The sequence below is a fragment of the Oncorhynchus kisutch genome, linkage group LG11, assembly GCF_002021735.2.
Source record: "Oncorhynchus kisutch isolate 150728-3 linkage group LG11, Okis_V2, whole genome shotgun sequence".
NCBI lineage: Eukaryota > Metazoa > Chordata > Actinopteri > Salmoniformes > Salmonidae > Oncorhynchus > Oncorhynchus kisutch.
This window is the reverse complement of record NC_034184.2, coordinates 73,956,731-74,028,819: the sequence shown is the minus strand read 5'-3', so window position 1 is coordinate 74,028,819 and position 72,089 is coordinate 73,956,731.

The window sequence follows — 72,089 nt, the reverse complement described above, 5'->3', positions numbered from 1 at the left end:
TTGTTGATCTGAGTCTCGTAATGCTCCCTCTCTCTGCCTCTTTCTCTCCCTCTCTTTCTCCCTGTCAGAGTCAGGCGATGCCACAGCCCTTTCCTGTTGATCTGAGTATCGTAATGCTCCCTCTCTCTGCCTCTTTCTCTCCCTCTCTTTCTCCTTGTCAGAGGTCAGGCGATGCCACAGCCCTTTCCTGTTGATCAGAGTATCGTAATGCTCCCTCTCTCTGCCTCTTTCTCTCCCTCTCTTTCTCCCTGTCAGAGTCAGGTGATGCCACAGCCCTTTCCTGTTGATCTGCGTATCGTAATGCTCCCTCTCTCTGCCTCTTTCTCTCCCTCTCTTTCTCCCTGTCAGAGTCAGATGATGCCACAGCCCTTTCCTGTTGATCTGAGTATCGTAATGCTCACTCTCTCTGCCTCTTTCTCTCCCTCTCTTTCTCCCTGTCAGAGTCAGGCGATGCCACAGCCCTTTCCTGTTGATCTGAGTATCGTAATGCTCCCTCTCTCTGCCTCTTTCTCTCCCTCTCTTTCTCCCTGTCAGAGTCAGGCGATGCCACAGCCCTTTCCTGTTGATCTGAGTATCGTAATGCTCCCTCTCTCTGCCTCTTTCTCTCTGCCTCTTTCTCCCTGTCAGAGTCAGGCGATGCCACAGCCCTTTCCTGTTGATCTGAGTCTCGTAATGCTCCCTCTCTCTGCCTCTTTCTCTCCCTCTCTTTCTCCCTGTCAGAGTCAGGCGATGCCACAGCCCTTTCCTGTTGATCTGAGTATCGTAATGCTCCCTCTCTCTGCCTCTTTCTCTCCCTCTCTTTCTCCCTGTCAGAGTCAGGCGATGCCACAGCCCTTTCCTGTTGATCTGAGTATCGTAATGCTCCCTCTCTCTGCCTCTTTCTCCCTGTCAGAGAAGGGAAGGCTGCGTTGATAAATAGGTCAGAGAGCTTTTCCAACCCCACACTCCCTCCAATAGGTTTCAGGCCCGGGTTGGCAAATTGAACATAATTAAGGCCCAAGGCAAAGGTTGCACTTTCCTTGAAATAGCAAACCAGAGTGGTGCATGTATACACTGCTCTCTGCTGCATGTATGTACAGGGTGGGTCCCCCGAAGGAGAGGGGTGAGGAGGAGGGGGGGGGGGGGGGGGGGTGAGGAAGAGGTTGGCGCTAACACACACAGTTTGAGTGATGAAGATTATAGTCTTTGAGAACTGTAATAGATCTGTAATATTTAGCTATCTGAGAGAGAAGTTTAAAATCTCTGCCCTTGTTATTCTCTACATATCTGTCTGTAAAGTCTGGGAGGACATTAGCTGAGCTTGGACAGGTGGGCAGGACAGGACAGCGGAGGCCGGGTTAAAGCCATGTTAAGGGACGAGTGTTAATGGACTTGTTATGGGAAGGGTTATTAAGGAAGGCGTTAAGACGAAGACAATGCAAGGCAAAGATAAAGCAGGAAGCACAAGAGGCTGGTGAGGGGCTGGAATAATAATGGCTGGATGGAGTGAATGGAATGAGATGAAACACATGGAAACCCTGTGTTTGAGGTGTTCGATACCATTCCAATAATTCCATTCCAGACAATACTATGAGCCATTCTACAGTAGGAAGATCCATGGCTCTAGTGCTCTTAGTTCTTTACAGATGGAATTAGATTAGAGTCTAGCAGGATAAGGATAACAGGATAGCAGGATAACAACAGCAACATCCCCGGAACTGCTATTCACAGCCCAGGGAGGACAAGGAGTCCGTCTGCATCTCTGCAGAAGAACCACATAGCCTAGCTTCCCTTAGCCTAGCTTTCCTTAGCCTAGCTTTCCTTAGCCTAGCTTCCCTTAGCCTCCCTTAGCCTAGCTTCCCTTAGCCTAGCTTTCCTTAGCCTAGCTTCCCTTAGCCTCCCTTAGCCTAGCATCCCAATGCATGTAGCATTATGCAACATTATTAATGGATGTTCACAGTTACACTGAAGAAGTTAACTTTACAGACTGACCCTTTGTTAGCATAATGATACAGACCAGAGACAGACATTATGCAATTAGTAATTATGTGGAGATACTAATGGTACAATATGGTATTGTGCACATAGGAACAGACAGTGGTGGAAAAAGCATCATACTTGATTGAAAGTAAAAAGTGTAAGTAAATACAATACATCAAATTCCTTATATTAAGCAAACCAGATCGCACAATTTTATTGGGTTTTTAACATTTACCAACAGCCGGGGGCACACTCCAACATTACTGGCATCCTGGCATTCACCAAACCCAGATTTGTCCGTTGGACTGCCAGGTGGTGAAGTGGGAGTCATCACTCTAGAGAACGAGTTTCCACTGCTCCAGAATCCAATGGCAGCGAGTTTCCACTGCTCCAGAATCCAATGGCAGCGAGTTTCCACTGCTCCAGAATCCAATGGCAGCGAGTTTCCACTGCTCCAGAATCCAATGGCAGCGAGTTTCCACTGCTCCAGAATCCAATGGCAGCGAGTTTCCACTGCTCCAGAATCCAATGGCAGCGAGTTTCCACTGCTCCAGAATCCAATGGCAGCGAGTTTCCACTGCTCCAGAATCCAATGGCAGCGAGTTTCCACTGCTCCAGAATCCAATGGCAGCGAGTTTCCACTGCTCCAGAATCCAATGACAGCGAGTTTCCACTGCTCCAGAATCCAATGGCAGCGAGTTTCCACTGCTCCAGAATCCAATGGCAGCGAGTTTCCACTGCTCCAGAATCCAATGGCAGCGAGTTTCCACTGCTCCAGAATCCAATGGCAGCGAGTTTCCACTGCTCCAGAATCCAATGGCAGCGAGTTTCCACTGCTCCAGAGTTTTCCACCTGTCCTACGCATTATGATCTTAGGCTTGTGTGCGGCTGCTCCGCCATGGAAACCCATTTCATGAAGCTCCCGACGAATGGTTCTTGTGCTGACGTTGCTTCCAGAGGAAGTTTGGAACTCGGTAGTGAGTGTTGCAACCGAGGACAGACGGTTGTAATGCGCTACGCGCTTCACCACTCGGCGGTCGCGTTCTGTGAGCTTCTGTGGCCAACCACTTCCTGTTGTTTTTCCTAGATGTTTCCACTTCACAATAACAGCATTTACAGTTGCCCAGGGCAGCACAAACAGGGCAGAAATCTGATGAACTGACTTGTTGGAAAGGTTGAAAGTCACTGAGCTCTTCAGTATGGGCCATTCTACTGCCAATGTTTGTCTATGGAGATGGATGTGGGCTCAATTTTATACACCTGCCGGCAACGGATGTGGCTGAAATAGCCGAATCCAGTCATTTGAAGGGGTGTCCACATACTTTTGGCCATATAGTGTATATACAGTATATTCTCTATAGATCTTAATTTGATCACTCTTTTGTTGCAATTTGTTGTTTATTCAAGGTTTTAAAAAGGCGTCTAAAATGGGTAATTTCCACTGAATGTCAGACTTGATTTGCCCTAACAAAAATTCTAAAAATTCTAATCCACATAATAATTCATTCCCATTCCTTTTTTCTGCACGATTACTTTCCTGCTGTAGCAAACTGGATCGACTAAGATCCTACATCTATACATACAACATGAGTTGTTTTTTACAGCAAGATGTTTAGTAGGCTACTGTGAATTATTCCAATACAATACAACTAAAGGAATGACACTGTGTCATAATATTGTGGGTAAGAGAGTGAAATGGAACAGTAGAACTCGCTCATTCTCGTAATGCACTATTCTAAATTCAATCTTGTCTAAATGTTTTACAATAACAATGACTCAATTCCTGCTACTGCTCTTCCGTTTAGATTTAATGGTGTAGAAAGGAATTTAATCATTTAAACCAATTCTCAATACAATAGGAATTGCGACACAAATGTGAAAAATACAACATCTAATTTTAAGAGGCATTTTTGTTCGCTTAAAGATAAATACGGACTAGTAAACATTTGAAGTACCTTACTAAGATGTATTTTATGTAATGTATTGTTTCCAAAATAATAATGGATATTGCTAAATTAAATGCTTTGAAAATGTTATCACATATTACTGAGAATTTGAAATGATTTAACATATTAAATAAATACAGAAAGGGATTTTGCAGGTAATCCCACTGCAATAAGAATCCACCTTCTATAGAAAATCCAATAACAGCAAATACCAGACCTAATTTCATAAACAGATGTCCAATAATGCATCACACAGGCGCTCTGCTCTGCCTGTCATTCTCCCTTTAAACCACAGAGTGTGACCGGCAACCATATGGCGTAAGATTTACCATGGCGACGATGACGCAGGGAAGAGCATTCTACCTCAGACCCTCAGACGAATGTCAAGGAATGTCAGATAGGAGAGAGCAAGGGGGGAAAGGGAACGATAGAAAGAGAGAGAGAGATGAGAGAGATGACGGAGAGAGAGAGAGAGAGAGAAAGAAAGAAAGAAAGAGAGAGAGATAGAGATAGAAAGAAAGAGAGAGAGAGAGTTGAGGGAGATACGGAGAGAGAGAGAGAGAGAGAGAGAGAGAGAGAGAGAGAGAGAGAGATAGAAAGAGAGAGAGAGAGATGAGAGAGATGACAGAGAGAGAGAGAGAGAGAGAGAGAGAGAGAGAGAGAGAGAGAGAGAGAGAGACAAAGTGGAGAAAGTAGGAAAATCCAAACTTGGGTGCATTGACCCAATAAGACCTTATTAATACGTAGCATTATAGGGTTTGTGTGAGAGTGAGATATAGCACTACCAGGCTTGTGCACACCGTACATCACATATAGAATAGAACACACAATACATCACATATGGAAAAGAAAATACCATATATATAGAAAACAATTTGGTAAATATTTTCTTAACTCTTTCTTGAACTGCATTGTTGGTTAAGGGCTTGTAAGTACGCATTTCACGGTAAAGTCTACACCTATCGTATTCGCCACATGTGACAAGTAAAGATTGAGTTGATTTCACACCATACATCACACATAGCATAGAACACACCATACATCACATAATGAATAGAACACACCATACATCACATATAGCATAGAACACACAATACATCACATATAGCATAGAACACACCATATATCACATACAGCATAGAACACACCATACATCACACATAGCATACAACACACCATACATCACATATAGAATAGAACACACCATACATCACACATAGCATAGAACACACCATACATCACATAATGAATAGAACACACCGTACATCACATAATGAATAGAACACACCGTACATCACATAATGAATAGAACACACCGTACATCACATAATGAATAAAACACACCGTACATCACATAATGAATAGAACACACCGTACATCACATAATGAATAGAACACACCGTACATCACATAATGAATAGAACACACCGTACATCACATAATGAATAGAACACACCGTACATCACATAATGAATAGAACACACTGTACATCACATAATGAATAGAACACACCGTACATCACATAATGAATAGAACACACCGTACATCACATAATGAATAGAACACACCGTACATCACATAATGAATAGAACACACCGTACATCACATATAGCATAGAAGACACCATACACCACATATAGCATAGAACACACCATACATCATATACAGAATAGGACACTGTCACGAACCCCGCATCCTGAGTCTGTGTTTGCCTGTGTTTCTGTCCTGGAGTGTGTTTCCGGTGTCCTGGAACGCACCCTGTCTGGTTGCCGGGCAGATTAGCTTGTTGGGAGATCGATGTTCACCCGCACCTGTATTCCATCAGTAATCTGCACACCTGTCCTGATCATCACCTCTCCCCTTCAAAAGCTCTGACCTGACATCCATTCCCTGCCGGATCGTTAGCCATGAACAGTATGTTGTGCCATAGTATCAGCCTCAAGTTGGATAGAATTTGTTTTGTTGTTTTGTACGTCTTGCTTGCCTTCAACTTACCTCCGTTTGTTCTGTCTTCAGTTACTCACCCGGATCATTTACCCCATTCCCGCCTGGTCATCGGAGGATTCCGCTTCCCCATTGGATCCACCTATTTACTCCCATCAACTCACCACCGCTGCCCGCTACGCCACCTGGATGTATCTACCCACTCACATTCACTTGTAAATAAATACTCACCTTCTTCCTACTCTCCTTGTCCTGGTCTGCTTCTGGGTTCGATTTTGAAGAAACGTGACAGAACGATCCGGCCAAGGATGAACCCAGCGGACCTGGATTCCGTTTGCCATGCCATTACCCAGCAGGGGAAGACACTGGGACAACACAAGACGGCGCTACAGGAGATAGCGGGTGCAATCCAGAATTTATCTGCTAGCTTGACACAAATCCAGGATCAGCTCAGTTTGCCGGCGATTCATTCACCACCTGTTTCAACCATCTCACCTGCCGTGTCTGATGCGGTTTCCTTCCGTGAACCCAAGGTACCGACGCCTGATAAATATGAAGGGGATTTGGGAAGATGCCGTTCGTTTCTTATGCAGTGTGGGTTAGTGTTTGATCTGCAGCCCCATTCTTACGCCACTGACAAGGCTAGGATAGCCTTTGTCATTGAATTGCTGCGTGGAAGAGCTCTGGAATGGGCTTCAGCCGTTTGGGAATGACAGGAGACCTGCATGGCTTCATACCAGGAATTCACGGGAGAGATGAGAAGGCTTTTTGACCATCCAGTCCGAGGTAAGGACGCAGCTAAACGTTTGTTCACTCTTCGCCAAGGAGCTTGCAGTGTGGCAGACTTTGTGATAGAATTCAGGACATTGGCTGTGGAGAGTGGTTGGAATGAGGAATCACTACAAGCGTTTTTTTACCAGGGGTTGTCGGAGCAACTCAAGGACGAGCTGATCTCCTATCCAGAGCCTAGTGACCTAGATAGTTTGGTTACCTTAGCTATTCGGGTAGATAATAGAGTCCGAGAGAGAAGGAGGGAGAAGCAGTGGGGTCCATCTAATCAATCTGAGACTAGGTTACCATTCGGGTCAGGAAGTGGTAGCTCGGGACATTACATCTCCGTTTGTCCTCAGCGCCCGTTAAACTGCTCGGCTCGTTAAGTTTGGGAGGTTTGTTAGCGAGCCAGTTTCAACCTCTCAAGAGCCCTGTCAGACCTCGTTTTCCTGCTACCCTCATAAATAAGAATCAGAGTTTAGCGATTAACGCTTTCATCGATTCAGGTGCCGATGACAGCTTCATTGATGCCGACTTAGTGGAACAGCTGGGGCTTTCCAAGGAGCAACTACCGGAAGCCATTGAAGCAACCACTCTGAACGGCAGTAGTCTGGCACGGATCACTATGAGGACCGAACCGGTTAAGATGTTGTTGTCGGGGAATCATTCAGAGGTTATTTCTTTTTTCATTTTGCCTTCCCCCCCCATGTTCCTCTGGTTCTTGGATACCCCTGGCTAAGAGAACACAATCCTTCGTTCGATTGGGTGACTGGTAAGGTGACTAGTTGGAGCATTGAGTGCCATGCTAACTGCCTCAGGACTGCCTGTTCTCATGCTGTCCCCAGTCGGGTCAGTGAGTCTGCTCCTCCTGATTTGTCCCTGGTTCCTGAAACATATCATGAGTTGGGTGAGGTGTTCAGTAAGCAGAAAGCTCAGTCACTTCCTCCCCACCGACCTTATGATTGTACAATTAAGCTGTTCCCTGGAGCTGCCTTTCCCAAGGGACGGTTATACAGTATTTCTCGACCTGAGCGGGAAGCCCTGGAGACCTACATAAAGGAGTCTCTTGCTGCAGGTCTCATTCGTCCCTCATCACCCCTGGGAGCCGGATTTTTTTTTGTGAGTAAGAAGGATGGCTCTCTTCGACCGTGTATTGATTATCGGGGGTTGAATGATATTACGGTCAAAAACAAGTACCCCTTGCCCTTGATGAGCTCCGCTTTCGATTCTTTACAGGGTGCTACTGTGTTTACGAAGCTTGATCTACGCAATGCGTATCATCTGGTTCGGATCAAAGAGGGGGACGAGTGGTTGACTGGATTCAATACACCTATGGGACATTTCGAGTACCAGGTGATGCCGTTTGGACTTTCCAACGCTCCAGCAGTGTTCCAAGGTTTGGTGAATGACGTACTGAGGGATATGATCGGTCTGTTTGTGTTCGTTTACCTGGATGACATCCTGATTTTCTCCAAGGAGCTTTCCAGCCACATCCAGCATGTTAAACAGGTTCTGCAGCGGTTATTGGAGAACCGTCTGTTTGTGAAGGCAGAGAAGTGTGATTTTCACGCCCACACTACATCCTTCCTCGGGTACATCATCTCCAGGGGTGAGATCAAGATGGACCAAGAGAAGGTTCGGGCGGTTCGGGATTGGGCCCGGCCCGGTACGAGATTGCAGCTCCGGAGATTCCTGGGATTTGCGAACTTCTATCGGAGGTTCATCCGTGATTACAGCCGGGTGGCCGCCCCTTTAACTGCTCTGACGTCTTGCACCAGAATATTCTGTTGGACTCCTGAGGCAGACCGAGCATTTCTGAACTTGAAGAGCCGATTCACCAACGCGCCGATTCTATCTCAACCTGACACTTCCCGTCAGTTTGTTGTTGAGGTGGACGCGTCTGATGTGGGGGTGGGCGCCATCCTGTCCCAGCGTAGCTCCACTGACGGTAAACTCCATCCCTGCGCCTTCTACTCTTGTCGTCTTTCACCAGCTGAGAGAAACTACGATGTGGGTAACCGGGAGCTTCTCGCTGTGAAGCTTGCCTTGGAGGAGTGGCGTCACTGGTTGGAGGGAGCGGAGCAACCGTTTGTGGTCTGGACTGACCACAAGAATCTGGCTTACGTGCAATCGGCTAAACGTCTCAACTCCCGTCAGGCCAGGTGGGCTTTGTTTTTTGGACGCTTCAATTTTTCCCTGACGTTCCGACCTGGGTCGAAGAACGGCAAAGCGGACGCCTTGTCCCGGATGTTCTCCAAGACGGATGAGAGTGGGGCCAAGACTGAGACGATTCTTCCCCAGAACCTTGTCGTGGGAACCGTTACATGGAAGATTGAGGAGGATGTGATGGCGGCCCTTCGGACGCAGCCCGGCCCCGGTAACGGTCCACCCGGTCGGTTGTTCGTGCCTGAGTCGGTCCGTTCTGCTGTTCTTCAGTGGTCCCACGCCAGCAAGATAGCTTGTCACCCTGGCGTTGCTCGGACTATGGCGCTACTGCGCAGACGATTTTGGTGGCCTGCCATGGGAGAAGATACCCGGAGGTTTGTTGCCGCATGTCCTGTTTGTGCTCAGAACAAGAGTACCAATCGGCCCAGCTCTGGGCTTCTTCACCCCCTACCTATTCCTCGGCGACCTTGGTCGCATCTGGCCCTGGATTTTGTCACGGGATTGCCCCCTTCTGTTGGGAACACGGTCATTCTGACCATTGTGGACAGATTCAGCAAGTTTGCTCTATTTGTCCCTCTCTCCAAGCTTCCATCTGCCACGGAGACGTCCGAGATCCTTGTTAGGGAGGTTTTCAGGGTCCACGGATTGCCCAGTGACATTGTTTCTGACCGTGGTCCTCAATTTACCTCTGCTGTCTGGAAATCCTTCTGTTTGGCCATTGGAGCTACAGTCAGTCTCACTTCTGGATTTCACCCACAATCTAATGGTCAGGCGGAGAGAGCCAACCAGAAGATGGAGTCCACGCTGCGTTGTCTTGTCTCCTCTGATCCCACCTCTTGGTCATCTCAATTACCCTGGGTCGAGTATGCCCATAATACCCTTCCTTCATCTGCCACTGGGATGTCCCCCTTCCAATGCCTGTACGGATACCAACCTCCCTTTTTTCCTTCTCAGGAGAGGGATCTTTCGGTTCCTTCTGTCCAGGTCCACATTCGTCGTTGCCACCGGACCTGGCATCGGTCCAGGAAGGTTCTCCTTAGAGTTTCTGACCGGTATCAGATCCAGGCGAATCGTCGCCGTATTCCTGCTCCCGCTTACACCATCGGAGATAAGGTTTGGTTGGCTACACGGGATCTTCCTCTACGGACTGAGTCGAGGAAACTGTCACCGAAGTTCATTGGTCCGTTTGTGGTGGAGAGAATCATTAACCCTGTTGTGGTCCGACTCAAATTGCCGGCAACGCTTCAAGTACACCCCACTTTTCATGTCTCCTGCCTCAAGCCGGTTCTCATCAGTCCTCTGTTGCCCCCTCCTCCTCGTCCTCCTCCTCCTCGGATGATCGGAGGTGGTCCTGCCTACACGGTGCGCCGCATAATGGATTCCAGACGGCGGGGTCGAGGTTTCCAATATCTCGTGGATTGGGAAGGATATGGTCCAGAGGAGAGGAGTTGGATTCCTCGGCGTCAGATCCTTGATGACGACCTGCTTCGTGACTTCTACCGCCTCCACCCTGGTGCTCTAGGTAGTCCGCCCGGTGGCGTTCGTCGGAGGGGGGGTACTGTCACGAACCCCGCTTCCTGAGTCTGTGTTTGCCTGTGTTTCTGTCCTGGAGTGTGTTTCCGGTGTCCTGGAACGCACCCTGTCTGGTTGCCGGGCAGATTAGCTTGTTGGGAGATCGATGTTCACCCGCACCTGTATTCCATCAGTAATCTGCACACCTGTCCTGATCATCACCTCTCCCCTTCAAAAGCTCTGACCTGACATCCATTCCCTGCCGGATCGTTAGCCATGAACAGTATGTTGTGCCATAGTATCAGCCTCAAGTTGGATAGAATTTGTTTTGTTGTTTTGTACGTCTTGCTTGCCTTCAACTTACCTCCGTTTGTTCTGTCTTCAGTTACTCACCCGGATCATTTACCCCATTCCCGCCTGGTCATCGGAGGATTCCGCTTCCCCATTGGATCCACCTATTTACTCCCATCAACTCACCACCGCTGCCCGCTACGCCACCTGGATGTATCTACCCACTCACATTCACTTGTAAATAAATACACACCTTCTTCCTACTCTCCTTGTCCTGGTCTGCTTCTGGGTTCGATTTTGAAGAAACGTGACAGACACACCATACATCACACATAGAATACAACAGACCATACATCACAGACAGTATAGAATAGAACACACCATACATCACACATAGAATAGAACACACCATACATCACATGTAGAATAGAACACACCATACATCACATGTAGAGTAGAACACACCATACATTACATATAGAATAGACACACCATACATTACATATAGAATAGAACACACCATACATCACATATTGACTAGAACACACCATACATCACATATAGAATAGAACACACCATACATCACATATAGAATAGAACACACCATACATCACATACAGTATAGAATAGAACACACCATACATCACACATAGAATACAACAGACCATACATCACAGACAGTATAGAATAGAACACACCATACATCACACATAGAATAGAACACACCATACATCACATGTAGAATAGAACACACCATACATCACATATAGAATAGAACACACCATACATCACATATAGAATAGAACACACCATACATCACATACAGTATAGAATAGAACACACCATACATCACATATAGAATAGAACACAGCATACATCACATATAGAATAGAACACACAATAAATAACATACAGAATAGAACACACTGTACATCACATATAGAATAGAACACACCATACATCACATATAGCATAGAACACACCATACATCAAAAATGGAAAAGAACAGACCATAATTCACGTATAGAATAGAACACACCTTACATCACATACTGTATTGAATAGACCATAGATGACATATAGCATAGAACACACCATACATCACATACTGTGTAGAATAGAACACAAAGTACATCACATATAGAATAGAACACACAATACATAACATATAGCATAGAACACACCATACATCACATATAGAATAGAACACACCATACATCACATATAGAAGAGAACACACCATACATCACATATAGAAGAGAACACACCATACATCACATATAGAATTGATCACACCATACATCACAAATGGAAAAGAACAGACCATAATTCACGTATAGAACAGAACACACCATACATCACATATAGCATAGAACACACCATACATCACATATAGAATAGAACACACCATACATCACATATAGAAGAGAACACACCATACATCACATATAGAAGAGAACACACCATACATCACATATAGAATTGATCACACCATACATCACAAATGGAAAAGAACAGACCATAATTCACGTATAGAACAGAACACACCATACATCACATATAGAATAGAACACACCATACATCACATATAGAATAGAACACACCATACATCACAAATGGAATAGAACACACCGGACATCACATACTGAATAGAACACACTGTACATCACATAATGAATAGAACACACCGTACATCACATAATGAATAGGACACACTGTACATCACATAATGAATAGAACACACCGTACATCACATATAGCATAGAACACACCATACATCATATACAGAATAGGACACACCATACATCACACATAGAATACAACAGACCATACATCACATACAGTATAGAATAGAACACACCATACATCACACATAGAATAGAACACACCATACATCACATTTAGAATAGAACACACCATACATCACATATAGAATAGAACACACCATACATCACATAATGAATAGAACACACCGTACATCACATAATGAATAGAACACACCGTACATCACATAATGAATAGAACACACCGTACATCACATAATGAATAGAACACACCGTACATCACATAATAAATAGAACACACCGTACATCACATAATGAATAGAACACACTGTACATCCCATAATGAATAGAACACACCGTACATCACATAATGAGTAGAACACACCGTACATCACATAATGAATAGAACACACCGTACATCACATATAGCATAGAACACACCGTACATCACATATAGCATAGAACACACCAAACATCACATATAGAATAGAGCACACCATACATCACATGTAGAATAGAACACACCATACATCACATGTAGAGTAGAACACACCATACATCACATATAGAATAGAACACACCATACATCACATATTGAATAGAACACACCGTACATCACATATAGCATAGAACACACCATACATCATATACAGAATAGGACACACCATACATCACACATAGAATACAACAGACCATACATCACATACAGTATAGAATAGAACACACCATACATCACACATAGAATAGAACACAACATACATCACATGTAGAATAGAACACACCATACATCACATGTAGAGTAGAACACACCATACATCACATATAGAATAGAACACACCATACATCACATATAGAATAGAACACACCATACATCACATATTGAATAGAACACACCATACATCACATATAGAATAGAACACACAATAAATAACATATAGAATATAACACACCGTACATCACATATAGAATAGAACACACCATACATCACATATAGCATAGAACACACCATACATCAAAAATGGAAAAGAACAGACCATAATTCACATATAGAATAGAACACACCTTACATCACATACTGTATTGAATAGACCATAGATGACATATAGCATAGAACACACCATACATCACATACTGTGTAGAATAGAACACAAAGTACATCACATATAGAATAGAACACACAATAGAAAACATATAGAATAGAACACACAATACATAACATATAGAATAGAACACACCGTACATCACATATAGCATAGAACACACCATACATCACATATAGAATAGAACACACCATACATCACATATAGAATAGAACACACCATACATCACATATAGAATAGAACACACAATACATCACATATAGAATAGAACACACCGTACATCACATATAGAACAGAACACACCATACATCACATATAGAATAGAACACACCATACATCACATATAGAACAGAACACACCATACATAACATATAGAATAGAACACACCATACATCACATATAGAATAGAACACACCATACATCACATATAGAATAGAACACACAATACATCACATATAGAATAGAACACACCGTACATCACATATAGCATAGAACACACAATACATAACATATAGAATAGAACACACCGTACATCACATATAGAACAGAACACACCATACATCACATATAGAATAGAACACACAATACATAACATATAGAATAGAACACACCGTACATCACAATGGGTCACAATGCTACCTTATATAATGTTACTTACCCTACATTATTCATCTCATATGCATACGTAGATACTGTACTCTATATCATCGACTGCATCCTTATGTAATACATGTATCACTAGCCACTTTAACTATGCCACCTTGTTTACATACTCATCTCATATGTATATACTGTACTCGATACCATCTACTGTATCTTGCCTATGCTGCTCTGTACCATCACTCATTCATATATCCTTATGTACATATTCTTTATGCCCTTACACTGTGTATAAGACAGTCGTTTTTTGGAATTGTTAGTTAGATTACTTGTTCGTTATTACTGCATTGTCGGAACTAGAAGCACAAGCATTTCGCTACACTCGCATTAACATCTGCTAACCATGTGTATGTGACAAATTAAATTTGATTTGATTTGATTTGATATAGCATAGAACACACCATACATCACATATAACATAGAACACACCATACATCACATATAGAATAGAACACACCATACATCACATATGGAAAGGAACAGACCATAATTCACGTATAGAACAGAACACACCATACATCACATATAGAATAGAACACACCATACATCACATATAGAATAGAACACACCATACATCACAAATGGAATAGAACACACCGTACATCACATACTGAATAGAACACACTGTACATCACATAATGAATAGAACACACCACACACCACATAATGAATAGAACACACTGTACATCACATATAGCATAGAACAAACCATACATCATATACAGAATAGGACACACCATACATCACATATGGAAAGGAACAGACCATAATTCACGTATAGAACAGAACACACCATACATCACATATAGAATAGAACACACCATACATCACATATAGAATAGAACACACCATACATCACAAATGGAATAGAACACACCGTACATCACATACTGAATAGAACACACTGTACATCACATAATGAATAGAACACACCACACACCACATAATGAATAGAACACACTGTACATCACATATAGCATAGAACAAACCATACATCATATACAGAATAGGAAACACCATACATCACACATAGAATACAACAGACCATACATCACATACAGTATAGAATAGAACACACCATACATCACATATAGCATAGAACACACCATATATCACATACAGAATAACACACCATACATCACATATAGAATAGAACACACTATATATCACATGTAAAATAGAACACACCATTAATCACACATAGAATAAAACACACCATACATCACATATAGAATAAAACAGACCATACATAACATATTGAATAGAAGACACCATACATCACATATAGTCAATACATCACATGTAGAAAAGTACACACCATACATCACATATTGAATAGATCCGACCATACATCGCATATAGCAGAGAACACACAATACATCACATAAGGAATAGAACACATATAGAATAGAACACACCATACATCACATATCGAATAGAACACACCATACATCACATATCGAATAGAACACACCATACATCACATATAGAATAGACCACACCATACATCACATATCGAATAGACCACACCATACATCACATATAGAATAGACCACACCATACATCACATATAGAATAGAACACACCATACATCACATATAGAATAGAACACACCATACATCACATTTAGAATAGAACACAACATACATCACATATAGAATAGAACACACCGTACATATAGATTAGAACACACCATACATCACATATAGAATAGAACACACTGTACATTACATGTAGAATATAACACATATAGAATAGAACACAACATTCATCACATATAGATTAGAACACACCATACATCACATACAGTATAGAATAGAACACACCATACATCACATGTAGAATAAAACACACCATACATTACAAATAGAATATAACACATGTAGAATAGAACACACCATACATTACAAATAGAATATAACACATATAGATTAGAACACACCATACATCACATATCGAATAGAACACACCATACATCACATATAGATTAGAACACACCATACATCACATACAGTATAGAATAGAACACACCATACATCACATGTAGAATAAAACACACCATACATTACAAATAGAATATAACACATGTAGAATAGAACACACCATACATTACAAATAGAATATAACACATGTAGAATAGAACACACCATACATTACAAATAGAATATAACACATATAGCATAGAACACACCATACATCACATATAGATTAGAACACACCATACATCACATACAGTATAGAATAGAACACACCATACATCACATGTAGAATAGAACACACCATACATTACAAATAGAATATAACACATATAGAATAGAACACACCATACATCACATACTTTATTGAAGAACACACCATACATCACATACTGCATAGAATAGAACACACCGTACATCACATATAGAATAGAACACACCATATATCACATATAGAATTGATCACACCATACATCACATATAGCATAGAATACACCATAGATCACAAATGGAAAAGAACAGACAGTAATTCACATATAGAATAGAACACACCATACATCACATATAGAATAGAACACACCATACATCACATATATAATAGAACACACCATACATCACATATAGCATAGAATACACCATAGATCACAAATGGAAAAGAACAGACAGTAATTCACATATAGAATAGAACACACCATACATCACATATAGAATAGAACATACCATACATCACATATATAATAGAACACACCATACATCATATATAGAATATAACAGACCATACATCACATATAGCATAGAACACACCATACATCACATATAGCATAGAACACACCATACATCACAAATGGAATAGAACACACCATATATCACATACAGAATAACACACCATACATCACATATAGAATAGAACACACTATATATCACATGTAAAATAGAACACACCATTAATCACACATAGAATAAAACACACCATACATCACATATAGAATAAAACAGACCATACATAACATATTGAATAGAAGACACCATACATCACATATAGTCAATACAACACACCATACATCACATGTAGAGAAGAACAAACCATACAGCACATATAGAAAAGTACACACCATACATCACATATTGAATAGAACCGACCATACATCTTATATAGCAGAGAACACACAATACATCACATAGGGAATAGAACACATATAGAATAGAACACACCATAAATCACATATCGAATAGAACACACCATACATCACATATCGAATAGAACACACCATACATCACATATCGAATAGAACACACCATACATCACATATCGAATAGAACACACCATACATCACATATAGAATAGACCACACCATACATCACATATCGAATAGAACACACCATACATCACATATAGAATAGAACACACCATGCATCACATATAGAATAGACCACACCATACATCACATATAGAATAGAACACACCATACATCACATATAGAATAGAACACACCATACATCACATTTAGAATAGAACACAACATACATCACATATAGAATAGAACACACCGTACATTTAGAATAGAACACACCATACATCACATATAGCATAGAACACACCATACATACATTACAAATAGAATATAACACATGTAGAATAGAACACACCCTACATTACAAATATAATATAACACATGTAGAATAGAACACACCCTACATCAAATATAGAATTGAACACACCATGCATTACAAATATAATATAACACATGTAGAATAGAACACACCATACATCAAATATAGAATAGAACACAAAATACATTACAAATATAATATAACACATGTAGAATAGAACACACCCTACATTACAAATAGAATATAACACATGTAGAATAGAACACACCATACATCAAATATAGAATAGAACACACCATACATTACAAATAGAATATAACACACCCTACATCAAATATAGAATAGAACACACCATACATTACAAATAGAATATAACACATGTAGAATAGAATACACCCTACATCAAATATAGAATAGAACACACCATACATTACAAATAGAATATAACACATGTAGAATAGAACACACCATACATTACAAATAGAATATAACACATGTAGAATAGAACACACCATACATTACAAATAGAATATAACACACTGTACATTACATATAGAATATAACACATATAGAATAGAACACACCATACATCACATATAGAATATAACACATGTAGAATAGAACACACCATACATTACAAATAGAATATAACACATGTAGAATAGAACACACCATACATTACAAATAGAATATAACACACTGTCCATTACATATAGAATATAACACATGTAGAATAGAACACACCGTACAATACAAATAGAATATAAACCATGTAGAATAGAATACACCCTACATCAAATATAGAATAGAACACACCATACATTACAAATAGAATATAACACATGTAGAATAGAACACACCATACATTACAAATAGAATATAACACATGTAGAATAGAACACACCATACATTACAAATAGAATATAACACATGTAGAATAGAACACACCATACATTACAAATAGAATATAACACATGTAGAATAGAACACACCATACATTACAAATAGAATATAACACATGTAGAATAGAACACACCGTACATTACAAATATAATATAACACATGTAGAATAGAACACACCGTACATTACAAATATAATATAACACATGTAGAATAGAACACACCATACATTACAAATAGAATATAACACATGTAGAATAGAACACACCATACATCACATATAGAATTGATCACACCATACATCACAATTTGAAAAGAACAGACCATAATTCCCATATAGAATAGAACATACCATACATAACATATATAATTGATCACACCATACATAACAATTGGAAAAGAACAGACCATAATTCCCATATAGAATAGACCACACCATACATCACATATAGCATAGAACACACCATACATCACATATAGAATAGAACACACCATACATCACAAATGGAATAGACCACACCATACATCACATACAGTATAGAATAGAACACACCATACATCACATATAGAATAGAAAATACCATACATTACAAATAGAATATAACACATGTAGAATAGAACACACCATACATCACATATAGAATAGAACACACCATACATCACATACAGTATAGAATAGAACACAACATACATCACAAATTGAATAAAACACACCATACATCACATATAGAATAGAACACACAATAAATAACATATAGAATAGAGCACACCGTACATCACATATAGAATAGAACACAGCATACATCACATATAGAATAGAACACACAATAAATAACATATAGAATAGAACACACTGTACATTACATATAGAATATAACACATATAGAATAGAACACACCATACATCACATATAGATTAGAACACACCATACATCACATACAGTATAGAATAAAACACACCATACATCACATTTAGAATAGAACACACCATACATTACAAATAGAATATAACACATGTAGAATAGAATACACCCTACATCAAATATAGAATAGAACACACCATACATTACAAATAGAATATAACACATGTAGAATAGAACAAACCATACATTACAAATAGAATATAACACATGTAGAATAGAACACACCATACATTACAAATAGAATATAACACATGTAGAATAGAACACACCATACATTACAAATAGAATATAACACATGTAGAATAGAACACACCATACATTACAAATAGAATATAACACATGTAGAATAGAACACACCGTACATTACAAATAGAATATAACACATGTAGAATAGAATACACCCTACATCAAATATAGAATAGAACACACCATACATTACAAATAGAATATAACACATGTAGAATAGAACACACCATACATTACAAATAGAATATAACACATGTAGAATAGAACACACCATACATTACAAATAGAATATAACACATGTAGAATAGAACACACCGTACATTACAAATATAATATAACACATGTAGAATAGAACACACCATACATTACAAATAGAATATAACACATGTAGAATAGAACACACCATACATCACATATAGAATTGATCACACTATACATCACAATTTGAAAAGAACAGACCATAATTCCCATATAGAATAGAACATACCATACATAACATATATAATTGATCACACCATACATCACAATTGGAAAAGAACAGACCATAATTCCCATATAGAATAGACCACACCATACATCACATATAGCATAGAACACACCATACATCACATATAGAATAGAACACACCATACATCACAAATGGAATAGACCACACCATACATCACATACAGTATAGAATAGAACACACCATACATCACATATAGAATAGAACATACCATACATTACAAATAGAATATAACACATGTAGAATAGAACACACCATACATCACATATAGAATAGAACACACCATACATCACATACAGTATAGAATAGAACACACCATACATCACATATAGAATAGAAGATACGATATATCACATATTGAATAGAACACACCATACATCACATATAGAATAGAACACACTGTACATTACATATAGAATATAACACATATAGAATAGAACACACCATACATCACATATAGATTAGAACACACCATACATCACATACAGTATAGAATAGAACACACCATACATCACATGTATAATAGAACACTCCATACATTACAAATTGAATATAACACATATAGAATAGAACACACCATACATCACATACTGTATTGAAGAACACACCGTACATCACATACAGAATAGAACACACCATATATCACATATAGAATTGATCACACCATACATCACATATAGCATAGAATACACCATACATCACAAATGGAAAAGAACAGACAGTAATTCACATATAGAATAGAACACACCATACATCACATATAGAATAGAACATACCATACATCACATATATAATAGAACACACCATACATCACATATAGCATAGAACACACCATACATCACATATAGAATAGAACACACCATACATCACATATAGCATAGAATAGAACACACCATACATCACATATAGAATAGAATAGAACACACCATACATCACATATAGAATAGAACACAGCATACATCACATATAGAATAGAACACACAATAAATAACATATAGCATAGAACACACCATACATCAAAAATGGAAAAGAACAGACCATAATTCACATATAGAATAGAACACACCTTACATCACATACTGTATTGAATAGACCAAAGATGACATATAGCATAGAACACACCATACATCACATACCGTGTAGAATAGAACACAAAGTACATCACATATAGAATAGAACACACAATACATAACATGTAGAATAGAACACACAATACATAACATATAGAATAGAACACACCGTACATCACATATAGCATAGAACACACCATACATCACATATAGCATAGAACACACCATACATCACATATAGAATAGAACACACCATACATCACATATAGAAGAGAACACACCATACATCACATATAGAATTGATCACACCATACATCACAAATGGAAAAGAACAGACCATAATTCACATATAGAATTGAACACACCATACATTACAAATAGAATATAACACATGTAGAATAGAACACACCATACATTACAAATAGAATACAACACATGTAGAATAGAACACACCATACATTACAAATAGAATATAACACATGTAGAATAGAACACACCGTACATTACAAATAGAATATAACACATGTAGAATAGAATACACCCTACATCAAATATAGAATAGAACACACCATACATTACAAATAGAATATAACACATGTAGAATAGAACAAACCATACATTACAAATAGAATATAACACATGTAGAATAGAACACACCATACATTACAAATAGAATATAACACATGTAGAATAGAACACACCATACATTACAAATAGAATATAACACATGTAGAATAGAACACACCATACATTACAAATAGAATATAACACATGTAGAATAGAACACACCGTACATTACAAATATAATATAACACATGTAGAATAGAACACACCATACATTACAAATAGAATATAACACATGTAGAATAGAACACACCATACATCACATATAGAATTGATCACACCATACATCACAATTTGAAAAGAACAGACCATAATTCCCATATAGAATAGAACATACCATACATAACATATATAATTGATCACAACATACATCACAATTGGAAAAGAACAGACCATAATTCCCATATAGAATAGACCACACCATACATCACATATAGCATAGAACACACCATACATCACATATAGAATAGAACACACCATACATCACAAATGGAATAGACCACACCATACATCACATACAGTATAGAATAGAACACACCATACATCACATATAGAATAGAAAATACCATACATTACAAATAGAATATAACACATGTAGAATAGAACACACCATACATCACATATAGAATTGATCACACCATACATCACAAATGGAAAAGAACAGACCATAATTCACATATAGAATAGAACACACCATACATTACAAATAGAATATAACACATGTAGAATAGAACACACCATACATTACAAATAGAATACAACACATGTAGAATAGAACACACCATACATTACAAATAGAATATAACACATGTAGAATAGAACACACCGTACATTACAAATAGAATATAACACATGTAGAATAGAATACACCCTAAATCAAATATAGAATAGAACACACCATACATTACAAATAGAATATAACACATGTAGAATAGAACAAACCATACATTACAAATAGAATATAACACATGTAGAATAGAACACACCATACATTACAAATAGAATATAACACATGTAGAATAGAACACACCATACATTACAAATAGAATATAACACATGTAGAATAGAACACACCATACATTACAAATAGAATATAACACATGTAGAATAGAACACACCGTACATTACAAATATAATATAACACATGTAGAATAGAACACACCATACATTACAAATAGAATATAACACATGTAGAATAGAACACACCATACATCACATATAGAATTGATCACACCATACATCACAATTTGAAAAGAACAGACCATAATTCCCATATAGAATAGAACATACCATACATAACATATATAATTGATCACACCATACATCACAATTGGAAAAGAACAGACCATAATTCCCATATAGAATAGACCACACCATACATCACATATAGCATAGAACACACCATACATCACATATAGAATAGAACACACCATACATCACAAATGGAATAGACCACACCATACATCACATACAGTATAGAATAGAACACACCATACATCACATATAGAATAGAAAATACCATACATTACAAATAGAATATAACACATGTAGAATAGAACACACCATACATCACATATAGAATAGAACACACCATACATCACATACAGTTTAGAATAGAACACACCATACATCACATGTAGAATAGAACACACCATACATTACAAATAGAATATAACACATGTAGAATAGTACACACCATACATTACAAATAGAATAGAACACATGTAGAATAGAACACACCATACATCACATATAGAATAGAAAACACCGTGCATATAGATTAGAACACACCATACATCACATGTAGAATAGAACACACTGTACATTACATATAGAATATAACACATATAGAATAGAACACACCATACATCACATATAGATTAGAACACACCATACATCACATACAGTATAGAATAGAACACACCATACATCACATGTAGAATAGAACACACCATACATTACAAATAGAATATAACACATGTAGAATAGAACACACCATACATTACAAATAGAATATAACACATATAGCATAGAACACACCATACATCACATATAAATTAGAACACACCATACATCACATAGAGTATAGAATAGAACACACCATACATCACATACTGCATTGAAGAACACACCATACATCACATACTGCATAGAATAGAACACACCGTACATCACATATAGAATAGAACACACCATATATCACAAATGGAAAAGAACAGACAGTAATTCACATATAGAATAGAACACACCATACATCACATATAGAATAGAACATACCATACATCACATATATAATAGAACACACCATACATCATATATAGAATATAACAGACCATACATCACATATAGCATAGAACACACCATACATCACATATAGAATAGAACACACCATACATCACAAATGGAATAGAACACACCATACATCACATACAGTATAGAATAGAACACACCATACATCACATATAGAGTAGAACACAGCATACATCACATATAGAATAGAACACACAATAAATAACATATAGAATAGAGCACACCGTACATCACATATAGAATAGAACACACAATACATCACATATAGAATAGAACACAGCATACATCACATATAGAATAGAACACACAATAAATAACATATAGAATAGAACACACTGTACATTACATATAGAATATAACACATATAGCATAGAACACACCATACATCACATATAAATTAGAACACACCATACATCACATAGAGTATAGAATAGAACACACCATACATCACATGTAGAATAGAACACACCATACATTACAAATAGAATATAACACATGTAGAATAGAACACACCGTACATTACAAATATAATATAACACATGTAGAATAGAACACACCATACATTACAAATAGAATATAACACATGTAGAATAGAACACACCATACATCACATATAGAATTGATCACACCATACATCACAATTGGAAAAGAACAGACCATAATTCCCATATAGAATAGACCACACCATACATCACATATAGCATAGAACACACCATACATCACACATAGAATAGAACACACCATACATCACAAATGGAATAGACCACACCATACATCACATACAGTATAGAATAGAACACACCATACATCACATATAGAATAGAAAATACCATACATTACAAATAGAATATAACACATGTAGAATAGAACACACCATACATCACATATAGAATAGAACACACCATACATCACATACAGTATAGAATAGAACACACCATACATCACATGTAGAATAGAACACACCATACATTACAAATAGAATATAACACATGTAGAATAGAACACACCATACATTACAAATAGAATAGAACACATGTAGAATAGAACACACCATACATCACATATAGAATAGAAAACACCGTGCATATAGATTAGAACACACCATACATCACATGTAGAATAGAACACACTGTACATTACATATAGAATATAACACATATAGAATAGAACACACCATACATCACATATAGATTAGAACACACCATACATCACATACAGTATAGAATAGAACACACCATACATCACATGTAGAATAGAACACACCATACATTACAAATAGAATATAACACATGTAGAATAGAACACACCATACATCACATATAGAATAGAAAATACCATACATTACAAATAGAATATAACACATGTAGAATAGAACACACCATACATCACATATAGAATAGAACACACAATACATCACATACAGTATAGAATAGAACACACCATACATCACATGTAGAATAGAACACACCATACATTACAAATAGAATATAACACATGTAGAATAGAACACACCATACATTACAAATAGAATAGAACACATGTAGAATAGAACACACCATACATCACATATAGAATAGAAAACACCGTGCATATAGATTAGAACACACCATACATCACATGTAGAATAGAACACACTGTACATTACATATAGAATATAACACATATAGAATAGAACACACCATACATCACATATAGATTAGAACACACCATACATCACATACAGTATAGAATAGAACACACCATACATCACATGTAGAATAGAACACACCATACATTACAAATAGAATATAACACATGTAGAATAGAACACACCATACATTACAAATAGAATATAACACATGTAGAATAGAACACACCATACATTACAAATAGAATATAACACATATAGCATAGAACACACCATACATCACATATAAATTAGAACACACCATACATCACATAGAGTATAGAATAGAACACACCATACATCACATACTGCATTGAAGAACACACCATACATCACATACTGCATAGAATAGAACACACCGTACATCACATATAGAATAGAACACACCATATATCACAAATGGAAAAGAACAGACAGTAATTCACATATAGAATAGAACACACCATACATCACATATAGAATAGAACATACCATACATCACATATATAATAGAACACACCATACATCATATATAGAATATAACAGACCATACATCACATATAGCATAGAACACACCATACATCACATATAGAATAGAACACACCATACATCACAAATGGAATAGAACACACCATACATCACATACAGTATAGAATAGAACACACCATACATCACATATAGAGTAGAACACAGCATACATCACATATAGAATAGAACACACAATAAATAACATATAGAATAGAGCACACCGTACATCACATATAGAATAGAACACACAATACATCACATATAGAATAGAACACAGCATACATCACATATAGAATAGAACACACAATAAATAACATGTAGAATAGAACACACTGTACATTACATATAGAATATAACACATATAGCATAGAACACACCATACATCACATATAAATTAGAACACACCATACATCACATAGAGTATAGAATAGAACACACCATACATCACATGTAGAATAGAACACACCATACATTACAAATAGAATAGAACACAAATAGAATAGAACACACCATACATCACATACTGCATTGAAGAACACACCATACATCACATACTGCATAGAATAGAACACACCGTACATCACATATAGAATAGAACACACCATATATCACAAATGGAAAAGAACAGACAGTAATTCACATATAGAATAGAACACACCATACATCACATATAGAATAGAACATACCATACATCACATATATAATAGAACACACCATACATCATATATAGAATATAACAGACCATACATCACATATAGCATAGAACACACCATACATCACATATAGAATAGAACACACCATACATCACAAATGGAATAGAACACACCATACATCACATACAGTATAGAATAGAACACACCATACATCACATATAGAATAGAACACAGCATACATCACATATAGAATAGAACACACAATAAATAACATATAGAATAGAGCACACCGTACATCACATATAGAATAGAACACAGCATACATCACATATAGAATAGAACACACAATAAATAACATATAGAATAGAACACACTGTACATTACATATAGAATATAACACATATAGAATAGAACACACCATACATCACATATAGATTAGAACACACCATACATCACATACAGTATAGAATAGAACACACCATACATCACATGTAGAATAGAACACACCATACATTACAAATAGAATATAACACATGTAGAATAGAACACACCATACATCACATATAGATTAGAACACACCATACATCACATACAGTATAGAATAGAACACACCATACATCACATGTAGAATAGAACACACCATACATTACAAATAGAATACATCACATATAGAATAGAACACAGCATACATCACATATAGAATAGAACACACAATAAATAACATATAGAATAGAACACACTGTACATTACATATAGAATATAACACATATAGCATAGAACACACCATACATCACATATAAATTAGAACACACCATACATCACATGTAGAATAGAACACACCATACATTACAAATAGAATATAACACAAATAGAATAGAACACACCATACATCACATACTGCATTGAAGAACACACCATACATCACATACTGCATAGAATAGAACACACCGTACATCACATATAGAATAGAACACACCATATATCACAAATGGAAAAGAAAAGACAGTAATTCACATATAGAATAGAACACACCATACATCACATATAGAATAGAACATACCATACATCACATATATAATAGAACACACCATACATCATATATAGAATATAACAGACCATACATCACATATAGCATAGAACACACCATACATCACATATAGAATAGAACACACCATACATCACAAATGGAATAGAACACACCATACATCACATACAGTATAGAATAGAACACACCATACATCACATATAGAATAGAACACAGCATACATCACATATAGAATAGAACACACAATAAATAACATATAGAATAGAGCACACCGTACATCACATATAGAATAGAACACAGCATACATCACATATAGAATAGAACACACAATTAATAACATATAGAATAGAACACACTGTACATTACATATAGAATATAACACATATAGAATAGAACACACCATACATCACATATAGATTAGAACACACCATACATCACATACAGTATAGAATAGAACACACCATACATCACATGTAGAATAGAACACACCATACATTACAAATAGAATATAACACATGTAGAATAGAACACACCATACATCACATATAGATTAGAACACACCATACATCACATACAATATAGAATAGAACACACCATACATCACATGTAGAATAGAACACACCATACATTACAAATAGAATATAACACATATAGAATAGAACACACCATACATCACATACTGTATTGAAGAACACACCATACATCACATACTGCATAGAATAGAACACACCGTGCATCACATATAGAATAGAACACACCATATATCACATATAGAATTGATCACACCATACATCACCTATAGCATAGAATACACCATACATCACAAATGGAAAAGAACAGACAGTAATTCACATATAAAATAGAACACACCATACATCACATATAGAATAGAACATACCATACATCACATATATAATAGAACACACCATACATCATATATAGAATAGAACACACCATACATCACAAATGGAATAGAACACACCATACATCACATACAGTATAGAATAGAACACACCATACATCACATATAGAGTAGAACACAGCATACATCACATATAGAATAGAACACACAATAAATAACATATAGAATAGAGCACACCGTACATCACATATAGAATAGAACACACAATACATCACATATAGAATAGAACACAGCATACATCACATATAGAATAGAACACACAATAAATAACATGTAGAATAGAACACACTGTACATTACATATAGAATATAACACATATAGCATAGAACACACCATACATCACATATAAATTAGAACACACCATACATCACATAGAGTATAGAATAGAACACACCATACATCACATGTAGAATAGAACACACCATACATTACAAATAGAATAGAACACAAATAGAATAGAACACACCATACATCACATACTGCATTGAAGAACACACCATACATCACATACTGCATAGAATAGAACACACCGTACATCACATATAGAATAGAACACACCATATATCACAAATGGAAAAGAACAGACAGTAATTCACATATAGAATAGAAAACACCATACATCACATATAGAATAGAACATACCATACATCACATATATAATAGAACACACCATACATCATATATAGAATATAACAGACCATACATCACATATAGCATAGAACACACCATACATCACATATAGAATAGAACACACCATACATCACAAATGGAATAGAACACACCATACATCACATACAGTATAGAATAGAACACACCATACATCACATATAGAATAGAACACAGCATACATCACATATAGAATAGAACACACAATAAATAACATATAGAATAGAGCACACCGTACATCACATATAGAATAGAACACAGCATACATCACATATAGAATAGAACACACAATAAATAACATATAGAATAGAACACACTGTACATTACATATAGAATATAACACATATAGAATAGAACACACCATACATCACATATAGATTAGAACACACCATACATCACATACAGTATAGAATAGAACACACCATACATCACATGTAGAATAGAACACACCATACATTACAAATAGAATATAACACATGTAGAATAGAACACACCATACATCACATATAGATTAGAACACACCATACATCACATACAGTATAGAATAGAACACACCATACATCACATGTAGAATAGAACACACCATACATTACAAATAGAATACATCACATATAGAATAGAACACAGCATACATCACATATAGAATAGAACACACAATAAATAACATATAGAATAGAACACACTGTACATTACATATAGAATATAACACATATAGCATAGAACACACCATACATCACATATAAATTAGAACACACCATACATCACATGTAGAATAGAACACACCATACATTACAAATAGAATATAACACAAATAGAATAGAACACACCATACATCACATACTGCATTGAAGAACACACCATACATCACATACTGCATAGAATAGAACACACCGTACATCACATATAGAATAGAACACACCATATATCACAAATGGAAAAGAAAAGACAGTAATTCACATATAGAATAGAACACACCATACATCACATATAGAATAGAACATACCATACATCACATATATAATAGAACACACCATACATCATATATAGAATATAACAGACCATACATCACATATAGCATAGAACACACCATACATCACATATAGAATAGAACACACCATACATCACAAATGGAATAGAACACACCATACATCACATACAGTATAGAATAGAACACACCATACATCACATATAGAATAGAACACAGCATACATCACATATAGAATAGAACACACAATAAATAACATATAGAATAGAGCACACCGTACATCACATATAGAATAGAACACAGCATACATCACATATAGAATAGAACACACAATTAATAACATATAGAATAGAACACACTGTACATTACATATAGAATATAACACATATAGAATAGAACACACCATACATCACATATAGATTAGAACACACCATACATCACATACAGTATAGAATAGAACACACCATACATCACATGTAGAATAGAACACACCATACATTACAAATAGAATATAACACATGTAGAATAGAACACACCATACATCACATATAGATTAGAACACACCATACATCACATACAATATAGAATAGAACACACCATACATCACATGTAGAATAGAACACACCATACATTACAAATAGAATATAACACATATAGAATAGAACACACCATAATCACATACTGTATTGAAGAACACACCATACATCACATACCTGCATAGAATAGAACACCACCGTGCATCACATATAGAATAGAACACACCATATATCACATATAGAATTGAATCACACCATACATCACCTATAGCATAGAATACACCATACATCACAATGGAAAAGAACAGACAGTAATTCACATATAAATAGAACACACCATACATCACATATAGAATAGAACATACCATACATCACATATATAATAGAACACACCATACATCATATATAGAATAGAACACACCATACATCACAAATGGAATAGAACACACCATACATCACATACAGTATAGAATAGAACACACCATACATCACATATAGAGTAGAACACAGCATACATCACATATAGAATAGAACACACATAAATAACATATAGAATAGAGCACACCGTACATCACATATAGAATAGAACACACAATACATCACATATAGAATAGAACACAGCATACATCACATATAGAATAGAACACACAATAAATAACATGTAGATAGAACACACTGTACATTACATATAGAATATAACACATATAGCATAGAACACACCATACATCACATATAAATTAGAACACACCATACATCACATAGAGTATAGAATAGAACACACCATACATCACATGTAGAATAGAACACACCATACATTACAAATAGAATAGAACACAAATAGAATAGAACACACCATACATCACATACTGCATTGAAGAACACACCATACATCACATACTGCATAGAATAGAACACACCGTACATCACATATAGAATAGAACACACCATATATCACAATGGAAAAGAACAGACAGTAATTCACATATAGAATAGAAAACACCATACATCACATATAGAATAGAACATACCATACATCACATATATAATAGAACACACCATACATCATATATAGAATATAACAGACCATACATCACATATAGCATAGAACACACCATACATCACATATAGAATAGAACACACCATACATCACAAATGGAATAGAACACACCATACATCACATACAGTATAGAATAGAACACACCATACATCACATATAGAATAGAACACAGCATACATCACATATAGAATAGAACACACAATAAATAACATATAGAATAGAGCACACCGTACATCACATATAGAATAGAACACAGCATACATCACATATAGAATAGAACACACAATAAATAACATATAGAATAGAACACACTGTACATTACATATAGAATATAACACATATAGAATAGAACACACCATACATCACATATAGATTAGAACACACCATACATCACATACAGTATAGAATAGAACACACCATACATCACATGTAGAATAGAACACACCATACATTACAAATAGAATATAACACATGTAGAATAGAACACACCATACATCACATATAGATTAGAACACACCATACATCACATACAGTATAGAATAGAACACACCATACATCACATGTAGAATAGAACACACCATACATTACAAATAGAATACATCACATATAGAATAGAACACAGCATACATCACATATAGAATAGAACACACAATAAATAACATATAGAATAGAACACACTGTACATTACATATAGAATATAACACATATAGCATAGAACACACCATACATCACATATAAATTAGAACACACCATACATCACATGTAGAATAGAACACACCATACATTACAAATAGAATATAACACAAATAGAATAGAACACACCATACATCACATACTGCATTGAAGAACACACCATACATCACATACTGCATAGAATAGAACACACCGTACATCACATATAGAATAGAACACACCATATATCACAAATGGAAAAGAAAAGACAGTAATTCACATATAGAATAGAACACACCATACATCACATATAGAATAGAACATACCATACATCACATATATAATAGAACACACCATACATCATATATAGAATATAACAGACCATACATCACATATAGCATAGAACACACCATACATCACATATAGAATAGAACACACCATACATCACAAATGGAATAGAACACACCATACATCACATACAGTATAGAATAGAACACACCATACATCACATATAGAATAGAACACAGCATACATCACATATAGAATAGAACACACAATAAATAACATATAGAATAGAGCACACCGTACATCACATATAGAATAGAACACAGCATACATCACATATAGAATAGAACACACAATTAATAACATATAGAATAGAACACACTGTACATTACATATAGAATATAACACATATAGAATAGAACACACCATACATCACATATAGATTAGAACACACCATACATCACATACAGTATAGAATAGAACACACCATACATCACATGTAGAATAGAACACACCATACATTACAAATAGAATATAACACATGTAGAATAGAACACACCATACATCACATATAGATTAGAACACACCATACATCACATACAATATAGAATAGAACACACCATACATCACATGTAGAATAGAACACACCATACATTACAAATAGAATTTAACACATATAGAATAGAACACACCATACATCACATACTGTATTGAAGAACACACCATACATCACATACTGCATAGAATAGAACACACCGTGCATCACATATAGAATAGAACACACCATATATCACATATAGAATTGATCACACCATACATCACCTATAGCATAGAATACACCATACATCACAAATGGAAAAGAACAGACAGTAATTCACATATAAAATAGAACACACCATACATCACATATAGAATAGAACATACCATACATCACATATATAATAGAACACACCATACATCATATATAGAATATAACAGACCATACATCACATATAGCATAGAAAACACCATACATCACATATAGAATAGAACACACCATACATCACAAATGGAATAGAACACACCATACATCACATACAGTTTAGAATAGAACACACCATACATCACATATTGAATAGAACACAGCATACATCACATATAGAATAGAACACACAGTAAATAACATTTAGAATAGAGCACACCGTACATCACATATAGAATTATAACACACCATACATCACATATAGCATAGAATAGAACACACCATACATCACACATAGAATAGAACACAGCATACATCACATATAGAATAGAACACACAATAAATAACATATAGCATAGAACACACCATACATCAAAAATGGAAAAGAACAGACCATAATTCACATATAGAATAGAACATACCTTACATCACATACTGTATTGAATAGACCATAGATGACATATAGCATAGAACACACCATACATCACATACTGTGTAGAATAGAACACAAAGTACATCACATATAGAATAGAACACACAATACATAACATATAGAATAGAACACACCATACATCACATATAGAATATAACACATATAGAATAGAACACACCGTACATTACAAATAGAATGTAACACATGTAGAATAGAATACACCCTACATCAAATATAGAATAGAACACACCATACATTACAAATAGAATAGAACACACTGTACATTACATATAGAATATAACACATATAGAATAGAACACACCATACATCACATATAGATTAGAACACACCATACATCACATACAGTATAGAATAGAACACACCATACATCACATGTAGAATAGAACACACCATACATTACAAATAGAATATAACACATGTAGAATAGAACAAACCATACATTACAAATAGAATATAACACATGTAGAATAGAACACACCATACATTACAAATAGAATATAACACATGTAGAATAGATCACACCGTACATTACAAATATAATATAACACATGTAGAATAGAACACACCGTACATTACAAATAGAATATAACACATGTAGCATAGAACACACCATACATCACATATAAATTAGAACACACCATACATCACATGTAGAATAGAACACACCATACATTACAAATAGAATATAACACAAATAGAATAGAACACACCATACATCACATACTGCATTGAAGAACACACCATACATCACATACTGCATAGAATAGAACACACCGTACATCACATATAGAATAGAACACACCATATATCACAAATGGAAAAGAAAAGACAGTAATTCACATATAGAATAGAACACACCATACATCACATATAGAATAGAACATACCATACATCACATATATAATAGAACACACCATACATCATATATAGAATATAACAGACCATAAATCACATATAGCATAGAACACACCATACATCACATATAGAATAGAACACACCATACATTACAAATAGAATATAACACATGTAGAATAGATCACACCGTACATTACAAATATAATATAACACATGTAGAATAGAACACACCGTACATTACAAATAGAATATAACACATGTAGCATAGAACACACCATACATCACATATAAATTAGAACACACCATACATCACATGTAGAATAGAACACACCATACATTACAAATAGAATATAACACAAATAGAATAGAACACACCATACATCACATACTGCATTGAAGAACACACCATACATCACATACTGCATAGAATAGAACACACCGTACATCACATATAGAATAGAACACACCATATATCACAAATGGAAAAGAAAAGACAGTAATTCACATATAGAATAGAACACACCATACATCACATATAGAATAGAACATACCATACATCACATATATAATAGAACACACCATACATCATATATAGAATATAACAGACCATACATCACATATAGCATAGAACACACCATACATCACATATAGAATAGAACACACCATACATTACAAATAGAATATAACACATGTAGAATAGATCACACCGTACATTACAAATATAATATAACACATGTAGAATAGAACACACCGTACATTACAAATAGAATATAACACATGTAGCATAGAACACACCATACATCACATATAAATTAGAACACACCATACATCACATGTAGAATAGAACACACCATACATTACAAATAGAATATAACACAAATAGAATAGAACACACCATACATCACATACTGCATTGAAGAACACACCATACATCACATACTGCATAGAATAGAACACACCGTACATCACATATAGAATAGAACACACCATATATCACAAATGGAAAAGAAAAGACAGTAATTCACATATAGAATAGAACACACCATACATCACATATAGAATAGAACATACCATACATCACATATATAATAGAACACACCATACATCATATATAGAATATAACAGACCATACATCACATATAGCATAGAACACACCATACATCACATATAGAATAGAACACACCATACATCACAAATGGAATAGAACACACCATACATCACATACAGTATAGAATAGAACACACCATACATCACATATAGAATAGAACACAGCATACATCACATATAGAATAGAACACACAATAAATAACATATAGAATAGAGCACACCGTACATCACATATAGAATAGAACACAGCATACATCACATATAGAATAGAACACACAATTAATAACATATAGAATAGAACACACTGTACATTACATATAGAATATAACACATATAGAATAGAACACACCATACATCACATATAGATTAGAACACACCATACATCACATACAGTACAGAATAGAACACACCATACATCACATGTAGAATAGAACACACCATACATTACAAATAGAATATAACACATGTAGAATAGAACACACCATACATCACATATAGATTAGAACACACCATACATCACATACAATATAGAATAGAACACACCATACATCACATGTAGAATAGAACACACCATACATTACAAATAGAATATAACACATATAGAATAGAACACACCATACATCACATACTGTATTGAAGAACACACCATACATCACATACTGCATAGAATAGAACACACCGTGCATCACATATAGAATAGAACACACCATATATCACATATAGAATTGATCACACCATACATCACCTATAGCATAGAATACACCATACATCACAAATGGAAAAGAACAGACAGTAATTCACATATAAAATAGAACACACCATACATCACATATAGAATAGAACATACCATACATCACATATATAATAGAACACACCATACATCATATATAGAATATAACAGACCATACATCACATATAGCATAGAAAACACCATACATCACATATAGAATAGAACACACCATACATCACAAATGGAATAGAACACACCATACATCACATACAGTTTAGAATAGAACACACCATACATCACATATTGAATAGAACACAGCATACATCACATATAGAATAGAACACACAGTAAATAACATTTAGAATAGAGCACACCGTACATCACATATAGAATTATAACACACCATACATCACATATAGCATAGAATAGAACACACCATACATCACATATAGAATAGAACACAGCATACATCACATATAGAATAGAACACACAATAAATAACATATAGCATAGAACACACCATACATCAAAAATGGAAAAGAACAGACCATAATTCACATATAGAATAGAACACACCTTACATCACATACTGTATTGAATAGACCATAGATGACATATAGCATAGAACACACCATACATCACATACTGTGTAGAATAGAACACAAAGTACATCACATATAGAATAGAACACACAATACATAACATATAGAATAGAACACACCATACATCACATATAGAATATAACACATATAGAATAGAACACACCGTACATTACAAATAGAATGTAACACATGTAGAATAGAATACACCCTACATCAAATATAGAATAGAACACACCATACATTACAAATAGAATAGAACACACTGTACATTACATATAGAATATAACACATATAGAATAGAACACACCATACATCACATATAGATTAGAACACACCATACATCACATACAGTATAGAATAGAACACACCATACATCACATGTAGAATAGAACACACCATACATTACAAATAGAATATAACACATGTAGAATAGAACAAACCATACATTACAAATAGAATATAACACATGTAGAATAGAACACACCATACATTACAAATAGAATATAACACATGTAGAATAGATCACACCGTACATTACAAATATAATATAACACATGTAGAATAGAACACACCGTACATTACAAATAGAATATAACACATGTAGAATAGAACACACCATACATCACATATAGAATTGATCACACCATACATCACAATTTGAAAAGAACAGACCATAATTCCCATATAGAATAGAACATACCATACATAACATATATAATTGATCACACCATACATCACAATTGGAAAAGAACAGACCATAATTCCCATATAGAATAGACCACACCATACATCACATATAGCATAGAACACACCATACATCACATATAGAATAGAACACACCATACATCACAAATGGAATAGACCACACCATACATCACATACAGTATAGAATAGAACACACCATACATCACATATAGAATAGAACACACCGTACATATAGATTAGAACACACCATACATCACATATAGAATAGAACACACTGTACATTACATATAGAATATAACACATATAGAATAGAACACACCATACATCACATATAGATTAGAACACACCATACATCACATACAGTATAGAATAGAACACACCATACATCACATGTAGAATAGAACACACCATACATTACAAATAGAATATAACACATGTAGAATAGAACACACCATACATTACAAATAGAATATAACACATATAGCATAGAACACACCATACATCACATATAAATTAGAACACACCATACATCACATACAGTATAGAATAGAACACACCATACATCACATGTAGAATAGAACACACCATACATTACAAATAGAATATAACACATATAGAATAGAACACACCATACATCACATACTGTATTGAAGAACACACCATACATCACATACTGCATAGAATAGAACACACCGTACATCACATATAGAATAGAACACACCATATATCACAAATTCACATATAGAATAGAACACACCATACATCACATATAGAATAGAACATACCATACATCACATATATAATAGAACACACCATACATCATATATAGAATATAACAGACAATACATCACATATAGCATAGAACACACCATACATCACATATAGAATAGAACACACCATACATCACAAATGGAATAGAACACACCATACATCACATACAGTATAGAATAGAACACACCATACATCACATACAGTTTAGAATAGAACACACCATACATCACATATAGAATAGAACACACAATAAATAACATATAGAATAGAGCACACCGTACATCACATATAGAATAGAACACACCATACATCACATATAGCATAGAATAGAACACACCATACATCACATATAGAATAGAACACAGCATACATCACATATAGAATAGAACACACAATAAATAACATATAGCATAGAACACACCATACATCAAAAATGGCAAAGAACAGACCATAATTCACATATAGAATAGAACACACCTTACATCACATACTGTATTGAATAGACCATAGATGACATATAGCATAGAACACACCATACATCACATACTGTGTAGAATAGAACACAAAGTACATCACATATAGAATAGAACACAGCATACATCACATATAGAATAGAACACACAATAAATAACATATAGAATAGAGCACACCGTACATCACATATAGAATAGAACACAGCATACATCACATATAGAATAGAACACACCATATATCACAAATGGAAAAGAACAGACAGTAATTCACATATAGAATAGAACACACCATACATCACATATAGAATAGAACATACCATACATCACATATATAATAGAACACACCATACATCATATATAGAGTATAACAGACCATACATCACATATAGCATAGAACACACCATACATCACATATAGATTAGGACACACCATACATCACATACAGTATAGAATAGAACACACCATACATCACATGTAGAATAGAACACACCATACATTACAAATAGAATATAACACATATAGAATAGAACACACCATACATCACATACTGTATTGAAGAACACACCATACATCACATACTGCATAGAATAGAACACACCGTGCATCACATATAGAATAGAACACACCATATATCACATATAGAATTGATCACACCATACATCACCTATAGCATAGAATACACCATACATCACAAATGGAAAAGAACAGACAGTAATTCACATATAGAATAGAACACACCATACATCACATATAGAATAGAACACACCGTACATATAGATTAGAACACACCATACATCACATATAGAATAGAACACACTGTACATTACATATAGAATATAACACATATAGAATAGAACACACCATACATCACATATAGATTAGAACACACCATACATCACATACAGTATAGAATAGAACACACCATACATCACATGTAGAATAGAACACACCATACATTACAAATAGAATATAACACATGTAGAATAGAACACACCATACATTACAAATAGAATATAACACATGTAGAATAGAACACACCATACATTACAAATAGAATATAACACATATAGCATAGAACACACCATACATCACATATAAATTAGAACACACCATACATCACATACAGTATAGAATAGAACACACCATACATCACATGTAGAATAGAACACACCATACATTACAAATAGAATATAACACATATAGAATAGAACACACCATACATCACATACTGTATTGAAGAACACACCATACATCACATACTGCATAGAATAGAACACACCGTACATCACATATAGAATAGAACACACCATATATCACAAATGGAAAAGAACAGACAGTAATTCACATATAGAATAGAACACACGATACATCACATGAAGAATAGAACATACCATACATCACATATATAATAGAACACCATACATCATATATAGAATATAACAGACCATACATCACATATAGAATAGAACACACCATACATCACAAATGGAATAGAACACACCATACATCACATACAGTATAGAATAGAACACACCATACATCACATACAGTTTAGAATAGAACACACCATACATCACATATAGAATAGAACACAGCATACATCACATATAGAATAGAACACACAATAAATAACATATAGAATAGAGCACACCGTACATCACATATAGAATAGAACACACCATACATCACATATAGCATAGAATAGAACACACCATACATCACATATAGAATAGTACACAGCATACATCACATATAGAATAGAACACACAATAAATAACATATAGCATAGAACACACCATACATCAAAAATGGAAAAGAACAGACCATAATTCACATATAGAATAGAACACACCTTACATCACATACTGTATTGAATAGACCATAGATGACATATAGCATAGAACACACCATACATCACATACTGTGTAGAATAGAACACAAAGTACATCACATATAGAATAGAACACACAATACATAACATGTAGAATAGAACACACAATACATAACATATAGAATAGAGCACACCGTACATCACATATAGAATAGAACACACCGTACATCACATATAGCATAGAACACACCATACATCACATATAGAATAGAACACACCATACATCACATATAGCATAGAACACACCATACATCACATATAGAATAGAACACACCATACATCACATATAGAATAGAACACACCATACATCACATATATAATAGAACACACAATACATAACATATAGCATAGAACACACCATACATCACATATAGCATAGAACACACCGTACATCACATGTAGAATAGAACACACCATACATCACATATAGAATAGAACACACCATACATCACATATAGAATAGAACACACCATACATCACATATAGAAGAGAACACACCATACATCACATGTAGAATTGATCACACCATACATCACAAATGGAAAAGAACAGACCATAATTCACATATAGAATAGAACACACCATACATTACAAATGGAATATAACACATGTAGAATAGAATACACCCTACATCAAATATAGAATAGAACACACCATACATTACAAATAGAATATAACACATGTAGAATAGAACACAACATACATTACAAATAGAATGTAACACATGTAGAATAGAACACACCATACATTACAAATAGAATATAACACATGTAGAATAGAACACACCATACATTACAAATAGAATACAACACATGTAGAATAGAACACACCATACATTACAAATAGAATATAACACATGTAGAATAGAACACACCATACATTACAAATAGAATATAACACATGTAGAATAGAACACACCATTCATTACAAATAGAATATAACACATGTAGAATAGAACACACCATACATTTCAAATAGAATATAACACATATAGAATAGAACACACCATATATCACATATAGAATTGATCACACCATACATCACATATAGCATAGAATACACCATACATCACAAATGGAAAAGAACAGACCGTAATTCACATATAGAATAGAACACACCATACATCACATATAGAATAGAACATACCATACATCACATATATAATAGAACACACCATACATCACATATAGTATAGAACACACCATACATCACATATAGTATAGAATAGAACACACCATACATCACATATAGAATAGAACACACCATACATCACATATAGAATAGAACACACCATACATCACATATAGAATAGAACACACCGTACATCACATATAGAATAGAGCACACCATACATCACATATAGAATAGAACACACCATACATCACATATAGAATAGAACACACCATACATCACATATAGAATAGAACACACCATACATCACATATAGAATAGAACACACCATACATCACATATAGAATAGAATGAAACAAACATGCATACACACAGTATGCCTCCCACATACATGCAGACACATACAGTATGGCATGCACCACTGGCTAAGCGATCTGAAAACTTCATCTTTTCGTCTGAATATTTTTATTATACTACTACAAAAATTACACACCGAAGAAATCTATAAGCCTATACCATCTCTACGCCTTGTATGGACTTATTTAATATGCTGTGCTGGTATTTTTTCTCTCTCTATTGTTTCGTATGTATGTCATCCTCTTCATCATGGTTTCTCCTCACCCACCACACAGCAGCATAAAGCCTCCCATCCCCCCACCAGAACCCCCCCCCCCCCTAAATGCACACTGAGTAGATGGAGTAACCAGAGAGGGAAATTAATTTAAATGAACCCCCGATTCTGGATGAACTAAATTAAGTTGTTGAGTTCCAGTCGTCAAATAACCAGGGCTAGCATATTACTTGACTTTCATCAGATGGGTCTGAGTGAAACAGCGACCGAGGATAATGACAGAAAAAAGACCCAGCAGCTAACCCCCCCCCCCCACTCTCCTCATCCCTCTCCACCCCCTCTCCTCATCTCTCTCCACCCCATCTCTCCTCATCCTTCTCTCCACATCCCTCTCCACCCGCTCTCTCCACCCCCTCTCTCCTCATCCCTCTCTCCAGCCCACTCTCTCCTCATGCCTCTCTCCAGCCCACTCTCTCCTCATGCCTCTCTCCAGCCCACTCTCTCCTCATGCCTCTCTCCACCCCCTCTCTCCTCATCCCTCTCTCCAGCCCACTCTCTCCTCATCCCTCTCTCCAGCCCACTCTCTCCTCATGCCTCTCTCCAGCCCACTCTCTCCTCATGCCTCTCTCCACCCCCTCTCTCCTCATCCCTCTCTCCAGCCCACTCTCTCCTCATCCCTCTCTCCAGCCCACTCTCTCCTCATCCCTCTCTCCTACCCACTCTCTCCTCATGCCTCTCTCCAGCCCACTCTCTCCTCATGCCTCTCTCCAGCCCACTCTCTCCTCATGCCTCTCTCCTTCATCCCTCTCTCCACCCCAACTCTCCTCATCCCTCTCTACACCCCCTCTCCTCATCTCTCTACACCCGCTCTCTCCACCCCCTATCTCCTCATCCCTCTCTACACCCCCCTCTCCTCATCTCTCTCCACCCCCTCTCTCCTCATTCTTCTCTCCTCATCCCTCTCCACCCCCCTCTCTCCTTCCTCTCTCTCTCCTCATCCCTCTCTCCACCCCCAACTCTCCTCATTCCTCTCTCCACCCCCTCTCCTCATCCCTCTCTCCTCATCTCTCTCCAACCCCCTCTCTCCTCATCCTTTTCTCCTCATCCTCCCAAATCCTCCTCTCTCCTCATCCTTTTCTCCACCCCCTCTCTCTCCTCATCCCTCTCTCCACCCCCCTCTATCCACCCCTCTCTCCTCATCCCTCTCTCCACCCCCCTCTATCAACCCCTCTCTCCTCATCCCTCTCTCCACCCCCACTCTCTCTCCAAACCTTCCCCCCAGCCTGAATGTATTTGGGAGCCCTGATGTGACCATGGAGCCAATGGTGTGTGCTGCAGAAGTCCTCATCAGGAGTAACGTCATAAAGTGTTCCTGTCAGATCTGGTGACCCCCCTGCTTGAGAACGGGAGGATAATAACTAGCGATGATCAGTGCATGTGCTTGAGATGTCCCCTTCATTATCACTCCAGGAAATACTGGAGGTAAGTCTGCCTGGTACAGTATTTCCTGTTCTGTATAAATGTGAACTATAAAGCTAAACACATTTCAAAGGCAGACTATGCAAAACATATGTGATTAAAAATCATGTAATTAACATATATATTTTCTGATTGTGTGAACGCCCCATCATATTATTGTCCATCTTGCTTTTATTCATGGCAGACGTGCTTGAACTGTAACAGTCTTACGTTAAAGTAACGTAAGTCCAACTCAACTCAAACCATCTCAATTTGGTTGAGGTCAGTGGATTGTGGGGGCCAGGTCATCTGATGCAGCACTCCATCACTCTCCTTCTTGGACAAATAGCCCTTACACAGCCTGGAGGTGTGTTGGGTCATTGTCCTGTTGAAGAACAAATGATAGTCCCACTAAGGGATGGTGTATCCCTGCAGAATGCTGTGGTAGCCATGCTGGTTAAGTGTGCCTTGAATTCTAAATAAATCACAGACAGTGTCACAAGCAAAGCACCTCCACACCATAACGCCTCCTCCATGCTTCACATTGGGAAATACACATGCAGAGATCATCCATTCACCCACACAACGTCTCACAAAGACACGGCGGTTGGAACCAAAAAATATAAAATGGGGACTCCAGGCCAAAGGACACAGTTCCACCGGTATAATATCCATTGCTTGTGTTTCTTGGCCAAAGCAAGTGTCTTCTTATTATTGATGTCCTTCAGTAGTGGTTTCTTTGCAGCAATTCGACCATGAAGGCTAGATTCACACAGTTTCCTCTGAACAGTTGATTTTGAAATGTGTCTGTTACTTGAACTCTGTGAAGCAATTATTTGGGCTGTAATTTCTGAGGCTGGTTACTCTAATGAACTTAACATCTGCAGCAGAGGTAACTTTGTGTCTTCCCTTCTTGTGGTGGTCCTCATGAGAGCCAGTTTCATAATAGTTCTTAATGGTTTTTGTGACTGCACTTGACATTTTCTGTATACTACTGGCCCTTCATTGGACACTGTGTTAACAACCCTCCAGACGAGCTTCAATGCCGTACAACTCTCCTTCCATGGCCTCCAACTGCTCTTAAACGCTAGTAAAACTAAATGCATGCTCTTCAACCGAGCTGCCTGTACCTGCCCGCCCGCCCAACATCACTACTCTGGATGGTTCTGACTTAGAATATGTAGACAACTACAAATACCTAGGTGGCTGGTTAGACTGTAAACTCTCCTTCCAGACTCACATCAAACATCTCCAATCCAAAGTTAAATCTAGAATTTGCTTCCTATTTCGCAACAAAGCATCCTTCACTCATGCTGCCAAACATATCCTTGTAAAACTGACCATCCTATCGATCCTAGTCTTCAGCGATGTCATTTAAAAAATAGCCTCCAACACCCTACTCAATAAATTGGATGCCGTCTATCACAGTGCCATCCGTTTTGTCACCAAAGTACTACCCACCACTGCGACCTGTACGCTGTCGTTGGCTGGCCCTCACTTCATACTTGTCGCCAAACCCACTGGCTCCATGTCATCTACAAGACCCTGCTAGGTAAAGTCCCCCCTTATGTCAGCTCGCTGGTCACCATAGCATCACCCACTTGTAGCGCGCGCTCCAGCAGGTATATCTCTCTGGTCACCCCCAAAACCAATTCTTCCTTTGGCCGCCTCTCCTTCCAGTTCTCTGCTGCCAATGACTGGAACGAACTACAAAAATCTCTGAAACTGGAAACACTTGTCTCCCTCGCTAGCTTTAAGCACCAGCTGTCAGAGCAGCTCACAGATTACTGCACCTGTACATAGCCCATATATAATTTATCCCAAACAGCTACCTCTTCCCCTACTGTATTTATTTATTTTGTTCCTTTGCACCCCATTATTTCTATCTCTACTTTGCACATTCTTCCACTGCAAATCTACCATTCCAGTGTTTTACTTGCTATATTGTATTTACTTTGCCACCATGGCCTTTTATTGCCTTTACCTCCCTTGTCTCACCTCATTTGCGCACATTGTATATAGACTTATTTTTCTACTGTATTATTGACTGTATGTTTGTTTTACTCCATGTGTAACTCTGTGTTGTTGTATGTGTCGAACTGCTTTGCTTTATCTTGGCCAGGTCGCAATTGTAAATGAGAACTTGTTCTCAACTTGCCTATCTGGTGAAATAAACCTCTCTGGGATATGTGGGACGTTAGCGTCCCACTTGGCCAAAAGCCAGAGAAAATGCAGAGCTCCATATTCAAATAAATTCCTATAAAATCAAACTTTCATGAAATCACACATGTAAGATACCAAATTAAAGCGACACGTGTTGTGAATCCAGCCAACATGTCAGAACTCAAAAAGGCTTTTCGGCGAAAGCAAACGATGCTATCATCTGAGGACAGCACCTCCGTAAACAAAAGAGAGAAAACATTTCAACCCTGCAGGCGCGACACAAAACGTAGAAATAAAAATATAAATCATGCCTTACCTTTGACGAGCTTCTTCTGTTGGCAATCCAATACGTCCCATAAACATCACAAATGGTCCTTTTGTTCGATTAATTCCGTCCACATATATCCAAAATGTCCATTTATTTGGCACCGGTTCCAACTTGCGCAATGTGACTACAAAATACCTCAAAAGTTACCTGTAAACATTACCAAAATATTTCAAACTACTTTTGTAATACAACTTTAGGTATTTTTAAAAGTAAATAATAGATAAAATTGAAGACGGGATGATCTGTGTTCAATACAGGAAGAAAACAAACTGAAGCATGCTTTCTGGTCATGCGCCTCTATCAAACCGTACACATGAAGTGACCCTCGTTCAAGATGGCCGTACTTCTTCATTACACAAAGGAATAACCTCAACCAATTTCTAAAGACTGGTGACATCCAGTGGAAGCGGTAGGAACTGCAAGCAAATCCCTTAGAAATCTGGATTCCCAATGAAAACAAATTGAAAAGAGGGTGACCTCAAAAACAAAATATGAATGGTTTGTCCTCAGGTTTTCACCTGCTAAATAAGTTCTGTTATACTCACAGACATGATTCAAACAGATTTAGAAACTTCAGAGTGTTTTCTATCCACATATACTAATAATATGCATATCATATCTTCTGGGGATGAGTAGCAGGCAGTTGAATTTGGGCATGCTTTTCATCCAAAATTTAAAAATGCTGCCCCCTATCCTAGAGAAGTTTTAAATAAAGGTGAAATAAATTAAATACAATTAATTTTGGATTGACTGACCTACATGTCTAATAGTAATCCCATTTCTCTTTGCTTATTTGATCTGTTCTTGCCATAATATATACTTAGTCTTTTACGAAATAAGGCTATCTTCTGTATACCCCCTGACCTTGTCACAACACATATGATAGGCTCAAACGTATTAATAAGAGGGAAATACATTCCACAAATGAACTTTTAACAAGGCATACCTGTTCATTGAAATGCATTCCAGGTGACTACCTCATGAAGCTGGTTGAAAGAATGCCAAGTCTGTGCAAAGCTGCCATCAAGGCAATTTGTTTAACACTTTCTTGGTGACTACATGATTCCATATGTACTATTTTATAGTGTTGAGGTCTTCACCTTTATTCTACAATGTATAAAATAGTTTAAAAAAAGCAAAACCCTTGAATGAGCAGTTGTTCTAAAACTTTGGACCGGTAGTGTATGTCCTATGTTAATGTTACAGTATGTTCTAAATCAATGTAACATTGTGTCCTATATCATTGTAACATTGTATCCTATATCAATGAAACATTGTGTTCTACAGTATCTCAATGTACCATTGTGTTCTATATCAATGTAACAGCATGTCATATATCATGTAACATTGTGTCCTGTATCAATGTAACATTGTGTCCTATATCAATGTAACATTGTGTCCTATATCAATGTAAAAGTGTGTCCTATATCAATGTAACAGCATGTCATATATCATGTAACATTGTGTCCTGTATCAATGTAACATTGTGTCCTATATCAATGTAAAAGTGTGTCCTATATCAATGTAACAGCATGTCATATATCATGTAACATTGTGTCCTGTATCATTTGTGTCCTATATCAACATAACATTGTGTCCTACAGTATATATCAATGTAACAATGTGTCCTACAGTACATAAATGAACAGTGTGTCCAATATCAATGTGACATTGTGTCCTACAGCATATCAATGTAACAGTGTGTCCTATAGTATATCAATGTGACATTGTGTCCTACAGCATATCAATATAACATTGTGTCCTATAGTATATCAACGCAATATTGTGTCCTATATCAATTTAGCATTGTGTCCTATATCAATGTAACAGCATGTCATATATCAATGTAACATTGTGTCCTATATCAATGTAACATTGTGTCCTATATTGATGTAACATTGTGTCCTTTATCAATGTATCATTGTGTTATATCAATGTAACATTGCATCCTACAGTATATCTCAATGTAACAATGTGTCCTACAGTATATAAATGTAACATTGTGTCCTATATCAATGCAAAATGGTTTCCTATATAAATGTAACACTATGTCCTATATCATTTAACGTTGTGTCCTATATCAATGTAACATTGTGTCCAATATCGATGTAACATTGTGTCCTTTATCAATGTATCATTGTGTTATATCAATGTAACATTGCATCCTATATCAATCCAACATTGTTTCCTATATAAATGTAACACTATGTCCTATGTTAATGTTACAGTATGTCCTATATCAATGTAACAGTGTGTCTTATATCAATGTAACATTGTGTCCTACAGTATATCAATGTAAAAGTATATCCTATATCAATGTAACATTGTGTCCTATATCAATGTAACATTGTGTCCTATATAATTTAACGTTGTGTCCTATATCAATGTGACAGTATGTCATATATAAATGTAACAGTGTGTCCTATATCACTGTAACATTGTGTCCTACAGTATATCAATGTAACAGTGTGTCCTATATCACTGTAACATTGTGTCCTACAGTATATCAATGTAACATTGTGTCCTTTATCATAGTAACATTGTGTCCTATATAAATGTAACACTATGTCCTATATAAATGTAACACTATGTCCTATGTTGATGTAACAGTATGTCCTATATCAATATAACAGTGTGTGTTACATCAGAAACATTCACAAACTTTTACAGATGTACAATCGAGAGCATCCTGTCGGGCTGTATCACCGCCTGGTATGGCAACTGCTCTGCCCACAACTGTAAAGCTTTCCAGAGGGTAGTGAGGTCTGCACAATGCCTCACCTGGGGCAAACTACCTGCCCTCCAGGACACCTACACCACCCGATGTCACAGGAAGGCCAAAAAGATCATCAAGGACAACAACCAACTGAGCCACTGCCTGTTCACCTCGCTATCATCCAGAAGGTGAGGTCAGTACAGGTGCATCAAAGCTGGGACCGAGAGACTAAAAAACATCTTCTATCTCAAGGCCATCAGACTGTTAAACAGTCACCACTAACATTGAGTGGCTGCTGCCAACATACTGACTCAAATCTCTAGCCACTTTAATAATAAAAAATGTGATGTAATAAATGTATCACTAGTCACTTTAAACAATGTCACTTTATATAATGTTTACATACCCTACATTACTCATCTCATATGTTTATACTGTACTCTATACCAGACTGGCGGCTCTGGCAGCTCAGGACAGACTGGCAGCTCTGGCAGCGCAGGACAGACTGGCGGCTCTGGCAGCTCAAGACAGACTGGCGGCTCTGGCAGCTCAGGACAGACTGGTGGCTCTGGCAGCTCAGGACAGACTGGAAGCTCTGGCAGCTCAGGACAGACGGAAGACTCTGGCAGCTCAGGACAGGCGGAAGACTCCGGCAGCGCCGGAGAGGTGGGAGACTCCGGCGTGACAGGCAGCTCTGGCAGCTCAGGATAGACTGGCGGCTCTGGCAGCTCAGGACAGACTGGCGGCTCTGGCAGCTCAGGACAGACGGGAGACTGGCAGCTCAGGACAGACGGGAGACTCTGGCAGCTCAGGACAGACGGGAGACTCTGGCAGCTCAGGACAGACGGGAGACTTTGACAGATCAGAACAGACAGAAGACTCTGGCAGCCCTGGAGAGGAGGAAAGCTCTGACAACACTGGACAGGTGGGAGCACCTGTAGGGAGAAGACGGCGAGACAGCCTGGTGCGGGGGGCTGCCACCGGAGGACTGGTACGTGGAGGTGGCACCGGACAGACCGGACCGTGAAGGTGCACTGGAGCTCTTGAGCACCGAGCCTGCCCAACCTTACCTGGTTGAATGCTCCCCGTAGCCAGGCCAGTGCGGTGAGGTGGAATAGCCCGCACTGGGGACACCTTGCGTAAGGCTGGTGCCATGTACACCGGCCCGAGGAGATGCACTGGAGACCAGATGCGTAGAGCCGGCTTCATGGCACCTGGCTCGATGCCCACTCTAGCCCGGCCGATACGAGGAGCTGGAATGTACCGCACTGGGCTATGCACATGCACCGGAGACACCGTGCACTCCACCTCATAACATGGTGCCCACCAAGAAACGTTTGGGGCTGCCTCTCGGGCTTCCTTCCGCGCCGCCTTGCTGACTCCATTCGCCGGTATCCCTCCTCACGGGCTCCGGCACTCTCCTTGGGTCAACCGACCACCTGTCTATCTCCTCCCAAGTAGTAACATAGTCCAGATCTCCTCCCATGTCCAGGAGTCCTGCGATCGCTGCTGCTGCCCGTTACCACGCTGCTTGGTCCTTTTGTGGTGGGTGTTTCTGTAACGCTTGTCTTCAGGAGAAAGAGAGGAGGACCAAAGCGCAGCGTGGTAAGTGTTCATAATTTTTATCAAAGAAAGCACTGAACACTGAATCAATACAAAAATAACCAAATGAACGAACAAAAAGAAACAGTCCTGTCTGGTGACATACACACGTAACACAAAGACAGAAAATAAACACCCACGAAACCCAGGTGGAAAAAGGCTACCTAAGTATGATTCTCAATCAGAGACAACTAACGACACCTGCCTCTGATTGAGAACCATACTAGGCCGAACACAGAAACCAAACATAGAAAAACAAACATAGACTGCCCACCCCAACTCACGCCCTGACCATATAAACAAAGACAAAACAAAGGAACTAAGGTCAGAACGTGACAGTAACATTGTGTCCTATATCAATGTACAGCTCTCGTGTTTGTCTATAAAGCCCTTCTGAAGAAACTACCTCCTTATTTATCATCACTTATCAATATTAGAATTAGAATTCCTAAAACCAGGTCTCAAGCATGGATTACACTTGAGGCCCATGCAATTTCCACAGTTGGGTATGGCTGCCTTTTCCTGTTGCACTCCTTGCCTATGGAATAGCCTGCAGACTAAACTTCAACTTGAGAGTCTTATCCCCCTGTCGCCCATTTTAAACATTTATTGGAGGATATTTATTTAGCTTGTAACGGTTTCGGGTAATGCAGGTTATTGTGCGGTTGGGGGAATAACCTGTGTGTACATGTAATAATCTGCTGCTGTATTTGTGTGTGTTATCTGTGATCATTTTGTTTGTCTTGTGTAGTTTCTTAAATCATTGTACCTAAACTGTATGTGTAAACATGTATACGCAGGGCCCAGCTGTAAGAGAGACCTTGGTCTCAGTCTGTGTTCCTTGTTGAAATAAAGTTATAATAACATTGCCTTATATCAATGTAACAGTATGTCCTATATCAATGTAACATTGTGTTCTCTATCAATGGAATATTTTTTCCTATAACAATGTAACTTTGTGTTCTATATCAACTTAACATTGTTTACTATATCAATGTAACTCTGTGCCTTATATAAATGTTAAAGTTTGTCCTATATCAATGTAACAGTATGTCCTATATAAATGCAACATTGTGTCATATATCAATGTAACATTGTGTCCTATATCAATGTGAAAGTGTGTCCTATATCAGGGTAAAATTATGTCCTATTTCAATGTAACATTGTGTCCTATATCAATGTAACATTTTGTCCTAATTCAATGTAACATTGTGTCCTACAGTATATCAATATAACATTGTGTCCTACAGTATATGAATGTACCATTGTGTCAAGCAGTATGTCAATGTAACAGTGTGTCTTATATCAATGCAACATTGTGTCCTACTGTATATCCATGCAAAATTGTGTCCTACACTATATCAATGTAACTTTGTGTCCAATATCAACTTAAATGTACATGCTATATCAATGTAAAAGTGTGTCCTATATCAATGTAACATTGTGACCTATATCAATGTGAAAGTGTGTCCTTTATCAATTAAAAATTCTGTCCTATATCAATGTAATATTTTGTCCTATATCAATGTCACAGTATGTCCTATATAAATATAACATTGTGTCCAATATTAATGCAATGTTTTGTCCTATATCAATGTAACATTGTTTACTTTATCAAAGTAACTCTGTGCCTCATATAAATGTTAATATTTGTCCTATATCAAATTGAATGTGTGTCCTGTATCAATGTTATATAATGTCCTATATCAATGTAACATTGTGTCCCTATTTCAATGTGAAAGTGTGTCCTGTATCAATGTAAAGTTATGTCCTATATCAATGTAATATTTTGTCCTATATCAATGTCACAGTATATCCTATAACAATGTAACTTTGTGTCCTATATCAATGTAACAGTGTGTCCTATAACAATGTCACTTTCTGTCTTATATCAATGTAACATTGTGTCCCAAATCAATGTAAAATTGTGTCCCACAGTATATCAAGCTAAGTAGTAACATTAACATAATGCCTTCTAATTGCAGTCGCTGTACTCATAATATACAGAAGAACGATCGCCTTACGGCGAGGATAGCTGTGCTGCAAGCCCAGCTTCAGACGCAAGCGTTAGGCAAGGGTAATTTCAGTGTAGGAAACGATGGAACAGCGTCTGTGCCACCAGTAAGTACAGATAGTAAATCCCCTCGCACGGTCCCCGCAGCCGGACAACTTTCTCATGACTTCTGGAGGGAAATGCTGTTTCTGTCGGCTCGTTCAGCCGACAGAAACTTTCAACCGGTTTTCCCCATTTAGCAGCGAGTCGGAGTCTGAGGCCGAGCCTTCTCTTGTCTCTACTCCTCCCTTTACGGGGTCTGAGACGCCGAAGCTTCCCACCATTAGCTCTGACAAATTGAAAACCCTAGTCATTGGCGACTCCATTACCCACAGTATTAGACTTAAAACGAATCATCCAGCGATCATACACTGTTTACCAGGGGGCAGGGCTACCGACGTTAAGGCTAATCTGAAGATGGTGCTGGCTAAAGCTAAAACTGGCAAGTGTAGAGAGTATAGAGATATTGTTATCCACGTCGGCACCAGCGATGTTAGGATGAAACAGTCAGAGGTCACCAAGTGCAACATAGCTTCAGCGTGTAAATCAGCTAGAAAGATGTGTAGGCATTGATTAATTGTCTCTGGCCCCCTCCCGGTTAGGGGGAGGGATGAGCTCTAAAGCAGAGTCTCTGCCCCCCTCCCAGTTAGGGGGAGGGATGAGCTCTAAAGCAGAGTCTCACAGCTCAATCGCTGGTTGAAAACTGTCTTGTCTCATCGCTACAACAAGGTCGAAAGCAATGCGTCCTCCGAAACACAACCCAACCAAGCCGCACTGCTTCTTAACACAGCGCGCATCCAACCCGGAAGCCAGCCGCACCGATGTGTCAGAAGAAACACTGTGCACCTGGCTACCTTGGTTAGCGTGCACTGCTCCCGGCCCGCCACAGGAGTCTCTGGTACGTGATGAGACAAAGATATCCCTACCGACCAAACCCTCCCTAACCCGGACGACGCTAGGCCAATTGTGCATCGCCCCACGGACCTCCCGGTCGCGGCCGGCTGCGACAGAGCCTGGGCGCGAACCCAGAGTCTCTGGTGCCCTAGACCACTGCGCCACCCGGGAGGCTGACAACTGTTTTCTGCCCCTCCCAAAAGATAGAATTTGTAGATAATTGGCCCTCTTTCTGGGACTCACCCACAAACAGGACCAAGCCTGGCCTGCTGAGGAGTGACGGACTTCATCCTAGCTGGAGGGGTGCTCTCATCTTATCTACCAACATAGACAGGGCTCTAACTCCTCTAGCTCCACAATGAAATAGGGTGCAGGCCAGGCAGCAGGCTGTTAGCCAGCCTGCCAGCTTAGTGGAGTCTGCCACTAGCACAGTCAGTGTAGTCAGCTCAGCTATCCCCATTGAGACTGTGTCTGTGCCTCGACCTAGGTTGGGCAAAACTAAACATGGCGGTGTTCGCTTTAGCAATCTCACTAGGATAAACACCACCTCCATTCCTGCCATTATTGAAAGAGATTGTGATACCTCACATCTCAAAATAGGGCTACTTAATGTTAGATCCCTCACTTCAAAGGCAGTTATAGTCAATGAACTAATCACTGATCATAATCTTGATGTAATTGGCCTGACTGAAACATGGCTTAAGCCTGATGAATTTACTGTGTTAAATGAGGCCTCACCTCCTGGTTACACTCGTGACCATATCCCCCGTGCATCCCGCAAAGGCGGAGGTGTTGCTAACATTTACAATAGCAAATTTCAATTTACAAAACAAAAAAGGACGTTTTCGTCTTTTGAGCTTCTAGTCATGAAATCTATGCAGCCTACCCAATCACTTTTTATAGCTACTGTTTACAGGCCTCCTGGGCCATATACAGCGTTCTTCACTGAGTTCCCTGAATTCCTATCGGACCTTGTAGCAGATAATATACACATTTTTGGTGATTTTAATATTCACACGGAAAAGTCCACAGACCCACTCCAAAAGGCTTTCGGAGTGATCATCAACTCAGTGGGTTTTGTCCAACATGTCTCTGGACCTACTCACTGTCACAGTCATACTCTGGACCTAGTTTTGTCCCATGGAATAAATGTTGTGGATCTTAATGTTTTTCCTCATAATCCTGGACTATCCGACCACCATTTTATTACGTTTGCAATCACAACAAATAATCTGCTCAGACCCCAACCAAGGAGCCTCAAAAGTCATGCTATAAATTCTCAGACAACCCAAAGATTCCTTGATGCCCTTCCAGACTCCCTCTGCCTAAGGATATCAGACCCACCTGTGTGTAATCAAGTCTCCGTATAAATGCACCTGCACTGTGATAGTCTCAGAGGTCCGTTAAAAGCGCAGAGAGCATCATGAAGAACAAGGAACACACCAGGCAGGTCCGAGATACTGTTGTGAAGAAGTTTAAAGCCGGATTTGGATACAAAAAGATTTCCCAAGCTTTAAACATCCCAAGGAGCACTGTGCAAGCGATAATATTGAAATGGAAGGAGTATCAGACCACTGCAAATCTACCAAGACCTGGCCGTCCCTCTAAACTTTCAGTTCATACAAGGAGAAGACTGATCAGAGATGCAGCCAAGAGGCCCATGATCACTCTGGATGAACTGCAGAGATCTACAGCTGAGGTGGGAGACTCTGTCCATAGGACAACAATCAGTCGTATATTGCACAAATCTGGCATTTATGGAAGAGTGGCAAGTTTGCCACAAGCCACCTGGGAGACACACCAAACATGTGGAAAAAGTTCTCCCAGAACTTTTTGGCAACAATGCAAAACGTTATGTTTGGCGTAAAAGCAACACAGCTCATCACCCTGAACATACCATCCCCACTGTCAAACATGGTGGTGGCAGCATCATGGTTTGGGCCTGCTTTTCTTCAGCAGGGACAGGGAAGATGGTTAAAATTTATGGGAAGATGGATGGAGCCAAATACAGGACCATTCTGGAAGAAAACCTGATGGAGTCTGCAAAAGACCTGAGACTGGGACGGAGATTTGTCTTCCAACAAGACAATGATCCAAAACATAAAGCAAAATCTACAATGGAATGGTTCAAAAATAAACATATCCAGGTGTTAGAATGGCCAAGTCAAAGTCCATACCTGAATCCAATCGAGAATCTGTGGAAAGAACTGAAAACTGCTGTTCACAAATGCTCTCCATCCAACCTCACTGAGCTCGAGCTGTTTTGCAAGGAGGAATAGGAAAAAAATTCAGTCTCTCGATGTGCAAAACTGATAGAGACATACCCCAAGCGACTTACAGCTGTAATCGCAGCAAAAGGTGGCGCTACAACGTATTAACTTAAGGGGGCAGAATAATTTTGCACGCCCAATTCTTCCGTTTTTGATTTGTTAAAAAAGTTTGAAATATCCAATAAATGTCGTTCCACTTCCTGATTGTGTCCCACTTGTTGTTGATTCTTCACAAAAAAATACAGTTTTATATCTTTATGTTTGAAGCCTGAAATGTGGCAAAAGGTCGCAAAGTTCAAGGGGGCCGAATACTTTCGCAAGGCACTGTAAGTAACATTTTGTCCAATATAATTATGTAACATTGTGTCCTATATCTTCATAATATTGTGTTCTATATCAATGTAACCTTTCGTCCTATATCAACATAACATTGCATCCTATTACAATGTAACATTGTGTCCTATATCAATGTAACATTTTGTCAGATATCAATGTAACATTGTGTTCTATGTCAATGTAATATCATGTCATATATCGATGTATCTTTGTGTCATATATCGACATTGTAACATTGTAACCTATATCAATGTAACATATCAATATATATATATCAATGAAAACATTTGTCCGAAATCATTGCAACATATTGTCTTTTTGAATGTAACAGTTTTTCCTATATCAACTTACAGTTTTTTTCGATTGCTAAACGACAGGGGACACAACTGGAGTCACATGCAAAACTCTAACTACAGTCTGCACAGCAGCAGTTCATGTGGACCAAACTCTAGTTCGTTTGTCATTGCTTGAACACAGTTTTCAAAACTCTATACACTTATCCCATGACTTTAACCACAACCTGCACAACACTGTGGATTTACAGAACTTTGTTCAAATGCTAACAAACTGCTGTCAAAACTGTGAACCACACATTCAAAATGGAATAGATTTCATCCTTGTGCCTTTCAAACACTGCTGATTGCAATTTCAGCTGAAAGGCTAAGCAGGTGTCTTGTTTTAGACTTGTTAGTGAACACACACACATATTACAGTATATATAGGTAGAGCTCAGAAAGACTCATTTTGGAAATGGAACAAGGAAGATGGGTTCGTGGAGGGAGAAGGGTGGCAGGGAGAGGGCGGATGCGTGGAGGAAGACAAAGAAGACAAAGAGCTGTTATTTCAGATGAAATAAGGGCTACACTTATAGACCATGTCGTTAACCATGGTCTCTCATTGAGAGAGGCAGGGTTGAGGGTGCAACCCAATCTGCAAAGATCCACAGTGACATCTGTAATGCGAATTTTCCATCATGCAAACAGGTGAGAGTTACATCCTTACAGTAAATGAAAACATTACAGGAATCTATTTTGTATTGCAATTATAGAATATTTACACAGATATATATTACAGTAAGTTTGACTGTAAAATATATTTTTACAACAGGACCCAAAGGCTGCCCCCAACAGGGGGAAGAGGAAAAATATTTTCAGATGCGCAGGAAAATGCTATTGTTGACATGGTTGTTGTCAACAATGCAATAAAACTGCGGGAGATTCAAGATAGAGTGCTGGCTGATAATGATATATTTGAAAATGTTAATTCTGTCAGCACAACAACTATTGCTCGAGTCCTAAAGAAACACCAAGTTACAATGAAACAGTTATACACTGTACCGTTCGAGAGAAACAGTGAACGGGTAAAAGAGCAAAGATACCAATATGTCCAGGTAAGACGTCTGAGGTTACGTACACAGCTATACAAAATATTTACAGTAAAAAAAAACACTAGCATTTCTACAGTAAAACTGTGCACTTACTGTTTTTCAGAGAGTAATGGAGGTGGAAGCACTGGAAAGACCACATTCATTTGTATTTATCGATGAAGCTGGATTTAACCTTGCCAAAACACAGCGCAGAGGAAGGAATGTTATAGGTCAAAGGGCCACTGTGGAGGTTCCAGGCCAAAGGGGGGAAATATCACCATGTGTGCTGCAATGGCCAATGATGGTTTGCTTCTCAACACACCACTCATTGGCCCAAACAACACAGAAAGGCTTATAGCTTTCCTAGAACAGCCTTATTCTCAGGTAGTGTACGCAGAACAGGGGGAGCCAGTAAGAAACCCCCAAGTTTTTGTCATAGTTTGCGATAATGTTGCTTTTCACCACTCTGCAGCTGTCACAGATTGGTTTGCAGCACATCACAGATGTATGGTTTTGTACCTGCCTGCATATTCACCCTTCCTCAACCCAATAGAGGAGTTTTTCTCTGCCTGGAGGTGGAAAGTGTTTGGTCACCACCCACATGACCAAATGTCTCTTTTGGAAGCCATGCGTGCCGGATGTGAGGACACGAGTCCAGAGGACTGCCAGGGATGGATAAGGCACTCCAGAAGGTTCTTCCCCAGGTGCATGGCAAGAGAAAACAGAGCTGATGTTGAAGAAAACCTGTGGCCTGATGCTAGAGAGAGGCAGGATTAGCCCCTCAATTATTTGTTCGAATTACAGTATGTACTTTTAGTTTCTACATTTTTTTTCTCATTACTGTAATTCCGTAAATTACTACAGACTATTGAAGCAAACTGCTAATTTTAATTTACCTTAAAGAATTGTTATGTTCTAAACATTTTAATAAATCATGTGAAAGAATGTCACTCTTTTCTTTGAAGAAAATATGACTTTGTATGAAGTCACTGAAATGGTTCAAACTGTAAAGATGAAAAGGTAGTATTTTCTGTATTGGTGTTTGATGTGTTTTTACTCTCAGTGTGTTCTGAGTGACAGTGTGTTATCTCAGTGAGGGTTGTGCATAGTGTTTTTACTCTCAGTGTGTTCTGAGTGACAGTGTGTTATCTCAGTGAGGGTTGTGCATAGTGTTTTTACTCTCAGTGTGTTCTGAGTGACAGTGTGTTATCTCAGTGAGGGTTGTGCATAGTGTTTTTACTCTCAGTGTGTTCTGAGTGACAGTGTGTGTTATCTCAGTGAGGGTTGTGCATAGTGTTTTTACTCTCAGTGTGTTCTGAGTGACAGTGTGTGTTATCTCAGTGAGGGTTGTGCATAGTGTTTTTACTCTCAGTGTGTTCTGAGTGACAGTGTGTGTTATCTCAGTGAGGGTTGTGCATAGTGTTTTTACTCTCAGTGTGTTCTGAGTGACAGTGTGTGTTATCTCAGTGAGGGTTGTGCATAGTGTTTTTACTCTCAGTGTGTTCTGAGTGACAGTGTGTGTTATCTCAGTGAGGGTTGTGCATAGTGTTTGGCTGCACTGAGCGTGTTTTGAGCCATGTATTAAGAGTTGTGTTGCTTGGAATGAGTTTTGCAGGTGATGTGAACTGTTTAGCTCAGGTGACTGTAGTGCAGACTGTAGTTAGAGTTTTGCACATGTGACTCCAGTTGTGCCCACTGTCGTTTAGCAATCGAAAAAAACTGTAACAGTGTGTCCTATATCAAAGTAATATTGTGTACTATGTCAATATAATATTGTGTCCTGTATCAATGTAACAGTGTGTTCAACATCAATGTAACATTTTGTCCTATATCAGTGTAACATTGTGTCCTGTATCAGTGTAACATTGTGTCCTATTTCAATGTAACATTGTGTCCTATATCAATGTAACATTGTTTTCTATATCATTGTAACATTGTGTCCTACAGTATATCAATGTGTAGCAAAATGTCTTTCATTCTATCTGACAGAGCCATGGTAACATGGTTTTCTGTGAAATGATGAACTGATGAATGTGATGCTTTAAAGGGGATAAAGTCTATCTGTGAAACTGTGATGAAGTATTACTTGCTGCAAAATCATTTCTGCAAAGTTGGAAGAATATTCTCTCGTTTTATATGGAAGAATGGGAAAAGGACAACACAATACTTATGGTTTAACTGCAATTGCTATTATTGAATCAATTTCACACCAAGAAAATGTCCTTAGAGTTGAGCTCTTATCCTTAGAGTTGAGCTCTGAACATTATCTACACACAAAAAAGTCCCATCTAGAACCTAAAACGTTTCTTCGGCTGTCCCCACAGGAGTGCCCTTTGAAGAACCCTTTTTGGCTCCAGGTAGAACCGTTTGGGGTTCCGTTTAAAACCTTTTAGCACAGGGTTTTACATGGAACTCTGACCTGGAACCCTACGGGGACAGCTGAAAAAGCCTTTTGGAAGCCTTTTTTCTGAGTATATGGTTGTAGTGTATGACAGAAGCACATGACCACATAGCCATATCAGTAGGACTGAATATACTATGGCACCGTGTCAAAGAAGACTCATCGGATTATTTTACACCTATTCATTACTATGACATATTTTCAATCATAAATATAAAAACCTGTTATTTGACACTTTTATTGCAATGAGGGGGAAAACAAATATTGTATATATTGTGTAAAATCTATATTTCAAGTGAGCTGCATTTGTTAAATTCAAGGTGGAAAGAGGGTTTAGAATGGCAGCAGTGTGTGTGTGTGTGTGTGTGTGTGTGTGTGTGTGTGTGTGTGTGTGTGTGTGTGTGTGTGTGTGTGTGTGTGTGTGTGTGTGTGTGTGTGTGTGTGTGTGTGTGTGTGTGTGTGTGTGTGTGTGTGTGTGCGTGTGTGGTAGTGTGTGAGTGACAGTGTGTGTGGGCAGAAGCAGCAGAGAAGAGCAGGCTGCCAACTCCCCAGTCGATAATATAGTTTGGGTCTGTGCCCAGTGAGTGTGACCTCTGCCTGTTGGCTCACAATGTCATCCATTACCCGCAACCACACTACCACTCTCTCTCTTCCTCTCTCTTTCTCCATAATCACACACAGAAAAACACACTCGCTCACAAAAGTACACACACACACACTGGCGTATCCTTTGGCAGGGGGACAGGCTGTGCATGCCAAGGCCATGGGTAGCTCTATGATGGACAGAATGGGTGTTCAACAGGTGTGTGTGTGTGTGTGTGTGTGTGTGTGTGTGTGTGTGTGTGTGTGTGTGTGTGTGTGTGTGTGTGTGTGTGTGTGTGTGTGCTAGCGAGAGAGAGAGGTGTGGAGGAAGTTTAACAGTAAGAAAAGAGATGTAGGACTGTCTGAACAACAGCTATGACTTAGAGAGGACACACACATACACACACCTCTGCAGAGAGAGAGGTAGCTCAGGGGTGGAGGGGTATGGAGCAGAGCAGAGTACCTGCACAGATGGCAGAATGTCTTACCACAGGGCCATGCCTGCCTGCCCACCTCCCTGCCTGCCTGCCTGCCTCCCTGCCTGCCTGCCTGCCTCCTTAACTGCCTGCCTCCCTGCCTGCCTTGCTATCTGTCTGTCTGTCTGTCTGTCTGCCTGCCTGCCTGCCTGCCTGCCTGCCTGCCTGCCTGCCTGCCTGCCTGCCTCCCTAACTGCCTTGCTATCTGCCTGCCTGCCTGCCTGCCTGCCTGCCTGCCTGCCTGCCTGCCTGCCTGCCTGCCTGCCTGCCTGCCTGCCTGCCTGCCTCCCTAACTGCCTCCCTCCCTCCCTGCCTGCCTGCCTGCCTCCCTAACTGCCTCCCTGCCTGCCTGTTTGCCTGCCCACCTGTTTGTCCGTCTGTCTGTCTGCCTTCCTACCGTCACACTGCTCCAAGGGAGTAGAAGAGGAGAACCAGTTTCATCTGTGTCTCAGAGAAAGACTCACGGCTTAGTCTTTGAAGCAAATATCACTGCACACCATATAAATAGAATAGGAAAAAACCTGTATATCTCAATGTTGCACTCACTAAGGAGACCAATCATTCAATTATCATAATATGTCCCCTACTAATGAAGTGGCCTATGGCTACTTTGACCTTTGTGTCATTTTCTGTGGATTGTTGGGGCACATTGTGAAGTGCTTTGTAAATTAAATTAAATTTGATTGAAAAATACCCTAAAGACAGGGAGACTTGAAACACTTCTCCTTTATAAATGTCAGTAAATATTACTGTGCAATTGCAGTACGTATTAATGTATTGATAATGTACTGCAAACCTGACAATTCAAGCTATTTTCTTTTCCAAAGCTTACAGTTGAAGTCGGAGGTTTACATACACTTAGGTTGGAGTCATTAAAACTCGTTTTCAACCACTCCACAAAGTTCTTGTTAACAAACTATAGTTTTGGCAAGTCGGTTAGGACATCTACTTTGGGCGTGACACAAGTAATTTTTCAAATAATTGTTTACAGACAGATTATTTCACTTATAATTCACTGCATCACAATTCCAGTGGGTCAGAAGTTTACATACACTAAGTTGACTGTGCCTTTGAACAGCTTGGAAAATTCCAGAAAATGATGTCATGGCTTTAGAAGCTTCTGATAGGCTAATTGACATATTTTCAGTCAATTGGAGGTGTACCTGTGGATGTATTTCAAGGCTTACCTTCAAACTCAGTGCCTCTTTGCTTGATATCATGAGAAAATAAAATGAAATCAGCCAAGACCTCAGAAAACAATTGTAAACCTCCACAAGTCTGGTTCACCCTTGGGAGAAATTTCCAAATGCCTGAAGGTACCACGTTCATCTGTACAAACAATAGTACGCAAGTAGTAACACCATGGGACCGCGCAGCCGTCATACCGCTCAGGAAGGAGACGCGTTCTGTCTCCTAGAGATGAATGTACTTTGGTGCGAAAAGTGAAATTCAAACTCAGAACAACAGGAAAGGACCTTGTGAAGATGCTGGAGGAAACAGGTACAAAAGTATCTATATTCACAGTAAAAAGAGTCCTATATTGACATAACCTGAAAGGCCGCTCAGCAAGGAAGAAGCCACTGCTCCAAAACTGCAATAAAAAAAGCCAGACTACGATTTGCAACTGCACATGGGGACAAAGATGGTACTTTTTGGAGAAATGTCCTCTGGTCTGATGACACTAAAATGGCCTTAATGACCATTGTTATGCTTGAAAGAAAAAGGGGATGCTTGCAAGCCAAAGAACACCATCCCAACCGTGAAGCACGGGGGTGGCAGCATCATGTTGTGTGGGTGCTTTGCTGCAGGAGGGACTGGTGCATTTCACAAAATAGATGGCATCATGAGGTAGGGAAATGATGTGGATATATTGAAGCAACATCTCAAGACATCAGAAGTTAAAGCTTGGTCGCAAATGGGTCTTCCAAATGGACAATGACCCCAAACAATCTTCCAAAGTTGTGGCAAAATGGCTTAAGAACAACAAAGTCAAGGATTTGGAGTGGCCATCACAAAGCCCTGACCTCAATCCTATAAAAAAAATTGTGGGCAGAACTGAAAAAGCGTATGCGAGCAAGGAAGCCTACAAACCTGACTCGGTTACACCAGCTCTGTCAGGAGGAATGGGCCAAAATTCACCCAACTTATTGTGGGAAGCTTGTGGAAGGCTACCTGAAACATTTGACATAATTTGTCAAAGGTGTATATGAGGAATCCGCGGAAATTATGCGTAGCATTAATTTATCAGACAACTATATACATATAGCACTGAATCAACTTCAATTTTCAAAATCTCTTTTCAAAGAAGTCTCACATTTTCTCATCCACAGTTTCATAAAAATAAAATGTTGCTTGCTGCGGCTCAGATAAATAGTACAAGAGATGTGGAGGGCAGTAGTACTGGAGATATACTGGGTTTTATTAGTATCAGCCTGAGATATGTCATGGTGATTTATATACTGGCTTCACACAAATATTTTACTATGAACACACAAGAGAGTCTGGTAATAAAGTCAAGGCCCTCTCTACCGTGTGTGTGTGTGTGTGTGTGTGTGTGTGTGTGTGTGTGTGTGTGTGTGTGTGTGTGTGTGTGTATGTGTGTGTGTGTGTGTGTGTGTGTGTGTGTGTGTGTGTGTGTGTGTGTGTGTGTGTGTGTGTGTGTGTGTGTGTGACTCTTATGCTCTACAACTCTGCTATAGACAGGAGAAAGGGGTAAAGATATTATCAGAAGCTTGAAGAAGTCTATATCAGGAAATGAGAAAGAGTGGGCATCCCAACAAGGCTATCCTTTACTTTCCTTTGGTCTTCTCTGCAGCCCTTGGTGTGTACCTGTCAATAACAACCATTCATCTAGATGTGTTCTGTTGACAAATCGCTGCATATTAGCCCTTCTATAGTGCATGCACAAGCATACACATACACACACACACACACACCCTCGGGCATTCAGGGATGTATGGCTAGACTGCTCTCCTTGATCTGCCCTTGGGAACAATGGGAAAGAAATGTCACTTAACCGTTTTACACAGTGGTGGAAAAAGTACCCCATTTTTATACTTGGGTAAAAGTCAAGATACCTTAATAGAAAATAACTCAAGTAAAAGTGAAACTCACCCAGTAAAATATTACTTGAGTTAAAGTCTATAAGTATTTGGTTTTAAATATACTTAAGTTTCAAAAGTAAATGTCATTGCTAAAATATACTTAAGTATCAAAAGTCAAAGTAAAAGTATAAATACATTTCAAATTCCTTTTTTATTTAAGGACAGCCAAGAGTGCTCTCCAACACTCATAATTTACAAACGAAGCATTTGTGTTAGTGAGTCCGCCAGATCAGAGGCAGTAGGGAGGACCAGGGATGTTGATAAGTGTGTGAATTAGACAATGTTCCTGTCCTGCTAAGCATTCAAAATGTAACGAGTACCTTTGGGTGCCAGGGAAAATGTATGGGGTAAAAAGTAGATTATTTCCTTTAGGAATGTAGTGAAGTAAAAGTAAAAGTTGTCAAAAATATAAATAGTAAAGTAAGTACAGATACCCTAAATAATACGTTAGTACTTTCAAGTATTTTTACTTAAGTACTTCACACAACTGGTTTTACGTTACAGACATTCTTCCTGCCGATTGGCTGAGGAGCATCAAATGCATTCTAAATCCTGGTAATAAATTTGCACTGGAAAGAAATAGAATGTGTTCAAACAACATGAGTAGAGGTGCAACCTAGAAATGTGTAGACATCAATGGACAGATTCTGAAGAAAGTCATTGAAGATCGAAATGTCAATCTTTTAAACGTCTTTAATAAACTGACACATTTTTAATGGTGAGCGAGCATTGTGCCTTTTCCTGTCCAATCAATTTGCACTGTGCATAATGCCAAACACATTCAATAAAATGTATTATTTAGAATAGGAATTGAGCATAATAGATAAGGTGTTGTGTAGCAAAATGTGTATTTCAATAGTCTTTAAAGAACCGACCAGGTTGTAAAGGAAAACAGGGAGGATGATTTGAAAATTAAATGTAAAAAATGTAGCTGCAAGACAACAAATAACAGGAAATAATGAGTGAATGTAAACAATGTCAGCATTTCCTTTACTAAAAAGCATAAGATGGAGCCCAGAGAACATTGTTTAGTGTAGAGGTGCTGACTAACGGCAAATAAAGTGTCAGCTATAAAAATAAATAAAGAGAGTCAAACAGTCTGTACAGTGCCCTCGGAAAGTACTCAGACCCTTTGACCTTTTCCACATTTTGTTATGCTACAGCCTTATTCTAAAATGGATTAAATAAATAAAAATCCTCAGCAATCTACACACAATACCCCATAATGACAAAGAAAAAACAGTTTTTTAGAAATGTTGGCAAATGTATAAAAAAACAGAATTACCTTATTTACATACGTATTCTGACCCTTTGCTATGAAACTCGAAATTGAGCTCAGGTGCATCCTTTTTCCATTGATCATCCTTGAGATGTTTCTACAACTTGATTGGAGTCCACCTGTGGTTAATTCAATCGATTGGACATGATTTGGAAAGGCACACACCTGTCTATATAAGGTCCCACAGTTGACAGTCCATGTCAGAGTAAAAACCAAGCCATGAGGTCGAAGGAATTATCAGAAAAGGATTGTGTTGAGGCACAGATCGGGGGAAGGTACCAAAAGAAATTGCAACCTTTAAAGGTCCCCAAGAACACAGTGGCCTCCATCATTCTTAAATGGAAGAAGTTTGGAACCACCGGGACTATTCCTAGAGCTGGCCGTCCGGCCAAACTGAGTAATCAGGGGAGAAGGGCCTTGGTCAGGGAGGTCCAGAGTTCCTCTGTGGAGATGGGAGAACCTTCCAGAAGGACAACCATCTCTGCAGCACTCCACCAATTAGTCCTTTATGGTAGAGTGGCCAGACGGAAGCCACTCCTCAGTAAAAGGCACATGACAGCCCGCTTGGAGTTTGCCAAATGGCACCTAAAGACTCGCAGACCATGAGAAACAAGATTCTCTGGTCTGATTAAACCAAGATTGAACTCTTTGGCCTGAATGCCAAGTGTCACATCTGGAGGAAACCTGGCACCATCAATACGGTAAAGCATGGTGATGGCAGCATCATGCTGTGGGGGTGTTTTTCAGCGACAGGGACTGGGAGACTAGTTAGGATCGAGGAAAAGATTAACGGTGTAAAGTACAGAGAGGTCCTTGATGAAAACCTGCTCCAGAGCACTCAGGACCTCAGACTGAGGCGAAGGTTCACTTTCCAACAGTACAATGACCCTAAGCACACAGCCAAGACAATGCAGGAGTGGCTTTGGGACAAGTCTCTGAATGTCCTTGAGTGGCCCAGCCAGAGCCTGGACTTGAACCCGATCTAGCGTCTCTGGTAGGATCTGAAAATAGCTGTGCAGCAACGCTACCCATCCAACCTGACAGAGCTTAAGAGGAGCTGCAGAGGAGAATGGGAGAAACTCCCCAAATACTGGTGTGCCAAGATTGTGGCAACATACCCAAGAAGACTCGCTGCTGTAATCGCTGCCAAAGGATGTTCAACAAAGTATTGAGTGAAGGGTCTGAATATTTATGTAAATGTGATATTGTGTGTAGATTCTACATCTGCATTGCTGTGTGGGGTTTTAGGCTGGGTTTCTGTACAGCACTTTGTGACGTCGGCTGATGGTAAAAGAGCTTTATAAATACATTTGATTGATAAGAATTATTTTTTAAATCAAATTTAGAATGAGGCTGTAATGTAACAAAATGTGGAAAAAGTCAAGTGGTCTGAATACTTCCTGAAGGCACTGTATATATAAACTCCCACTAATCTATTGTGTAAATCACCAACATTTTGGCATCACTCTGCCTTCTTCCACTACCAAATAAACAGAAATAGAACATTCCTCTATTTCCCAGTTAAGGCCTGCAGGAAAAGCATCAGTAGCAGCAACAGCAGCAGTGATTTCACTCAGTGATTTCTGTACATCCCAACCCTGTCATCAGCAGGTTCAATGCAAACAAAGACATCCCTCCTTCACATGCCCACATCCTGGGGCCTAGGACGTGCACACGTATCCCCCCCCCCCCGCTCAAATCGTACTTAGACCCCCCCCCTCCCTCTTACCAGTGACACACATACACACACCACACTCACACACACACACCACCGCCTGCCTGCCTAAACCATCAGAGAGCCGCTGCTCGCAATTCATGTGCATCGTGTCAGATAATTTTGCGGCAGCGAATCAATAATGCAACGGTAAATTTCATTTAAATAAACATTAGAGGCCTTCTTAATTAATGAAACCTCATCTGCAATTTCTCAGTGTCAGGAGCGCTATCCCCTTTGATGTTGGTGTGAATATTCCTCTTTAGGAAATGAGCCTCTGACACTATTAGTGATCTTAGCTCCCCTCCTTTCCTCTTACTGTATAATACTGTGCAAGGCTTATCGAGTGCAGCCTGTACAGCATAACCAGATTAAAATCATTCACTGTGTGCCTGAGGACAATGAGGGGTGGTAAAATGAATCTGGAGGAAACACGGTGAAGAATAGTGTAGGGAATATCTAATGAGTCTAATCTACATACAAGCCACCTGATCAAATGCTTGAGCAATCTCAAAGACCATACATCAAACACTACATGACATTAACATCCAATCAAAATCTGGACAGTCTACGCCCATAATCCATAATGCAGCACTGTTAATAACCAAGAGGGATATTCAGAGAGTAGTACTCAGGAGAAATAGAAAACAACATGGTACACAGTAATGTTAGATGAGATTGTGGGGCCTGACCTGTCCTTGCCTGTTCACCAGTGCAGCTAGATGAATGGCACACACAGCTATTCCTGGTTCACATTCTATGATGGATCCATTATTCAGTGGCTATATGTGACTTTCACTACTATGCTACAGTACAGCTAAAGTAGAACCACAGTTCATTGCTCTTACTGTCTCCATGGAGCCAGAGCAGATTTGGCTCCAGTTTATCACGTCACATTATGGGAATGTGTGTTGCAATACAGTCAGCTTCCTCTGTTTTCAGAGCGATGCTACATGTACTGTACTCATACACACATACACACACAGAGGATGGAGACTCAGCAAATGTAAGTGTCACACTGATATTGTTGATGCATGATGCAACCAACTGTCAACACCTGCCAAGGTGAAGTATGATCACCTGCCACATCAGCTCAACCTGTATTCCAACATGACCATGTTGCACCACATCAGCTCAACCTGTATTCCAACATGACCATGTTGCACCACCTCAGCTCAACCTGTATTCCAACATGACCATGTTGCACCACATCAGCTCAACCTGTATTCCAACATGACCATGTTGCACCACATCAGCTCAACCTGTATTCCAACACGACCATGTTGCACCACATCAGATCAACCTTTATTCCAACACGACCATGTTGCACCACATCAGATCAACCTGTATTCCAACATGACCATGTTGCACCACATCAGATCAACCTGTATTCCAACACGACCATGTTGCACCACATCAGATCAACCTGTATTCCAACATGACCATGTTGCACCACATCAGATCAACCTGTATTCCAACACGACCATTTTGCACCACATCAGCTCAACCTGTATTCCAACACGACCATGTTGCACCACATCAGATCAACCTGTATTCCAACATGACCATGTTGAACTACAGAGAGTTAACGCCCTCCACATCCCTGTATTCGGGATACCTGATCTAGGCCAGTCTGATCCACTCCTGCTGCACATCCCCCTAAGCCTGGGAGACCAGAGAGAGAGAGGAGGGAGGAAGAGGTGGATTCAGCAGCGAGCGGCGGCAGCATAGCAGCCTTAAGTGTGCTATCATAGGCGTCTCTTGTGCCTGCCTGCTTTATTTGTGGTAGTCAGGTTAATGAGTCCACCAGCCCACTTGATGTTGAGAGGCCTGTCACAAAGAGCTGCCTCATTAGAGCTAGCCTGGCACGCCGCTCCCAGACAAAGGCACATTCACCACCAGCTGAATGCCTCCACTGCTCCTCAATGCCTCCAGCCTGGAGGACCCTTGCCATACCTCCCTGCACACGTCCTGCTGGCACCTGGCCAGGCACACAGTCACCGTCCGACCCACCCAGGCCTGGCGCCGGGTCTGCCTGGCTGGATGGATGGCTGGTTGCTGTGGTGCTGCTGGTGGTGTGTATTTGGTCAGCAGACGGACGAAAGTTTGTTCCCTTTAGAACAATCTTAGCGACCTCTGTTACAGATTGTAGGGTTAGTACTGTAGTATATCTCACTTAGCATACTCTCATTGTATGCACCATATACTGTAGACCTTACCAATACACACACCATGTACCAGTCCATCTACTGTAGATCTTACCAATACACACACCATGTACCAGTCCATATACTGTAGACCTTACCAATACAAACACCATGTACCAGTCCATATACTGTAGATCTTACCAATACAAACACCATGTACCAGTCCATCTACTGTAGATCTTACCAATACACACACCATGTACCAGTCCATATACTGTAGATCTTACCAATACAAACACCATGTACCAGTCCATATACTGTAGATCTTACCAATACAAACACCATGTACCAGTCCATATACTGTAGATCTTACCAATACAAACACCATGTACCAGTCCATATACTGTAGATCTTACCAATACAAACACCATGTACCAGTCCATATACTGTAGATCCTACCAATACAAACACCATGTACCAGTCCATATACTGTAGATCTTACCAATACAAACACCATGTACCAGTCCATATACTGTAGATCTTATCAATATACACACCATGTACCAGTCCATATACTTTTTTTTTTTTTTTTTTAACCTTTATTTAACCTTTATTTAACCAGGCAAGTCAGTTAAGAACAAATTATAATTTTCACTGACAGCCTAGGAACAGTGGGTTAACTGCCTGTTCAGGGGCAGAACGACAGATTTGTACCTTGTCAGCTCTTACCAATACACACACCATGTACCAGTCCAACGTGTTGATCTCTGGTTTGGGGTCAATTCCATTTAAACTCCAGTCAATTCAGCAAGTAAATCAAATTATAATTCAATTTCTAAATTTTCCTCATTGAAAAGCATAGAAGAGAATTGGAATTTCAGTGTACTTCCTGAAATGACAGGGATTGAAATGGAATTGACTCCAACCCTGGTTGGTGTTACCAGGCCCAGCCCATTCCACTATAAGTACCATATATAACAAGCAGTAAGTAAGTCCTGGTTCAGAGCCAAGAGAGCTGCTGTACTGAACTGTACTGAACTGTACCGTACTGAACTGTACTGTACCGTACTGAACTGTACTGTACCGTACTGAACTGTACTGAACTGTACTGTACTGTACCGTACTGAACTGTACTGAACTGAACTGTATTGAACTGCACTGAACTGTTTTGAACTGTACTGAACTGTAATGTACTGAACTGTACTGTACTGAACTGTACAGTACTGTACTGAACCATACTGAACTGTACTGTACTGTTTTGAACTGTACTGAACTGTACTGAGCTGTACTGAACTGTAATGTACTGTACTGTACTGAGCTGTACGGAACTGTAATGTACTGAACTGTACTGAACTGTACTGAACTGCCGATGCTGCTGCTGCATTCTGTGCTGATTCTCCCACTCATTTAACCTCTTCCCTTCCTCCCAGTCCACTTAACCTCTTCATCCCTCTCGCCTGCACCAATCCTATCTTCCTGCTTCTTGTTTTCATCCTGACTCATAATGAACCAGTTAGTTAGGACCCTTATGCTCCCCTCTGAATGGGGATCAGTAGACAGATTGTGGGGAGGACGGCTGTCTTTGACACACACCAGGCTGTTATCAGCCACCAACCAGGTGCACCTCTTCAATGGGAATCTTGCAAGGCATCCTGGGA